At 45.2% G+C, this 67,464-nt stretch overlaps 2 protein-coding genes across 2 annotated transcripts; one reads left to right on the top strand and one right to left on the bottom strand.

The window, feature by feature from the left end:
- The first annotated feature begins 13,474 nt into the window (after nt 1–13,474).
- On the top strand, nt 13,475–16,557 carry GJD4 (gap junction protein delta 4). Its single transcript, XM_004605508.2, has 2 exons — nt 13,475–13,538; nt 15,575–16,557. The coding sequence occupies exons 1-2, from the start codon at nt 13,475–13,477 to the stop codon at nt 16,555–16,557; spliced, it is 1,047 nt and encodes a 348-aa protein (XP_004605565.1).
- A 21,854-nt stretch (nt 16,558–38,411) lies between these two features.
- FZD8 (frizzled class receptor 8) lies at nt 38,412–45,167 on the bottom strand. Its single transcript, XM_055147434.1, has one exon. It carries the CDS (start codon nt 44,268–44,270, stop codon nt 42,174–42,176), a length of 2,097 nt encoding a protein of 698 aa, XP_055003409.1. The 5' UTR covers nt 44,271–45,167; the 3' UTR covers nt 38,412–42,173.
- Nucleotides 45,168–67,464: the final 22,297 nt, after the last annotated feature.

The raw sequence follows: 67,464 nt of genomic DNA, 5'->3' as shown, positions 1-67,464 counted from the left end.
AATGATCCAAAATAGTTTTCTTAGAGAAAGTGTGTGAAAATTGTTGTATCTCATCTTGGAGTCGTTAAGCCCCCGAGATCATTAGCTTGTTATTAAAAGTTGAGCCTTTGTGTGCTAATATATATGTATATGTATTTATATGTATGTATATACATATATATATTTCAATCGAGATCAGTTGTTTTCTACCTTACAACCCATCAAATGTGGTGTGCCACTCTTGGTATATCAAAGGCATAAAGTATGAGATGTCACTCCTGTAATTCTAAAATTTTAAATAGGATGCTAGAGCTGGAGTTAAATTTTTTAACTGGATGGTGATTTTGGGATCTGGTGGCAACTCTGCAGCATGTTCCTCTGTTCCAAGACTCATTTGTGAGCCCCTGGATCATGGCCATTAATGCGCTTAAATGGGACTCAGAGACGGTTCTTGGGCGTGACTGCCAGGACCCCGAAAGCACAGGGAGGTGGAAGGAGGAGCCCATCCCTGGCTCCCCGTGAGCCTGTAGATTTCAGTCACAAGTCCCACATACCTGGGTTTTTCAGCAGATTCATTCTCACGTGTGGGGGGCTTGGGCAAGCCTGTGAAGGTCAGCCATGAGCATGGCAGCATCTGGGTTCTGGAGGTTTGTGGGTGCCGGGGTTTCTCCTGGGACAGGTGAAGGGACACATCTGACCCCCTCCAAAGTGCCTCGGGCTCTCTTCTAAGCTGAGGCTGCCGCCCCCCATCTAGCAGAGTGGGCTGAAGAGCTCCCATGTCAGGTCCTGTTTGAGGTCCAGTTTTCCCATACTGGTGATCTGTCCCATCAAATGAGAAACAATTGTCTCTGCAGGAGCCAGGTCAGGCCTGGCCTGTGGGGAGGACACATATGCTTTGGTTTCTGTGCTGACCACTATTTCTAGCCACATGCTCTTAAATAGAAAGAGCTTCATTTGGGCATTTGCCACTGCCTTGCCTGACTGCTCTCTCAGTCCTGTTTTGAACTCTTGCCCGGTTCCCTCACACTTAAGTTTCCCAGCTTTGTCCGGCTCTGCTTTCATATGGAAATGGAGCCCGGTAATTGCACACTGGTTTCTGTGGCGTCATTCCGGGCTGCACCAACAAATGACATGGGATATTCCTTCCTTTCCTTTCTTCTTTATTTTTTTTTCTTTTTGCTCCTTAAGAGAGAACTTGAATGAAAAAGCCTGCCTGCAGAGACGCCCTGTTTCTCAAATTGCTGGTGTGTGGGGTATGACATTGGCTCAGAGATGGATTAACTGTCGTCTGCTCTGGGAGACGCCACTGTCTGACTTCTGAATATATCCTTCATCTGGAACCAAAAGCCAATCCCTTGTCCCAAGTCAAAGTGGTTGTGAATGTTTGGAGGGTCAGCGTGGAACAGTTGTGAGTTCAAAAATAGATCAAATTCCTTCATTCCTCCGTCTAGTATTTCATGGTTAAAGACAGGCAGAGAGGAACAGAGCTGTGTGGGCCCTTTGCTTCTCCTAACATAAAGACTCATTCAGCTAACACAAACTCATGTAAAGGCCTCCAACAACAACCAGCCTCCTTCCTTCCTTCCTTCCTCCCTTCCTTCCTTCCTTCCTTCCTTCCTTCCTTCCTTCCTTCCTTCCTTCCTTCCTTCCTTCCTTCCTTCCTTCCTTCCTTCCTCCCTCCCTCCCTCCCTCCCTCCCTCCCTCCCTCCCTCCCTCCCTTCCTTCCTTCCTTCCTTCCTTCCTTCCTTCCTTCCTTCCTTCCTTCCTTCCTTCCTTCCTTCCTTCCTTCCTTTCTTCCTTCCTTCCTTCCTTCCTTCCTTCCTTCCTTCCTTCCTTCCTTCCTTCCTTCCTTCCTTCCTTCCTTCCTTCCTTCCTTCCATCCTTCCTTTCCTCTGCCCTCTCTCTTTTTTAAAAAAATTTTATTGAATCACTGTGAGATAGTTACAATGTTTGGTTTGCAATCTCAAAATGATCAAACACCCATCCCTCCACCAGTGCACATTCCCCACCACCAATATCCCGGGTATACGCCCCCTTTCCCACCCTCCCCCTGCCTCTATGGCAGACAATATTCCCCATACTCTCTCTACTTTTGGGCATTATAGCTTGCAACACAGACGCTGAGAGGTCATCATGTTTGGTCCATTATCTACTTTCGGCATGCATCTCCCATCCCAACTGGTTCCTCTAGCCATCATTTTCTTAGTGATCCCTTCTCTATTCCATCTGCCTTCTCCCCTCCGCTCATGAAGCAGGCTTCCAGCTATGGGGCAATCCCCCTGGTGCTTGTATCTACTGTCCTTGGGTGTCAGTCTCATGTGATGGTACCCTACGCTCCACAAATGAGTGGAGTCCCTCTATGTCTGTCCCTCTCTTTCTGACTCATTTCACTTAGCATGATACTCTCCATGTTTATCCATTTATAAGCAAATTTCATGACTTCATCTCTCCTAACAGCTGCATAGTATTCCATTGTGTAGATGTACCAAAGATTCTTTAACCAGTCATCTGTTCTAGGGCACTTCGGTTGTTTCCAGATTTTGTCTATTGTGAACAGTGCTGCAATGGACATCTAGGTACAGATGTCATTTCTACTGTGCTTTTTTGCATCCTCAGGATATATTCTTAGAAGTGGTATTGCGGGGTCATATGGCTCAATTTCTATATTCCTATAAGTGGTATTGCGGGGTCATATAGGCTCAATTTCTACTACATCAAACTAAGAAGCTTCTGCACTTCAAAATAAATAGTGACCAAAATACAGAAAGAGCCCACAGAATGGGAAAGAATATTTACCCAATACCCATCTGGTAAGGGATTAATATCCAGGATATACAAGACACTAGTAGAATTGTATAAGAAAAAACCTTCAACCCAATCTAAAAATGGGGAGAAGAATGGGAGATGCAAATCAAAACAACAATGAGATATCATCTCATACCACAGAGACTGGCACACATTCAAAAGAACAAAAGCAACCAGTGCTGGCACAGATGTGGGGGAAAAGGGACGCTCCTTCACTGTTGGTGGGAATGCCAACTGGTCCAGCCTTTCTGGAAAACAATATGGACAGTCCTCTGTCCTCTCTTCCTTCCTCCTTCACACTCTGAATATTTTCTTTCTCTCTTTTCTCTCCCACCACTCCCTTTCAACAGAGAAACGTAAGAATAAGTAAGCGTGAATCTGGAGCTCGGGCTACAGTGCTTGGTCTGATGGAAGTGTGTCTCTGGCGTTCCTCTCCCTGACCCTCCCAGGAATGGGGTTGCACTCCTCACACTGCCGTGAAGGTGCTCAGCGAGAATTATTGCACAGCCTCACAGTTTGCCTCTATTTCTTCCCCCAGCACCTGTGTACAGATCATGTGTACGCACACACGTTCCCTCATCTCTCATAATTGACTGGGGTTGCTTCTCTGTTGCATTTTAAAGTGATCTTTCTAGTACAACCCTCTGTTTCTGCTATAAATCTGTTAACTTTGGGTTTTCTAAAAAGTATTCGTAAGACTCTGCTGACTTCTCAGTAGCGGCTCAATACAGTTAGAATGAGAGCCCTGGGCTTTATGAAGCAGGTACCATTGTTTTCATCTTGAGGATGAGAAAACAGGTTCAGAGAGGGCAGTGTTTGCTTGAGGTCGGATGCTGGTAAGGGACCAGGACTGAACTCCCGACCTCAAATTTGAACTCAGATCACCAGTTACTGCTTTTGAAGAAAACTTTGAAAGTTTTTGTTGTGGTCCTATTGGTTTACAAGATTGTAAATGTTTATGCACTTTAGGGATACCATATTACCCACACCAACCACCAGTGTGCCAACATCCCTTCACCCCTGTCCACTGGGCCCCCTCCAGCGTTTCAACAAATCTCCCTCACCCCGCTATCTCTACCAACCTTGGTTTTGCAGCCAAAGGTTTGTTTTGGTGAATATGTTTAACTTGATTTGACCATAAAACAAAACCCACACCAGTTGAAAGTAGTTAAGTGCATTTGTGGTGAGTTTAGTGACTCCTACTGGACACCAATGGAATTGTTTTTCAGGTGGCTCATCAGCTTCATCCTGTGACGAGCAGTCCACAGAACAGGTGCCTTTAGTAATGTGGTCTGTGTGCTGAAGCAGGTACTGAGTCACTCAGTCATCGAAAAGGTGATGTTTATTGGATGGAGAGATAAAACAGCAAGTGGGGCACTTGTCTTACACACAGCTGACCTGGACTCCATCCAGCATCCAGCACTGCATGTGGTTCCACAAGTGATCCCTAAGCACAGAGCCAGGAGTAAGCTATGCCCACAATATAAATTAATCAATAAAATATTCTGTGTGACCATGGGTCCTTGTGAATTAGAAAAGAGAATAGGATTTACAAGGAAGAGTTCATGGTCCCAGGGTCATCTTGAGTCTCTCTCAGGCCACTCAAAACTGTGTTCAGTCCATTTACTCTGGACAAGAACTGAGTGCTGAAAGAAGGTAAAGGGAATATATATGATAACCTTTCAATATCTGTATTACAAATCATAATACCCAAAAGGAAAGAGAGAGAGAGAGAAAGAGAGAGAGAAGAGAAAGAAAAGCGTCTCTATAGAGGTATACTGAACTGGGGGGTAGTGGGAGGGAAATGGGACAGTGGTGGTGGGAAATGTACACTGGTGAAAGAACAGCGTTGGAACACTGTACAACTGAAAGCCTAATCATGAATAACATTGTGACTGTGTATCTCACAGTGATTCAATTAAAAAAAAGGCAGGGTGTGGGTGGGAAGAAATATGTAAGATCGTAGAGGGATAAGCCCTAATATCTTGTCTATGAGCCAATGTATACCAGCCAGTATTGTTAAAGAACAACATGCTTTGAAACATTGTTAATATCGGTAACCCAAATTTAAAATAAAACAGTCTTAATTGATAAAAAATTTTCAGTCCATTCAAAAGTGCCCTTCTGAGGAAGGGTATCCTTAGCACCCACTTAATTCTGACATCCACCCCTTTACTAATTTATTTTCTCTCTAACAGTTAACACCATTGAATTAATCAGTCATTGATTTTGCTGAGGATAGTCGGCTTTCTTTATTGCTTGTTCTCTCCATTAGAATGATGGGCAAGGGTGTTCCTTTATTTCATTCTCTGCCATTTTCCCCAGACCTAAAATAGCACATGAGACATAGTAGCTGCTCAGTGAAGATTTGCTGAATAAGAGCCTGGGATATAACTTAAGGGGGAACATTCACCTTGCATATGTGAAGATCTGTTTGGATTCAGACACCTCAAAATAAAAAGAGAAAGAAATCTATTTTTTTTTTTTTGGTTTTTGGGTCACACCCGGCGATGCACAGGGGTTACTCCTGGCTCTTCACTCAGGATTTACCCCTGGCGGTGCTCAGGGGACCATATGGGATGCTGGGATTAGAACCCGGGTCGGCCGCGTGTAAGGCAAACGCCCTACCCGCTGTGCTATCACTCCAGCCCCAGAAAGAATTCTATTAAGTAAACTGTGTTCATCACACTTCAGTAATGGTTTGAAAGGCACCAAGAAGTCAAAGGCACTGAAAGTAACCAATGACTGACGGTTCTTCAAGCCCAGTGAGTGAGGCTATCTGTTTTGTTGTTGTTGTTGTTGTTTTTAAAATATCAGCTGATACCACAGTGTCTTCATCCAGGTTTTGACAAAGCAAAAAGAAAAAGTGTAATCAAAGAGGTCACGGGCCATCATCATCCAGTTCTCATGGGTCTGGAGGCACAAGGTTTTTGTCAGGCTCATAGGAACTGGGTTGTGCCCTTACAGAATGGGTAGGGATAGAACAGAGGGTAGGGCACTGGCCTTGCACGTGGCTGACCTGGGTTCGGTACCCCATATGGTCCCTCAAGACCTCTAAGAGTGATTCCTGAGTGCAGAGCCAGAAGTAAGCCCTGAGCATCACTGGTGTGACCCCCAAACCAGAAAAAAAATAATGGAAAGGGCAGGGAAGCTATCTCTGACCTCTTTACGTGTTTATTTTATCTATTTTTGTTTCGGTTTGGGGGTCAGTGCTCAGGGATCACTCCTGGTGGTACTCCAGGACCATGTGCGGTGTTGGGGATGGAACCTGGGTCAGCCACGTGCAAGACCAGCTCCTTAACCCTGGTGCTTTCTCTCCAGTTCCTCTCTGGCCATGCTTTAAAGATATTCATTCCACCACGGCCCCCTCTTCACTACCATGGCCTTGGGTGTTAGGGTTCCTAGCCTATGAGTGTTGGAGAGCAATGAAATCATCGTAGCATGAAAGGAGGCATTTTCGCAGACCCCTGCATGAAAACCAAGTTGATTATGGAGACTTTCCTTCTCTTCACAAAGAAAACCTGATTCTGAGAGGCTCTCATTTCTGTTGTTGCTGCTGCTGTGGCTGGGGTCGGGGTGGGGTGGTGGCATTCAGTGCTGGTGTTGCTTGGCAATATCCGGCCACCGGGGATGAAGTCAGGGCCTCCCGTGGACATGATGGGTCATTATCCACTTTGCCACATTCCCAGGTCTTTCCTGGTTCCCTTAAGTCTGTGCTACTCATGTGCTTAGTCTCCAGAGGATTTCCTAGAAGGATTTCCAGAGCGAAATATAATTATTTCCTTAACATTGCGGACAGTTGTAGACACTTCTTTTTTCTGGGACTAGAGCAATAGCATAGCAGGTAGGGCGTTTGCCTTGCACGTGGCTGAACCACTTTCAGTTCCCAGCACCCCATGTGGTCCCTCGAGCACTGCCAGGAGTCATTCCTGAGTGTAAAGCCAGGAGTAACCTCTGTGCATTGTCGGGTGTGACCCAAAAAAGAAAAAAAAAAAAGAAAAGAAAAAGAAAAAAATACTTTTTTTTCCCCCTGTTGAATTATATGGGTCAAAAATCCTTTGGCAAGAATAGGGAGATAATGTACAAACTGTGTAAAGAGGTTGAGTGGTTGGACCAAGAGATAGTAGAGCAGGCCAGGCACTTGCTTTCATGCAGCCAACTCAGTTCGATCCCCAGCACCACACATGAGCCTCTAAGCACTGCCGGAAGTGATCCCTGAGCACAGATGCACAGATGAAGGACTAGCCCCTCAGTACCTCCGGTGTGGCTTCAACTCCCCCCCACCCATTCCACTCAAAAAAAAAAAAAGAAGCTAAATGGTCTTGGCCACATCTTTAATTTTACCTGTACGATTAGAAAGGTGAAGTCAAGTTAAGGTGAGTTCCATTTCTAGATTTTCATGAGTCAGCATGTCTGAGAGTGGACTTTGGGGAGTCTTTGAGTTCCTCGATTAGACTCACCCGGGCCGCCTTGTTGGAATGTGGTTTAGTGATTCAATAAACATTCTCCGGAGAACAATGCTGCTCATTTTTGTCCTGGCTCTGGCATGCTTGTATCTGCCGCCTTCCCCCTAGCTGTGAGCTAGCACGTTTTCCCGTGTCTTGTGGTGCCACACTTGTGGTTGCGGTTGGAGATGGCTGTGTTGCTTCAGGAGGTCTCAGGAGATCTCCCCTGGCCTGAGCTGAGCACAGTTCCTGGTGTTCTTCGTTCTCTCTTAGGACAGACGTCACACCTCTCTGATTATTTTTATTTTGGGCGCCACACCCAGCAGTGTTCAGAGCTTACTCCTCACTGAACTCAGGAGTCCCTCCTGCTGGTTGGTGCTTGGGGACCATCTGGGCTGCCAGGGATCAAACCTGAGGAGTAGCCCCACCCACTGTCCAGTCCCCTCTCTGTTTGTCTTTAAGACTCAGTCCAACTACTGCAGAAATGAGTTGGAGGGTGTTGAGAACATGGCCTTGGTAGGGAGATGACATGTGTCTGCCCCTCAGAGCTCTGAGACTGTGTTGAACTGGAGTTCAAAATACAACCCAAGAATGAATAAATTACGACCATCACAACAGGAAATGACTCAGTGACAGGAAATGTCGACATAGTTGTCCAGGGTCTCTTTTTGTCTAAGTAAATCATTCTAACCGTTGAAAAAAATGGAGTGCCACACCCAACAGTGCTCAGGGATGACGTCCAGTTTAAGGATAGAACTCAAAGCTCCCATGTTGTTCTCCAGCCCTTTGAGCTGTCTCCCTGGCAAAATTATTCTTTTGTAGCTGTGAGTCTTGTCTAGGGGGAAGGGTGTGGGTGTGAGAGGGGCTATACCACAGCTGCTTCACACTAGATTACCAAAGCCCGTGGTAAACTATCATCTATCTATCTATCTATCTATCTATCTATCTATCTATCTATCTATCTATCTATCTATCTATCTATCTTTGTGTGTATAGCCAGAAAAGTTGTTGTTTATAACTATTTTACATATTTTACCCGAGGTGCTACTGTAGGCATGAGGAACCCGGTGTTCGGTGAAGCTACTGAACCTCTACTTCCTTACCACCATCCCTAATGCCTTTTAAATCCTGAGAACAAGGAAAACACTCATTCTTCAAATTAGATAATTAAGCTCTTCCCTAAACACACACATGTGCAGCAAAAACAAACCAGATGCCTCTTTTTCCAGCTCTCCAGAAGCTGATTTCTATTCCCTGAGGAGCCATTCACCACTGTGGGCCCGGGGGGAGAGAGATCCGTCCCCTGCCAGCATTCCGGGCACTTGGCTGAGGCAGTCTGGGGATGCCCTGCCCTTCATTGGCAGCTGACTCTTGGCGGGGAGAAGAACGGATACAGGGAGAGCTCAGAGATCCCAGGGGGCACCTACTCTCTGCACGTGGGGCAGTTTCTCATCTGTCCATTATTCTCTTTGCTTAGGCGTTTCATATGATTTAACGGTGAAGAAGCCAAGTAATAGAACTTTACCTCAAGGTCACACAGTCCAACACCTTTTTTTTTTCCTTTTTGGGTCACATCCAGCGACGCACAAGGGTTACTTTGCACTCAGGAATTACTCCTGACGATGCTCAGGGGACCATATGGGATGCTGGGAATAGAACGCAGGTCAGCCGCATGTAGGGCAAACGCCCTACCCGCTGGACTATCGCTCCAGTGCCGGTTCAACAATTTTTATCCAAGTTTTCAGGTTCTGGGGTCTGTGCACTTACATTTGAAGTGCACCATCCCCTGTAATTATTTTTACATACCCCCCCACCACACACACAATCACAACATACACACACACACAGTCACACACCCTCTTTCTGAACCTGTCTTTTCAGATACTCACTCCTTTATTTGAGGAGAGCCTGAGAAATCATGCAGCTGCAAGTGGAGGTGCTGGGACTAAGGCAAGAGAATGCTGGGGGCCTGCACCCTTCCCCAGACCCCCTGTCCCCCTCATTCTGCCTTCCTGGGGCTTCTGGGGACCTGTGCTTCTCCTGAACCTGCTTTTGTGTGGACTCAGTCACTTCACCTCCGTTTAGTTGCCGTCGTTCGTGGGCTTCGTCTTAGCAAACTCACGTCCATGCTAAAGGGAATTGGCAACCTCCCACACCAGAACTCATGGGCACTCATGGTGACTTCTGGAAACACACGAACACTGAAAACTTTAAGCCACCCAACACACACCTTTGCAGCGGGTTGAAACTGGGAACTCTTCTTTCTGATGTCACTTTCCCTCTTTGGTTTTCATACTGGAAAACCTGTGGTCTACGGCGCGCCACATTTTCCATAGTTTTGTGCTACTTGTATTAGCAAGTAGTTGATTTCGCTGATTCAGAATATCTTTCTGGGGGTTCAGTAGGAGACTTAAAGGGCTAGAACACATACTTTGCATCTGTGAGCCCCAGATTCTATCCTCAGTGTAGCAGGGGTCTCCCTCACCCCACCTACTGCTGGGAGTGATTCCATGAACCCCCAGGAGTGGGCTCAAGCGCCAAACTTCAAAATGGAAAAGAAAAGCACAGGTTCCTGAGTGTCGTCCTGAGGTGTTGGATGTCCCTTCCTGGAGGACGGTGCCCTGGCATGGCAGACACGCTTTGATCAGCTGAGTTGTAGAGCTGCTGGCTCAGTGCATTGAAACAGAAGAAGGTGTCTTAAAGCAAAAGCAAACACAAAACAAGGTTGCCTTGATTGGCTGACAAGAGTGGTGACTGGAGGCTCTTGGGAATCTGAGTTTGTATTTTCCCTAAAGGGACTTCTTGTAGTTACTATTTCAGAAGTTGGAGACAACTAATTCTATAGAATGTAACTGCATTAAAAAAAGAGAATCAATTCTGGTAACTTAAGACAATCTCTTCCAACCCAGTAATATACAAGAACTTCTCTGAAGTTAACTTTTTTTGTTTTTGTGTTGGGGTTGCACCTGGCTAGACTCAGGGCTTACCTCTGGCTCTGTGCTCAGGAATCACTTCTTATGGGGGTTGAGGGACCCTATGTGGTGCTGGAGACTGAATCTGGCTCGGACACATGCAAGGAAACTGCCCCACTTGCTCTTCTATCTCTCTGACCTCCATTGAAGTTAACCTTAATTCTCAATGACTCTGTAGAGGAATTGCCAGTACCTCTCATTTCTAGATGGTAAAGCAGCCTAAATCCTGTGACAATGTCTCTTAGACAGAGGGAGGGAAGCTAACGCTGATGGCCATGCTGCTCTGTTGTTCTCATTCCTTTTTGCTTGGACTAGAGCGATAGCACAGCGGGTAGGGTGTTTGCCTTGTACTCAGTCAACCCGGGTCGATTTCTCCGTTCCTCTTGGAGAGCCCGACAAGTTACCTAGAGTATCCCGCCCACACGGCAGAGCCTGGCAAGCTATCCCTGGTGTATTCAATATGCCAAAAACAGTAACAACAACTCTCACAACAGAGATGTTACTGGTGCCTGCTCGAGCAAATCGATGAACAATGGGACAGTGCTACAGTGCTATAGTGCATCTGGTGAAGGAGTCCTAGGGCATCTTGGCTATTTCTACCACGTTCATGACATTAATTCCCAAGGGGTTCTTTACAATTGGATCGGGTACAGATTCCCTAACTACCTCGCTGCTGCAGCAATGCCTAAATGGAAAGAACTTCTCCATTTGTTAGGGAAAGAGAGGGTGATGGAGAAGGATAAAGAGGTAAAAGAAAGAGAGAAGAGAGAGAACACTGTTGGCTAATGCTCTAGCCACCTTCCTCTTCCTTTCCTGTCTCTATCTTGCTTCACTGGGATTAGGATATAAAAACAAATCTGCTAGCAGAAAGAGGGAATTACATTAAAAATGGGGAAGGCTAGATTTAGAAAAGGAGAAAAAATGGTAAGGATGAAGAGGAAAATAGCAACCTTGGCTGTTCCGAAGAGACTCAGGAAAAGCCAGTTGGGCTGATCCTGAGAGGCAGTGGTCACTGCCACGTGTCAGTCTTTGTATGTTTAAGTCACTTTCATGTTTATGATCTTATTTTGCATCTAACAACCAACATGCACAGATAAAAAGTATTGTCTTTTTTTTTTTTTTCACTGTTAAGAAAACTGAAACACTGGGGCCAGATCGAGAGTATAGCAGGTAGGGCGTTTACCTTGCAGGTGGCCGACTAGAGTTCAATCCCTGGCATCCCATTTGGTCCCCCAAGCACCACCAGTAGTAATTCCTGAGTACAGAGCCAGGAGTAACCCCTGAGCATCTCTGGGTGTGACCCAAAAAGAAAAATAAAACTAACCAAAAACCCAAAAACCAAACTGAAAATTGAAAAGCTCTAGTAAAGACAGACGGAGAAGGAGAGGGAGAGGGAGAGGGAGAGAAAGAAGGAAAAGTGCCTGCCACAGAGCTATAAAGGCAGGCTGGGGGATGGTAGTGGGAGGGAAACTGGGGTCATTGATGGTGGGAAATGGACACTGGTGGAGGGATGGGTGTTGGGTCATTGTATGACTGAAGCCTGATCATGAATAGATTTGTAAATATGTATCTCACAGTGACTCAATTAAAAACATAAAAATTAAAAAAAAAAAAAGAAAAGCTCTACCGATTTGCTCAAGGTCTCCACATTCTAATCTGTTCCCCATTAGACTAGCTCTTAATATCTCACAACCAAATTCTGGTAAGACTCCCCTGCTAATTTCAATCTGAAGATACTATCACAAACTGCTTATTGGGAAGGAAAACATCTTTCCCTCGGTCTTATACTTGAACTCTGTGATTATTCCTATATTTTCACTTGATTATTTTTTTCCCATAAGTTTCATGACTTGTTGAAGCATCTGACTAAAATATAGCAGAACTGCTCTTCTTTGCAGGAGAGCAAAATGTTTTCCAACAACTGAAACGTGCCATGAGACCAAAGATGAAAGCAGCTTTGTTGTACCCCACTTCTGGGAATCTTTCTAGGGATATATTACAAAAGTCAAGGATAGATAAGAAATGAAGAAAAGATAAGAAAAGCTTTCATAGAAAATTGAAATTATTCCCTTTAAAGTTCATGATTTCTACCCTAATGAGAGGTACTCAGCCTTGTGGGATGAGTTCTTCTTGAATATAAAGGTGGCAGCCACCTTCGAATTTTGATGTGAATGCGATTGATGTCAGCAGGTCTAGACAGTGACATTTTATTGTAAATTTAGTGGACATTTACTAACTTGATTCAGGAACAGCCCCAAGCTAGATGGGATCAGGTAGGAATTAATATTCCACTGATGCCAGTTGTGCCAAGTCATTACATGCTCGTGTCCTCCAGCCCATTATTTCTTTGCCCTGCGATGCTGAGTGGCATGGCGTGACTGCCTGGCGAGGCTCTCTGAAGAGATCTGGGGACTTCCCAGGGGCCAGGTGGCTGCTCTGGGCTTTGTTCCTGGGGCTCTGTTTCTGAATAAAGAGTTCGGGTTGCATAAAGGACTGGATTCCTGTTGGTCAAAGTGGTGGTGACTTATGTGCCGCTGAGAAGACAAACATGACTATTTCAGTGTTGGTCTGACCGTCGCGTGATTGTGGAAATATTTTCAAAGAGGTACCACGTTACATGTTCCTTTAAGACATAGTCAATGCATGACATTATATTGGTTTAAGGGGAGGGATAAACAGGTTCCATACATTTTGGAAGGTTGGCATGATAAGAGGAGTAACCCTGGGTCAGTTTAGGAATTTACTGTTTCAGCTGCCTCCCAAGATGCTCTGAAGCTCTCTGTGACACCAGCCCTACGCCGTCTTCGTACCACCCCACCCCCCTGCTTTCTTTCATTAATACAAGTACCTCTTGACCTCTTTCACCTGAGAAATGTTTCTTTGTAAGCCAAGACATATATTTGGTCATTTCACGTCTTTATTGGGTGATGGTTGCTTGTGTGACACCCTGCAGCATCTGGCCCTCCCTGGGGAGAGAGTGAGCACCGCCTGGAATGCCCCACGAGGGTAAGAATAGCCACAGTGAGAGGACTCCTGCTGTCTTCCGCGCCCTGCAGTTGTCAGGATCTGTTTGCCGAAGAGGCAGACAGTTCAGGGCTTGCTCAACTGGGAGACAGAAAAAACTGACCTCTGGGGCTCCAACTGCCCCTCTCTGCTCTCACCCTCACGTCTCCCATAGCCAAGAAACAGCGATTCCTGCAAAGCTTTTCCACCTCCTTAGAGAATACGGGCTTCCACCTCTCCAGCAGCCTGAGTTGGGGCCCTTCTGGAAGCATGGAGCATCTGGACTCACTGGGCTTCCTTATCGTCACGTTAAACTGCAATGTGACCATCGTGGGTGAGTGGAGGAAATGCCTCAGAAGCTCTTGAGTTGGTTGTGTTTTTGCTTCTCTCTTCTCTCCCTGTCTTCCACCAGGCCTCCCCACCCCTACATCTTCTCTCTCTCTCTCTCTCTCTCTCTCTCTCTCTCTCTCTCTCTCTCTCTCACACACACACACACACACACACACACACACACCCCATCTCCTACTACTCCAACCACACGTACACACACACACACACACACACACACACCATCTCCTACTACTCCAACCACACGTACACACACACACACACACACACACACACACACACACACCCCCCATCTAAAGGTCTGTGTGTTGCTGGGGAGAGAGCATGGTGCATGTAAGCTTTCGTCAGTTGCTCCATGTGTGGTTCCACCACCATTTAAGGAAGCTGACTTGTGTGTGAGTCCTGTTTCTCATCCAGCATGGTGCTGAATTGGAAGAAGGAAGGAAGTGGAGGAAGTATTTTTGTGTAGCTCTTCTTAGCCTACTTTATACCTGCAAATAAAGATTTTGTGGATCATTATTATAAATATAGATGTACTGAAATAAACAGCTTGTATTTGCTATACACCATTTCAGAAATATGCTAATATTCTTTTTTTTTTCTTTTTGGGTCACACCCGGCAATGCACAGGGGTTACTCCTGGCTCTGCACTCAGGAATTACCTTGGCAGTGCTCAGGGGACCATATGGGATGCTGGGATTCAAACCCGGGTTGACCGAGTGCAAGGCAAACGCCCTACCCGCTGTGCTATCGCTCTAGCCCCCATATGCTAATATTCTTTACATTTTCTTCTTTTTCTTTTTTTTCTTTTGGGGCCACACCCAGCAGTGCTCAGAACTTCCTCCTAGTTCTGTGCTCAGAGGTCTCTCCTGGTGGGCTTGGAGGACATATAGGGATCAAACTTGGTTTGGCCAGGTGCAAGGCAAGTGCCATATCTGCTGTACTGTCACTCTGGCCCCTAAAATTTTTCTTGATGTATGCATAAAGCTTATCATTAATAGTATTGTAAATCATGGGGACTAAAATTTAAAAAGAAAGTAAAAGTTGAGATTTGAACTTCTAAATTTTTTCCTTGACTTTCAATGGTGATTTTAATGGAGCATATCTGCTTGTTGATTTTCAAAGTTGCACACCTGAAACTTATGCAATGCTATATTGCAATATTACTTCAAGCAAAGAGGATAAATTAAATTAAAATGTGTAAATTAATGAAAAAGGGCCAGGGAGACAGTTCAAAGGACTGGCGGGCATGCCTTGCATTCATGAGTTGTGATTTCAATCCTCAGCCTTACATTCCCTCCACACACACCCTCCCCAAGTATTGCCAGGACTAGCTCTGGTCTCCCAGCCAACTCCAAGAACTCCCCCACCCCCCAATAATAACACACAAAAGTTTCATTTCTGAATAGTTAAGATCTTATTGATAAGCCCCACTTGCTAGAGGACACTACTAAAACTTTACATGAGTGGAGTGAGATGAAACTTTGGGGGGGCACAGCTGGAGGTTCACAGGGCTTACTCTTGGCTCTGCTCAGGTATTACTCCTGGGGACACCCGTGGGACTTTATAGGGTGCCAGGAATTGAACTTGCTCTGGACACACGGAGAGCAAGCACCTTGCCTTCTGCATTATTGCTCTGGCCCCAGTTCAAACGTTTTTAGTGCTAGAAAATTTGCTCCTCCCAGACCAGGGCGATGGCTTAGAGGACTAGAATGCATACTTTGCACACTGGAGCACCAGGTTCAATTCACTGCACCGCATTAATCCCCGAGCACTATTGGAGTGAGCCCAGAGCGCTGAGTTAGGAGTAGCCCAGTTGGGACACACACACAATAAACAAACAAGATCTGCTCACCTTAAATCCGTTTACCCAGAAGTGCTTGACCCCTTGCAAGTGCCTGTGCTTTGTCACCTGAGCCAGCAATAATACTGTCCCCACTCTCAACCTTCCGGGACCCTTCAGCCTGCAGGGATGTGTGTGGGCGCCCTGTGCTCACGCCCGTCCTGTTTCCTCTGCCCCAGGGAAGATCTGGCTTATTTTCATGATGCTGCTGAGGATGGCTGTGATTGTCTTGGCGGGGTCCCCCGTCTACCACGACGAGCAGGACAGGTTCGTGTGCAATACGCTGCAGCCGGGCTGCACCAACGTTTGCTACGACGTCTTCTCCCCGGTGTCGCACCTGCGCTTCTGGCTGCTGCAGAGCGTGTCTGCGCTGCTCCCTTCCGCCGTGTTCCTCGTCTACGTGCTGCACCAGGGCGCGGCGCTGGCCGCAGGGCTCGGCGGCCACGGCCCCTCTCACCTGCCCTGCCCTCGGCCCCGCGGGGCCTGCGGCCACCCGGCGGTCCCAGACTTCACCTGGGGGTACATCGCCCATCTCTTGCTGCGGACGCTGCTGGAGGCAGCGTTTGGCGCTTTGCACTACCTCCTCTTCGGCTTCGTGGTACCCAAGCGATTCTCGTGCACGCACCCGCCGTGCAGCAGCGTGGTGGACTGCTACGTGTCTCGGCCCACCGAGAAGTCCATCCTGATGCTGTTCGTCTGGGCGGTCAGTGCCCTGTCGCTGCTGCTCAGCGTCGCTGACCTAGTCTGCAGCCTTCGGCGCAGGCTGAGCCGGAGTCGCGGGGCCCACAGCACACCCCGGGGTCTCCCGGCCGCCACGAAGGCCCTCGGCCAGGACGGCGGCTGGGAGGCCGCGGGGCCACCCGCTCACCCCAGCTCCTGGAGGGGAACCCAGGGCGCCGACAGCCCCAGCGGTCAATCTGCTGTCTCGGGGCAGATGGAGCTTCCCGAGGAGCTGGAGAGCGAGGCGATGTCCTTGGGGAGCGACAAGCTGGCCGAGCGCTGCAGAGACGGCGAGGGCGGGCCTGGGGGAGCAGAGGCTGTCCACCACGTGCGGCCGGCCTCGGCCCCTCGCAGCCGACTGGCCCAGAACTCTCCATCCGCTCGGCCGGGCAGCTCCCGGAGTGCTCCCCACCTGAGAACTAGGAAGTCCGAGTGGGTGTGAGGGGGTGGCCCAGCAGCGTGGCCGATCTCCCGGTCAGTGCAATCCCATTCCTTCCAGATTCAGGTGACCGTGGACCCCCTTCAGCATCTTTCTAGCCCTCTGTGCTCCTGGGAACACCACGAGGCAGAAAGGCCAGCTGGGGCCCCCTGCAACTGGGCGGACACTGTGGTAAGCCCTCCTGTAGGTTTGATTTAGAGCCCACTTCCCTCTGAGTGAAGCCCTGGGCATTCAAGGGGTTCAATGCAAAGGTGGCTGTTGCTTGTCTTTGAGACAACTTGGACTCAGCCTTTTCTGGCGTCCAAATGCAGACTGGAAGCAAGAATAGGCCCTAGGGCAGATCCAGACCATTCCCGATGCTTCCCTGGTTCCACGCCAGCCTAACGGAGCGGAATGTCAGACCCGCTCCCTTGCCCTGAATTTATGTTTTGATGTCTTCTGGAGAATTGTCACAAGGTTAATTGTTGGGTTTTCTGCTTAAAGAAGAGTCAGTTCTGCCCTGAAACGTCCTTAGAGACACAGTTAACTTTCTCCTAACTCCTTTAATAAAGTGAATGCTGGAGCCAGAGCGATAGGACAGCAGTTATAGCATTTGCCTTGCAATGCGGCTGATCCGGGTTCGGTCCCTGGCACTCCATATGGCCCCAGAGCCCAGGAGAGAGTGATGTCTGATACTGGTGTGAGGAGGTTGAGATCTGAGGTCGGGTAAACCATACACATGGAATTTGATATTGGCTGATTGTAAAGTTGGGAGCTATGAATAACTAAATACAGTACCTCAATAAAAAATATTTAAAAAATTAAAAAATAAAGTGAATGCTGAATTGCATTGTGATCCTACACTTCTTGCCACTTGGTGTTATAAGAGGAACGACAGATGCAAATAGAAAATGTTAGTAAACACACAGAGGGGGGACTTGAAGGGTTAATGCATGTGGGTGCACAGGGCGTGGCTAGCTTGGCTGTCCTGAAGGACAAAAAGGTGAGGTGGTCAGGTCCTTTCTGAATATGAGAATCACTTTTGCTGTCAATAATCACAGGGTTTCTTTCTTCTAGGGGACCATACCTGGTGGCACTCAGGGATTATCTCTCGCCCCGTGCCCAGGGCTTACTCTTGGCTCTGTTCAGGAGAACATATCGGATGATGGATAGTAAATGGGGTTAGCCACATGCCAGGCAAGAGCCTTAACCCTTGTACTACATCTTTGGCATTCGGTCTTTTCTAGTCATTTTAAGGATGGGGGAAATATCTTAGACCACATTCAAAAGTTAAAAAAAAAAGAGAGAGAGACTCTCGCCTGTCCCTTCCCGGGGATGAAGGGCATGGGGACGCCATATTATAACGACCACGGATGGGATTATACGACAAAAACTGCAGCAAAAGGGCTCGAGGGTGCTCTTGGGAAGGTGGGAGGCACCGGCCCCTCCCACCGCTGCCAAGATGTGACCCTGGGGGCCACACGTGTGTGCGGCTCCTCCGAAGCTGCACGAGCGTGAATCCAGACCCAGCTGAACCAACTTCAACATGGACTGCTCCTTGCAGATTATCTCCAGCCAGAGAACTAAGCCGAGACCCCATGCCCGCCCAGGAGGGGAAAGGTATTTCTCTCTCTCGCCTGTCCCTTCCTGGGGATGAAGGGCGTGCCATATTATGACAACCACAGATGGGGTTTACAAGCTTGCAATGATCGAATATCCGGAAGAAATCTCCCTGGACTTAGTTGTTAAAGTACAGAAATACAAAACTGCGAGGCCACAGTAGCCCCAGTAGCGGCCACGCGACCTTATTTCTCTTCACAACAGGTCTGACTCTAGTGGGGTGCTCCTAATAATAATGGTGAGGTTTGTGTTGAAATATTGTATGTAACCAAAGTAAATAGAAAGTAAAGTGAAATTTATCAGTTACAAGGCGGGGGGGTGGGTTGCAGGGGTGGGCGGGATGGGAGGTGTACTGTGTTTTTTTTTTTTTTTGTCTTCGGTGGTGGAATATGGGCACTGGTGAAGGGATGGTTGTTTCAGCATTGTATGACTAAGAGTTAAGCCTGAAAGCATTGTAATTTTCCACATGGTGATTCAATAAAATAAAATTTAAAAAAAGAGAGAGAAAATTATATATGTGGTCATTATCTTACTTTTGAAGATTTCACTCTTCTGGCGCAATGGATAAAGGAGAGAAGGTCATGGGGGTCTGTGACCCCCCCACCCCCCACCCCAGAGTTGTCATTGACCCCCAGGGCTAAGGCAGAGATGGTGGCAAAGGAAGGTAAATGTAATTGCTGTAACAAGTAAACTTCTGTCTTAGCCGCTTACTACAGAAGTTTCATAAAGTACAAAAGAAGCGTTCCAGACAGCAGCTTGCCTCTGGCCGGAGCGTCCGGAACTCTCCCTGCTCTGCCCTAGCCCTCCCACCTTTCACACCAGGATTAGGAGTGCAGAGTTCAGCTCAGAGGGTAGGACAGGCCCAGAGGAAGGGCCAGTGTTATCTAGCCACATCCCTGGTTTTCTTAAACCTTGTGCTGGTAACTGCGGGGCTGCAAAAAGCACCAAGGACATGGCCAGAAAGGAGGGAAATCCGTGGGAAACAGCAACTGGTGTTTCTCTCAGACAGATAATGTTTTCTGAACTCAGTCCCGTTAAGAGCCACTTGCAAAATTCTCCATAGCTAGTAAATAACAGAAGCTAAGTGAAGGCATGAGCTTGGGTCTCTGTGAGCACTGGGACAGGAGAGGTGAGGAAAAAGGTGACAAAGCTTACCAGAACTGACTGAGGTGGGCCTGCAACTCAAATCTCATGTTTGGGGACCATCCTTTTAGTGACCAATGTTTCAAATGAGAAGGGGTCTTCAGAGAGAGTTCATGTGTTAGTTAAACTCCTAGGCCTTTGTGCAGTATGAAAAGCACAAAAACGAATTCTCTAGTCCAACTTTCCAGGAAGTTTAAGTCCGGAATCTTGCCAGGTGAGAGTCCAGGTGGGTACCCAGGTGCCCCGGAAGTGGCAGGAACCTTCTGGTAGTTTTCCAAGGCTGAACCAACACACACCGCAACAGGCAGCCTGGCTGAGACAAACATGTTTGAGAGATTAAGAGGATCAGTGGGATTATGCTTGTGCTTAGTCAAGAAAAGTATTATTTATGAAATTAATAAATGTGATTGTTGTTGGATTTTGCGATCTACTCTGAGTCTACTTTGAATCTTCTGAGTGTAAGTTGGGTTTCAGGCAAGACATGAGAAGGAAGGTGCATCCTGGCAGCTGGGAAAGGGGGTGTCTAGCCTTTTCTGACACATGCTTGCTGGGGGTCCCTTCCCCCATCCTGCTCTAGTCCCTTCAGCATTTCTGACTCTCATCCTGCCAGCTGTATTTTGGTTGTGCTGTGGGATAAACGTTTCATAGAAATGAACCAGATGTCTCCCCCAGTGCATTTGAAAGCTCTCTCTCTCTCTCTCTCTTTCTCTCTCTCTCTCTCTCTCTCTATCAATGCAGAGATGCAGAGAGAGAGAGAGGGAGAGAGGGAGAGAGAGAGAAAAAGAGAGAGAGAGAGAGAGAGAGAGATTTTTTCTCACTCCTGCCAATCAGAACAAATCTCGTCCAAAGGGGAACTTTCCACTCTGCCTTTTCCTGAGGGAGACAGGAGAGTGGCAGAAAATAGAGCTGAAAGAAGTGACTAAATTTTCTCATAAGCTGAATTCAGATGAAAGGAATTTCATGGAGAATTCTGGAAATGAACCATCAAATGCAAAAGCTACACATTAGTAAAAGGAGCTTCCTAAACCTTTCTCCCTCGACGGGTGGGGCGGAGATATGCATGCTAAGAAGATCAGTGGCTGTGAAGTGCCCCCGGCATTAAGCAGCCCTTCACTCCACCGGCCACCTTAGCACCAGAGTCCCCACTGGACTCCAGGTAGCTCTAAAGGCTTCACCGGAACCCCCATCTCTGCTGAACTGCTCAATCATTACACCCCCTGTATGTGTTTCATCAATAGGCTGAGAAATAAGATTTCAAATCAATGGCCTTGTCCCCACAACCAGAATTTATTGAGCCTGAACTCTGCTGTTAGTATGTGAGCACTTCTGTTTCTTTCTATACAGTTTTCAGAAAAAAAAATTACATTAAGAAGCCAGAGAACTGGTGGGAGAATTCTAGGCAAAGGTCCTTCTCTGTTCCAGGCTGCTGTTCAAACCACCCTGCAGCTCCTATGACCTTCCCTTTCTCAGTGCCAAAATGCCCAGCGGAGACCGCCGTATGCCGTGGTCTGATGTGAAGTCCAAGGGAACCAGAGGTGATCACACTGGACACCAGGAGTTGTGCTGGCTGTGAAAGCAGCACAGATGGCCCCAAGCACAGGATCTCCAGGAATTTCCAGACTTAGGAACCCCGCAATTGCCACCCTCAACTCACTCACCTCCCACTCAGATTTTTTTTCTTACCAGCTGATGCCTCTCTTAGGCCATCCCTGGGATATAGTCTATCTTTATAAGCATCACACAGGCTCATTTATCTCTGATGGAAACTCTTGACCATGTTCACTTTTCATCTTGTTCACCTCTCCCCAGAAGAAGCAGCAGTTACGAACTCTCAGCAGCAGATCTGGGACCGTGTCGGGTTACTTTGGATAACAGAAGGGGTGAGAATTTAGGGATAATGGAGGAACTGTGGGCTGTCTGGCCTCATGAGAAGGAGGTTATTTATGAGACAATGGTTCTGTCTCTTGAGGTTGAGATACAGCTTCCTATTTCTAAGTTCTTTTCCTTTGACTCACAACTATCTATCCTTTTACCCCTAGCTCTTCCTGTGATCTGAGATGTGCATTTGTACTAAGCAATGACAGAACTGGGTAGACACAGCAAACCCCACAGAGAGCCAGCCTCGTGGGTGCGCTGTCAGGATGCAAAGATTTCCCTTCCCTTCTTTTGAGAGTCTTCCTTCTAGCTCTTTACAGCCACAAGCACTCTCTTCTGGCGGTAAGTTGTCAAATGAGGTATCTGCCAAAGTGTAGAAATTCCTCCCCCACACCATCACCTTGGCTTAGGAAACAGTATGTTATTTTGCATTTAAGATTTCCCCCCCTTGCGCTCTTGGAAGTTAACATGCTTTTGATCTCAGAAATAGTATTTGAGAGGCAATTAAATGTCTGTAAATTGGTCCTCCTCACCTGGGATATTTGATCCAAAAAAGCCTCAGGCATGATTAAAGTTTACACTAAGTGTATCTAGCACAACTTGCTTCAGAAATAAAAACTGAGTACTGCTGCTATAGAAGTGGTTTGTGGGATTGGCCACAAGAAGGAAATAAAGTCTTATGCTAAAGCATGTCCCTCAGAGTTTGTACTAGGGCTAAAGGGCACTCTAAGAGAGAATGGCTAAGACTTGTTCTCCAAGGATCAGTTAACTATTTCTGTTTTCTCAGTAGCAAAGAGTTCAGAGAATGTTGGCTTTTTTAAAAAAAATATGCGTTTATATCTATGTATGCTTGTATGTATGTATCTACAATCTATCATCAATCGTCCTTTTACCTACAGTATGATTATTTGGAGGCTTAGGGATCGCGCAGCAGGTAAGGTGTTTGCTTTACATGTGGCCACTCCAGGTTCAATCCCTGGCACTCCAGGTGGTCACCTGAGCCGCTTTCCTGACAGTCTTCTTCACTTCTCCTCATCTCAGTTCCCTCTTGGTGCTCTTTCCCTAGGCCCCTTCTTCCTCTGCTCTGCCTAAACTTGAACCCTAACCAAAGATTCTCCCCCACCATGAGGCCTCCCAAAGCTCATCTCCCGTTCCACCTCAACATCACGGCACCATCCCTCTCTCAGATCTTGGAGACTCGGATCAGACCTACTCACTCTACACAGAAGAAAACGAAGGGTGAGGAAACTGAAATTTCTCATAAAAAGACAATTCAATCAGATGGAGGCCACGCCTTCTCAATCTCAGAAGTTTTGGGTTGCTTCTGTGGCTCCAAAGTGCCTTCCTGAAGGCATCAGGGAAAACAAGTTCTTGCTTCCAGCACACATGATAATGTTAACTTTTCAGAACCATGAACAACTTAACAAAGAGTTCAGGGTCTTATAACTCTTTAATAGCAATGTTTGAAGCTATATGAGAAAGCTGCAGTAGATCTATAGAAGAACGGAGGTGCTTGATTAAAAATTAAATTGGGAGACATTTCATGAAATTTAAAAAATATAATTAGAAATACAGAGCATGGAAGTTTTAATAAAATGCCTCTATAAAACACTGTCATGTAGTATCTGACTTCCTGTAATGTGTCCTATTATATCAGGGCATGCATTCTTATTTTCTTAGGCTTTCAATTTGTGATTGCATTTGTAATCCTTACATTTTGCTTTTTTTCCCTCCTATTGGTAAATCAAGTGAATTTTTTATTGCTTACCCATTGACTAGCTCATCCAGAATGGTTCTCTGATTCTCTCCTCTGGACTCTATTATGAATGGATTGTTGCTGAACAAAATGCTTGCAGTGTTTGTTATTAAAAAATAAAATAGCCTGCAGGGCTGGAACGATAGTACAGCGGGTAGGGTGTTTGCCTTGCACACAGCCAACCCAGGTTTGATTCCCAGCATCCCATATGGTCCCTCGAGCACCGCCAGGAGTCACTCCTGAGTGCAGAGCCAGGAGTAACTCCTGTGCATCACCGGGTGTGACCCAAAAAGAAAAAAAAAAAAGGGGAAAAAATGGCCTGGATACACAGGCCTCTTTTCTTAGGATAAGTTTTAGATATTTTTTTAAAGTTTACCGAAGTTCTCAATTAATTATTGAGTTTTTGCTCAATAGTTCCTCCTACTTAACTCATGTGTAGACTATGGTTTCTGATGCTGCCATATTTCATGGATCATACTGGAAGTGCTAGCCTATTTTCAGAGAGATTTTATATCAGGTATGACACTTGCCATATGGGGTACCAGGGTCTCATCCTGGAACCCCATACAGTCCCACAAATCTACCTGAAGTGATCCCTGAGTGCAGAGCCAGGACTTAGCCCCAAGCACAGCTAGGTGTGACCCCCCCCCAAAAAAAGAGAAGAAAAAAGACAAGAAAATGGCAGTCTTAGAACTGAGTACATTAAAGCCATCAGAGTTAATGCTTTGTAAATATGTGACCCGAACTCTGATAGTTACATTTGGATAAATGAATTTTCCAAGGGGTGGTGTGGGGTTGGGTAGGTGGGGGCCTTGAGCCATGGCGGGGGGGATGCTGAATGTGGTAGTGAGTACGAAGGTGGAACACTGACGACCTGAATGTCTATTACGAGCAGTATTGCAAATTATAGTGCCTAAATAAAAATTGGAAACATATTTCCAGGTTGGGAAAGATGAGTAAGGAGAGGCTGGTAAAATCTCAGGGCTGGGAGGAATAGAGACGTTACTGGTGTCCGCTGGAGTACATCGACGAACAACAGGATGACAGTGATACAAAAATAAGAAAAATAAAATGCTAACCCTACCCTGACAATGCAGATTTCCTTGGACGCTTTGCTCAGAACTTTCTAGATGCGTGTGTCTGACCTCTGCACTAAGCCTGTGAGTAAAGCTTCCCACGGGCACAAAACTGAGTCACAGGGAAGCCCATTAATTATATTTTCATAATTAATCATAAAAGAGCTCTTCTTATATAGAGAATTTAAATTCAATAAGATTTATAAGTTGGATCAGCCTTAAAAGAACTTGATTAGGTGAGTTTAAATGTTGTAATTATTTCAATCGTGATTTTTCTTCAGGCTTGAGGAGACTGTCTTTTGGGAATAAATGTCAATCCCAATTATTTTCAGAAGCACAACTCTATCTAGTTTCTAGCCTGCAGTTCCCATCTGCCCTGATTAAGAGCTGGTCTCGGTCAGTCCCTTCACTCCTCTGCCTGATTGTTTTTATTCCAACCTGAAGCTTTCACCGCCCATCCACAGCCTGTAACTTAGGGTATAGAGAATGGTATTTCCAGAGATGGATGTTCAGGGGGTGGAAGTTATGCCACTCTGTTACTGTTTGGACTGAGAGTGGGGGTGAGGAGGACATCCCAGCCTGGCATACTCGGTCACATCCACCCCAAAGGAACCCTGAATAGATAGTATAGCAGAGTAGGGCATTTGACTTGCACACAGATCCACCCCAGTTCAATCCCTGCCACCTCATATGGTTGTCTGAGCCTTCCAGGAGTGATTCCTGAGAACAGAGCCTCAAGTAAACCCTCCAAAATAGATGGGTGGGGGAGAAAGGAAGAAAGTCTCTATATAACACTTACATAGCAGCAAGAGATGGAGAATAGAGGCATGTGCCACCACCACATCCCCCAGTGGGGAACACCTGAGCTTAAGGGCCCTGAGTTTGGAATCAGAACAGGCTGGGTAAACACCACCTGGGAGAGGGTGTGTGAAGGGAAGCTGGGGGTTTTGAGCGTGTTGGGAAATGATAGAATGGTGACTTGCCTTTGTGTGTATATAGATTAAAGAGGCTTAAAGGGTCTAACTGTTGTTAGTAACACCAGATATTTAATCCTTATTTCTATCAGAGATTTAACAAACACTCTTTTGGGTCAGTTCAAGGTAAAGGAATGTATGTAGTCTCCTTGGGGGAGGATGGAAGGGACATTGGAAAACTGCCCATGTGTATTTCCCCAGTGGGTCTCGCCAATAAATTCTGGGTTTATTCCAGACACCAGTACTTCTGAACCTATTCTTCATTTGTCAGTGTTGGGTGCTGAGTACAGAGTGCATATTCTAATATTTATTTTTGATATCACAGAAATTTTGATATGGAAAGGGTAGGTGCTTTGTTCTATATTCTTTTTTTCTTAAAGCTTTGGTGGATTTGGCCAGCCAAGAGACTCATAATTAATATCATTATAAAGAAAAGGATGCTGGAACTTGGTGCCTGTGAAAAAAGCTGGAAATCACCAAAGAGAATGCCAAAGAAAGAGAGCTGGAGGGACTGCAAAACCAAATTCCACCTGATTCTTACATTGGCCCTTACCCAAGGCCATCGGGTTGCCTCCAGATAATCTCTGGCCCAAGGAGAGATCATATGGGTGATTTAGAGGCAAAATAAAAGACAGCAGAATTACATACAATGAGGGGTAGAATGAAATCCAAATTGCTTTGGTAACTCCTGATTTGCTAGGGAAATAGCGCTGCTGTTATTCTAAATGGCATTGACACCTTTTGTTGTTAACGTGACACTCTCACATAAGTTTAATGAACACACAAGTTAATGAACAGCTTATAGTAAAATGAAATCAGTAACCTTAGGGAGCTAGAAAAGAGTTATCAACTTACTTCAGATCTACCTTTACTTTATTGAACTTGGAAACATCTGTGTTAGTCTTGCTCTAATCCTTCTTGAGTTGGCACAACATGATTGTGTTGGAAAGTCATGGAATTTGCCTCATTCATCATTTAATGACACAAAACTTGGATTTAAAAGCTTCTGTGTGATTTGGAAGAATCCAATCTTTGGTCTTAGACAGCTAAATCCTTTGAGAATTTTGAAGTGCAAATATATAAATCATAATACAGTGTTAGGTTCTGTTAATCTTAAGAATATGTGAGTCATATTAAATCTAGCGTATTTTGGACTTAGTCATTTCCTTCAGATAAAATCCAACTTTTCGGCATAAAAACTATAAAGTGTAAAGTAATCCCCCCATCCCTTCACTCCCCCAGATAAAACCTTTTAAAAATCAGAATGGCAACAAAAGGCTATAGTCATTTTAGCAGTAATACCTCCAAACATTGCTTCCATAGTTTAAACTTGTAACTTTTTCCCCCCACTTTTTTTTAATTGATTGAGATTCTGTGATTTTCTGCGGAAGGCAAATTTAACTATGTGGAGAAAGAGAAGAAATACGTGAGTGTATCATATGTGAAGCTGTCATAGTTACTAAGGTCATTCAATGACTATTTTCAGTTTTTTTTTTTTCTGAGCACATGGCAAGATAGCTTTCCTGCCCTCTTTGGGGTACAGTACGGTATTGGAACTTGCTTTGACCTATAATATGTGTATATATGACAGGTATGATTTTAAGGCAGAAACTTTGAGTAAGTTGTTATATTTTGTCCTAACTGATGTAGGGATCATAGAGGCATAGTGCCAAGTTTTTCTAACTGGGGGCTGGAGATAAAGTACAGCAGGTAAGGCATTTGCTTTGCATGTGGCTGATCTGGGTTTGATCCCCAGCATCCCATATGGTCCCCCAAGCACAGCCAGGAGCAATTTTTGAGTGCAGAGATCAGAGTAGCCCCTGAATGTAAAAAACTAAAGCACGCCGAGGGGGCGCGTGCACTCGCGGGCTCTCTAGGCGGCTCTGTCTCACCGCCCGCGTCCGGTGCCCCAGAACCGTTGTGTGTGCCGTCAGTCGAGGGCAGGCGACGGAAGGAAGAAGGAAGAAGGCCAAACTGGTTGCTCGATCCGTTTATTTCATTCTCTCCCTCCGCTTCTCTCCCGCTCTCCTGGGTCTCTCCCCGTGGATCTGCCCCGTGGATCTGGCTTGTGGATCTGGCCCGTGGATCTGGCCCGTGGATCTGGCCCCCCAACCCACTCTCACAGCCTAGTTAAATCTCCACAGCATCAGGGGGTTGGGGCCTACACGTAGGTGTGGTCACCATCAATAGGGTAAGGTCCTTTCCCTTAGGGGATGCTTCTCCTAGGACTTAATTCTCTTTCAGCAGGAGGATCCACCCAAGGGTGGAGTCCCATGAACGTGTTTCTCTTCTCCTCAGCCAGCAAACATATAAGAATTCATAATATTAATTATTTTGTATGGACACAATAAGAGATGCATTAAAGCTTATAGAATTGCTCTCCTGGGGCCATCTCAATCTCAGACTACAGTGCTCAGGCCAGATCAGTCTTTCCTATCCCTGCAGGGTCCCAGTCTCATAATTACTATTGGATCATGACAGCATTTGTCTATGATCAAGCTCTTAACTTATAGTTAAGAATTAGGCACTTTGGCCAGGCCCATCTCGATGCCAGGGTAGCACATAACTCACCGCTTGCCCTGGATCCTTCCTGTCCCACGTCGGGGACCCTACTTTGGGGTGCTAGGAGCTGAGGGCAACTGAGGCTTAAGTGGAGAAAGCAGAGGCCCGGGAGGGAATAATATTTGAGGCCAATTAATTCCCAAGTTATAAAAACATAATATTGTCTTCTTGTGTCTATACAAAACAGTCATAGCTTTAAAGTAAATTATTCAAAAGGCACAAGAAGAAGAGAAAGGCAATATTAACTTATATAATATAAATTCAGTATCCTAGGAAGGTCTGACCTTGCAAATTAGCAGAGTCGGATTAAGGGAAAACCGAGGATTAACTCTTTTGGGGAAGAGAGCATGGAGAAGTGATTATAGCTAAACAAAGGGATGGAAGAGATTCGGGAACACCTTGATGGGTGAGACTGGGGTAAGTCTAAACTCAGGGTAAAACGGGACAAGCTACTTGTGGCAAGGAGGGAAAGGGCAAAGTAATGTCATCCTACACCTGAACATCTCTGGGTATGACCCAAAAACAAAAACAAGAAAAAGTTTTTACTAACCTAGGTTTTCAAGCACCAAAGGGAAATAGAAGGTTTTTACCAACACATGCTAGACAAGAATTAAGTAGTACATTATTTTTGTTGTTGTATTAAAGTCACTGAGAATTTGGTGATTATTTTGGTAATTTTGCTTATTATTACAGTAAACCCTAATTAATTTTGCTAGATACTAAAATTAAGGGCATACATAGATAAAGTGCGAAAAGGGAATACATAGAATACATAGAATGGATCAGTGGCAAATTGATGAACAAATGATTAGATAAATGAATGAATGAGTCAACATAGTTGTGACTGGATAAGTTCAAGGGTTAATTCTCCTTTTTTAAATGGCCTAAATACATAGCTTCAAAAAATATGAAAACCACTATAATTTTATTTTTTTTAAATGAAGACACACTTTCAAGATCATTTTCATAGCAAAGTATCTGCAGATTTTGTAACTCTACATTCTATCTGTATGGTAGACAGAATAATACCTCCACCTCATACCCCAAAAATACATCCCTGTCCTAATGCCTTAAACTGTGAATCTGTTATCTGTTATGGCAAAAGTGACTCTGTAAATGTCAGGATCTTAAGATGGGATTGTCTCCTATTCTGGACAATCAGAGTGAGCACAATGTAATAACAAATCCTTATATGTGATAGAAGGAGGGTGGTGTAAGATATAATTGGCTTGTCCTTTCCCCCTTGCCACAAAGAGTTTAGGTTTATCTGGTAATAATCTCTAAACATTTTAAGACAACATTGGTATGTCCTGTTCCCCTTGCCACAGGAAGCTTAGGTTTATCACAGAGCTCCCGAGGCACTTCCATTACACTGTGTTTATCTGTAAACTCCTCTCTACGCTTTCTTCCCCAACCGGTCTATCACCTTTCCCCCCTAATCAGACTCTGTTAATTTGTAAGGTCAGATTCTTCAGAAATCTATGATTTTATGTGTATGAGTGAAATATTGTCTTTCTTCTCTAGTTTAAAGCAATGTCCTTTTTGTATGGACAAAGGAAGACAATATTATGCTTTGTAATTTGGGATTTAATTGGCTTCAAATATTATTCATTCCTGGGCATCTGCTTTCTCGACTTAAGCCTCAGTTGCCCTTAGTTCCTAGCACCCCAAAAGCAGGGGCCCGACAAGGGACTGAAAGGACAAGCTGTGAGCTACCCTGGCATTGAAATGGGCCAGGCCAAAGTGCCACGATTCTTAACTATAAGTTAAGAGTTTGATCATGGACAAATGCTGTCATGATCCGAAAGCAATGATGAGACTAGGACCCTGCTAGGGATAGGAAAGATTAATCTGGCCTGAGCACTGTAGTCTGAGATTGAGATGACTCCAGGAGAGCAGTTCTATAAGCTTAATGTATCTCTTACTGTGTCCATACAAAATGGTTAATATTATGAATGCTTAAATGTTAGTTGGATAAGGAGAGGAGAAACACACCCATGGGATTCGGCCTTTGGGTGGGTCGTCCTGCTGAAAGAGAACCTGTCCTAGAAGCAGCATCCCCCTAGGGAAAGAACTTTACCCCTATTGATTGTGACCACACCTATATGTAAGCCCCAACCATGCATGCTGGGGGATTTAACTAGGCTGTAAGAGTGGGCTGGGGGTGCAAGATCCGGAGAAGCCAGATTGAGGTCCAGATGGAGAGGAGAAGGAGAATGAAGTAGCATGGGGGAGGAAGAAGCAGGAGGAGAATCAGAGGAGAATGGAGATGGGAATGGAATGAACTGCAACTGAGACCAACCAGCCTGGCTCCCATTCCTTCCTTTGCCTCCTCATCGCCATCAACCTCCCTGGGGTGGGTGGGGGGAGCGTCTCGAGACTACCGAACGCAGGCAGAGGGAGAGAGATAGAGCCTGCTGTATTCCCCCCTTTTTGTGTATTTACACAGGGTGGGGGACCAGAGATGTTCTTTCAGAAGCAGAGGTGGGAATGATGTGGTTGCTGAAAGGGGCTATCAACAAACGCATGTGGGTATCTCTAGAAACAGCAAACACACAGGTTCTTCCTCAGAGCCTCCAAAAGGTATATAATTAATATCACTATTGACATCTTTATTTTGGCTCAGTCAGATCCATCTTGTACAATTGCAAGATAAATAAGTCTGTGTTGTTTTAAGTCATGAAGTTTGTAGTTGTTTGTCAGTGTGGCAATAAGAAATAAATACATCCAATAAGTGATAATAAGAAACTAATGTATATATAACTGTGGTTTTTGAGCTCAAGAAGCACATAACAAAAAAATAGGAGAAACTCAATGCTAGTGCATAGCCACATACTTTATTTTTCTCACCCTATCATTCCAAAGTGGTACTGTAATTTCCCAGAGTATTACTGATGTTAACACTTTCATGTCATTTGCCCTTTTGGCCTTAGAGTTTTCAAAGAAGGTAGTGTGGAATAATCAAATTTTCATTTGTTACTGAAATGGAAGAGTCTCTCATTGTATAACTGAAAACAGTCACTTAACAATCTTATAGAATTGAGATTATAGGTCTGTGAATTTATTTTTATGCTAAACCAGGTCTGGTGTCATCTCTCTAGATCCCAAGTTGTTTTTTTTTTTTTTTTTTTTTTTTACATTTAGGTCATACCCAGCAATTCACAGGGATACTCCTGGCTCTACACTCAGGAATTATTCCTGGCGGTGCTCAGGGGACCATATGGGATGCTGGGAATCGAACCTGGGTTGGCCCTGTGCAAGGCAAACTCCCTACCCATTGTGTGTGTGTGTGTGTGTGTGTGTGTGTGTGTGAGAGAGAGAGAGAGGGGGGGTCATACCCAGGGAAGCCCAGGGATTACTCCTTGTTCTGCATTCATAAATCACTTCTGGTAGTGCTCAGAGAACCATATGGGATTCTGGGGACTGAATCTGGGTTGACTTCGAGCAAGCCAAGTTCTCTGCCCCGCAAAGGAAGTGTCTGAAGGGAAGGAAGAGTTCTGTACAAAATCCTCATTGTGAGGGCTTGCTAGATGCTTGATGTAAAAATAAGCCAGTGTCTGAGCTTGAGGCAACAGTGAGGAAGGCTATGGAGAACTGGAACCCTTGCACCCTACGGGTGGAGTGTCACTGCTTTAATTACATAAAGCACTGCAAAATTTACTCAAAGAATTAAAAATAGAAACTCCAGGGGATCTGGTTCTCCTCTTATTGGCATTTACCATCCAATACAGAAACACTGATCTGAAAAGTTATAGGCCTATCTGTGTTCATTGCAGTATTTATTATGGACAAGGGCTGGAAACAACCTTATACCCATGACAGATGACTGGATAAAGAAACTATGATATCTGTAGACAATAAGGTATCAGTTATTAACAGAGATGAAGCTTGCTATTTGAAACAGTCTTAACCTAGAGGGTATTGTGTTTATAGAGTAAAATCAGATGGAGAAAGATAACAGAGAATTTCACTCTTGCATGGTATGTACAAATAGATGCACTAAATAAAAACAAGGGATTTTTTTTAGACCAAAAGACCAATTAATGGCTACCATATGGCAAGGAGAAAGGAACTGACAATTTGGATGAACAAGATCAGTTGTGTAGTGAAGGGTACAGTTGGAGGTTTGGTGGTGAGTTGAAGGTTGCATACATACACATGCTGACTTCTAAGGATGCATGTCTGAAAAGTATGCCCTCTAACTATGGAATGATACCTGAACAAATGGTAGAAACAATAAAAAACTTAGATAGATAAAAAAGATTTGCCAAGAAAAGGGGTTTGCTAGTAGAAAACGACCTTCTAGGCAGAGGTAGTAACACATTCAAAGGCTTGGTATATGATGGGTGTTTTGAAACAGAGGTTCAATGAGGCCAGACAGGCCAGACTAGAATGTGCTCAGAGGATATAACATCAATCACCTGCTTTTATACCTTCATTTATAAGCACAGAATGTGGACGTAGAACTCTAAGAGATTTTCAGTTCTCCGAAGCCAGAACCTCGGAAGGGGTGTCTGAGCATCTCTGTCCTATCAGCAGCTTCTGCTTTTCAAATTAACCAAAAACACTGCTGAGATGGACTCATGATTTCCTTTTATAGCAAACATGATGTAACTTTGTAAAATGATGCCTTTCTTTGGGTCTACCATGCCCTTCCTTTGTCCCCCATCACTTAAAATCTTCTTACATTTTTTTAAAAAACTGAGGCCGTAACTAGTGGCACTTGGGGGCCACTAGTGCTATTCTCAGTGGCAGTGGAGTGAAGGGGGCAAGAATATGAAATGTGGAGATTGAGCACCTTGCCTTACACACACTACTCCACCACCCAACAATCTCCTCGACCCAACAAACTCTTTTAGATATCAACTTATAAGCCTCCACACCTGACCTATGTAGACCATCTTAATGGGTCCACAGCACTCTCCCAAAGGGTGAAGCTGTGTCCAGATCTACCTGCAAATTTCATACTGCTGTAGATGCAAAGTTCGTACTGCTCAGAGTTCTACTTCCTATCACTGGGTGAAAATGGGCAGAGAAGGAAAAGAGCGACTCCCAATCTAATCCCTCGGAGTCACCCAGAGAGTCTAACTACAGGGAGTCACCATTGGCACAGCAGGAACTCTAGAAACCCAGCAAGGAAGTCTCACTGAAGCCCACCAAGTTCAGTGAGTGCAGACAATTTCGCAGAAGGCACAGCTAACACCAAGAACCACTTGGGTCGGGTGAAGGTGCAGTGATTTTATACCAAAAGCTAAAACATTGACACTATTGAGATTGTGCACAGCTGTCACCTAAACAAACCACAGTAAATGTCTTTTTAAAATTGTCTGTTTTATTTAGTTGAATCCAACCTGCTCAACTTTTGCCTTTAAAATGCACACAGAGGAAAAAAAAAGTAAAAGCCTTTATGAAGTTAGCTTTGGCAATGATGCAACATCCAGAGCACAGGAAATATATATGTATAAACAAAGCTACATCATATGATAAACAATATTAAAAACTTCTGTATATTGGGGTCAGAACATTAGTACAGTGGGTAAGGTGCTTGCCTTGCACACAGCTAGCTTGGGTTCAATCCATGGCATTCCAGGAGCAGAGCCAGGAATTCTCTTCTGGGATTTTAACAAACAAGTTCAGTATCAACTTACCAGCCTTCACATCTGACCTAGTCCTGAACATATCCAAGTGTGGCCTCAAAACCAAAACCAAAACCAACAAATAAACAAAAACTCAACAAAAGAACAAAACAAAAAAGCCACAACCCCCAAAACAAAAAGTTGTATGTCACAGAACACAATGAAAGAATAAGTGTACAAAACACTTGTTAAATCACCAGTGCTTACAAAGAACCACAGCCCAATAAGAACAAAAGAATACATTTTAAAAACAGGCAAAGGACTTGAGTATACATTTCTTTAATGATGATACATAAATGGTCAGCAAACATATGAAGAGAAGCTTGACATCACTAACCATCGGAGAAATGCCAAAAAAAATGCATGAGATATCCTTTCACACCCATTAGGTTGGTATCCACTAAAGCCTGAAACATGACAAGTGATGGAGAGAATACAGAGAAATTGAAGCTCTTGAGTACTATTGGAGAGTGTTCAATGGTGCAACCTGATACAGAAAACAGTGGGTTAATTTCTCAAAAAGTTAAAAGCTGAATTACCACTTGATCCAGTAATCCCACTTCTTTCAAAATGATTGAAAGCAGTACCTCAAAGAAATATTTGTTTGCTCATATTCATAGCAGCATTATGCACAGTAGGCAAGAGGGAAAACAATAGGAAAGTCCATCGTTGTATGAATGGATAGACAACGTGATGTAAATAGAGTAGGATACTATTCAGTCTTTATAAATGAAGGAAGCTTGTCAGATGGATGTTCCAGCATGGATAAAACGTGAGGACCTTATGACAAGTGAAATAAACTAGTCATAAACAGATAATCCTCTATGTTTTCACACATAAGACTCTAGCAGTAGTAAAATTGGTCAAAGCAGAAAGAATGGTGGGGACTGGGTGCTGGGGGCTGGGAGAAAGGAAAGTTGCTTAATCCATGAAGTCCCAGTGTTGACATGGAAGTGTTCTGGATATCTGCTTAGATACCATATGAATATATTTAGCACTTTAGAAATTTACCCCCAAAAGCCAATTAAGGGGCAAGAGAGATGGCTCAAAGGGCTTGCCACATGCTCTGTAGGTTGATTCCCAAGCACACTGGGAGTGACAGCCACCCTCTTGGCCCCCCACTCTAACACACACACACACACACACAACAACAACAACAACAAGAAGGAAGGGGTATCCTGGAGTATCCCCTGAGAAGCAGTGCCCCATCCCTACCTTTTTCTCCACACACAATAAAACAAAACAACAAACTCCCATAAATACAGTCCGGTGATGAAGTTTATGAGGATGTGCTTCATTGCCATAAAAGTATGCAACATTCTTTAATAATATAGACTCTTTAATGATGGTAGCTGGCTTTTTAAATTCTAACTGCATTGGTCCTGAATCTTCACAACTCTATGGAGTAGTCCCTGTTCTTCTCCTCAGCTTACAGCAGAGGAGACATAGTATGAGACGAGGAGCAACGTGCCAAGGACTACACCCAGAGGGGAGCCTGGGCAGAGGCTGATACTCTTAGTGCCACACCCCCACTGGTTGTACTGATTTTCTGCAACTTCCCGTAAATCTCTAATTCAATCGAATACAAATGAGACCAGCCAGCATGATAAAGTTGAGTTATAGCTTCTTTTTAGTTCCCATTAAACATCATCAAGAGATTTGATTTATGAGTATGGTGCAAAGCCTCTATCCCCTTTATGGGCTTGAACCTCAACTTTTTCCTTACAGAATAAGGCTGAGGAGAAACGGTTATGGCCCAGAATTCTATTCACTACCCGGAGTTAGAAATGCCTCAAATCTTGCTTAGAGAGTTGAGTTCACTTTCTGGGGCTGTGGGTGAGGTCTGGCCGCTTCTCTAGAGAGCGCAGGTTTCTGCAAGAAATACTCGTTATCCCCAAACTCTAAAACTTAAGCAACTTTCAGCATTACGTAAGACAGTTTCCAGTTTCTCTTAGAGATACATATATTATGGACAAATTCAGGATCCCTGCCCAACCACCTTTGGTCTGGTCTTTGTCTTGGGGATAAAAATCTCCCAGAAGGTCACAGTTCACTCCCGGGTAAACTGCTATTTTCAGCTGTGCTGATTTCAGTAACAGTTGCTGAATAAAAAGAGAACTTAAAATAATGGCTTTAATACTTGTTACTTCCTAAGTTCACAGGCTGAATTTTGGTTTCTAGCATAATAGACTCATACTTAGAAATACATGGTTCTTTGTTACTTCTTTGCAATGGAGAGGAAAAACCGAGTTACCCCAATTGCTTTGTGTAAAGAGCTTAGAACAACAAAGCATGAAGTTCTTCCTTTGGCCCAGATGAGGGCACTGCTAACCTCTTCCCTAATATTTGCTTACTCCAGGTGACAAGAAGAGAAAACCACAACACCGCCACTGCAGTTAGTCAGGTTGGATGACAGCAGCTGGCTTGCTTACTTAATGTCACTTTATATTTAGATGCTTCATTTTCCCGTTATGGTCCCACCTCCAGTTACATTGATGGATTTTCAAGGTTGACCACATGCATATCATTTAGGGGAGTTCAAAAAGCATAAATTCTCAGAACATCCTAGAATTTCTAATTCAGTTGTCTATGGGTTGCCAAGGAGTCAGTTTCTTTCTTTCTTTTTGGGTCACACTCAGCGACGCACAGGGGTAACTCCTGGCTCTGTACTCAGGAATTACTCCTGCTAGTGCTCAGGGGACCACATGGGATGCTGGGATTCGACCCCGGGCAACGCCCTACCTGCTCCAGCCCCAGGAGTCAGTCTCTTTAAGAAGTATTTCCTTACAGAATGATCTGTCCCCTATGTTGGACATAAAGAGGGAACAACAAATGGCCAAAGGCAACGAAACCTCAGAACTGGTCTATAGCCCTGAGCTCACTTGGGGTGTGGGGAGATCGGGCCGGGGCTGGGGGGGGGTTAAAGGACAATAAAACAGTGACCCTGAGACAATGGTGGAGGAAAGCAGAGACTCTCAGGGAGAGTGTGGTTCTAGAATGTTGTATGCACGAAATCATCATTAACAGTATTATAAATTATGGGTGGCTAAAATAAAATAATAAAGTAGGTTGGGGGTGGAGGGTTAGCAGGAAGAAGTATCTCCAATGTTTCTAGTATGTAGGTAGGGTGAGAACTAATGCCAGGTGTTATTGAAAAGAGTTTCACTAGGGAAACTAGAAATTACTTTTATAATTTAAATTTATCTAAATGCTAAATCAGGCATCATTCATGGGGACCTTTGTCCTTTGTGAATAATGCTTCTCCCCAGACCTGGAAAAGCACGAAAATTCCCTCCTTTGAGTGGATCTTACCTCCTTCACCTCCATCCTTTCCCCCTGACTTCTTGTTCCTTCCTAGGTACCCCATCTTCTCTCTGGGTCAGTGACCTTAAACCAGCTGACCACACCAGGATATGGGGTTTGTTTTCTCATCCCAGAGATGTCTCAGGCCTCCCCTTGGAGAGCCCCAGTCCCGATGTCTCAGTGTCCCCAGGACTCCGTCCAACTGGACTGTTCTTTCCCACGTCTGGGTCCTCCCCTACTTAAGCTCTAACGGCAAAGGGCAAAGATCCATCCTCCTGTCACTGTAGCCCTGACTGTACAAGCAGACAGGCCCTAGGCCTTGGGACCTTTTGGATCAACAAGGAAAATGTCCACTGGGCCAATGACTGTCTTACTGTTCGAGAAGGTGGCAGAGAGCAAGGGCACCAGCCAGGGCGGCCACATGCAAACTTTTCCGAAGCTGTCCTGGCAGCCTCACAGACTTCAGGGGTGTCAGTGCCTGTGAGCGCCAAACCATGGGGAACCTTGTATCTGATAGGCTTCTGGAACTAACGAGATGAATGCAGACACCATAAATTTGGCTACAAAAACATGAAGAGGTGACTGTAGGGATTATGTAGCAGAAGAAGTGGGAGAGGCCTATTGGGGAAAAAATGATAATATAACTGGCTTCCACAAGTTCCTGGCTGGCAGAAGGAGGTGCTTCAGTGAATATGCAAATGCTTGGGGCTCTTCTGCTTCTGCTTCAGTATGCAAAGACCCAAGGCTATCATTGTACCATGCTCCTAGATCCTCCTTTATCCAATTGACTCTGGAGAAACAAAATTCTTGATGACCCCTGGGATCTCTCCTCTGAAAATTCCATGGTGTGGAAGGTGGTCTCTAAGATGTACTTGAACTACAGCCTACTGATCAGAGTCTCACTTTCCTGCTCAACCAGTTCTTCTCATTCATCTGGATCCTCAGAGATAAGAAGTCATCAGAGCTTGGTTTTGTGAGGCTGCTTTCTTTCTGCATCCTTCTGTAAAGGCTAGGTTTTCACTGTGCACCCCCGACAGAAGTCTCGAATATTGCAGAGAACATGCTCCTTGCTCACTTCCCTTTGGACGAACTTCTACCCCGGTACAGTTTCCAACCCTTGGTGTCCTCCATGCACACCTGGCTAGACAACAGGGACAGCCTACCTTCCCCTCAAGCCAGGACCACTGTGAGCAGCAGTGAAGTGTCTACTGGACTATGAGGATCGTCTTCTACATGGAAAACTATGAAGTGCCCATGAAATAAGCAAACCACTGACAAAGTCAGCTCAAAATACTCTTTGTGATGTATTTATTTCTCTTCCATGAAAAGTTTGGATAGAGAAACTCTCTTACAATCACACTGCTCATTTATTTAGTTACCTATTGGGTTGGGGCTACACCCAGACACTCTTAGGGCTTACTCCTGGCTCTGCATTTAGGATTACTCCTGGCATTGCTTGGGGGACCATATGGGATGCTGGAGATTGAACCTGGGATGGGATGCTGGAGATTGAACCCGGGTCGACCACGAGCAAGGCAAGAAGAGCCTTACCTGCTGTACTATCTCTCTGGATCCTTCTATTACACTTAAAAAGTTCCTTCCCCTTTTCTTTATGGTTGCTGAGATGACAGAGAGGAGGGTGTGATCACACAGACTTGATTTGGGTCTACAGAGGTGGCAAGCTTTGTTTTGGGGTGGGCAAATTGCTGTGCCTGTGTATGGTGTTAGCAAACTTGCCAGGGAGCCACAAACTTGCAAGATAGGTACTCTGCCCCTGAGCTGACTATGGCTGCCACGAAGCCCATTTTTCATACTAAAGTACTCAGAAAGTAGATCTGTGGACTTTGACCCAAAGTAACACTATTTCTAGCGCAGCCACTGAAGATTTAATTCAACTGTGATCTTGGGCAGGGGAGGGGGCTAGCTCTTATGAGAGATGCAATTTGGGTGGCTATTTTTAGAAAAATTATGAATACGAATTTTGTTCAGGCTTCTGGAACAGGATCAACGCTGTGGCGTCATAGTCCTTTTGAATGAATGAATATAATGAAGGAAAAGGATCATTCGCCTGGGACTGTATGATACCACTAGGTGGCAGTATAGCACAAAATGTGAAAAGCTGATTCACACACGGGATTGGAGAATCTCCCTCAAAAATGTTTGCACCTATAATTTGCATCCTGTGCTTTGCAAGTGTGTAGTCTCTTTGTGTGACAGAGCTCTGGGCAAAACAACCTGATTTCCTTGAAGGATTACAGGAGTCTGCAACACTTTCGACACAGGGCAAGGAACTGGAATGGTGATACAGTTAGCTCCTTTAACTTTCTTAACATTCCCCTTTTTGGTGTTATGGTACTTTCAAATTGCATTTATCATAAAGCAAAAAGAAAGTGTTTCACACTAATTCTTAAGTAATTTTAATGAGCTTTGGCTTTACTAATCATTTAAATCATATTAGACTTTATTTACATTGATCTTCTTGCCACACAGTAATCACATTCACTCCCCCCACCCCCCATATTTGACAAGATTTTCAGAAACTAACACTTGTTTGTTTCATAGAGTAATAAAGGATGAGGACACACCTGCATGGCACAAAAGGGCGTTCTAGCAAGGGACTCAGTTGCTTGTCCACTGTAAGTGACTAAACAGAGACCCTCTTCTCTCACCCCTAAAATCAATGGTGGGCTTCTAATTCCATTAGCAGATAACACTTGGATTTTGACAAATTTTTGGACTCAAGCTTCAAAGGCTAATCAACCAGCACTTGTGCTTTAGCATCAGCCACTAAAGATGCGTTTCTGGAGATTACAGATGCAGGGTTTTGTTTTGTTGTTGCTGCTGTTGTTTATAGAGTTGTCTGGAATATCATGCCACTCAAGAGAATGTTGGTGCATAAGGAATTCAATAAGCATGGGATTCTTAGCGATTTTCCATTCAACATGGTGGTAAAAACTATAGGAAATGCCCTCAAATTTTGACTTGATAGTTGCAATGGAAAGTTAACAGCTAGCTAATGCACAGTCCATAAGCAAGTCTGTGAATCACCAGGTGGTTTAGAAGCAGTCAAAGACTGGGCACCAAAGTTACAAAACAGTAATTCTTTAATGAATAAAACTTCTGGGAGATTTTACAATGCCTCTGACTTGAAATATTAAAATCGGCATTATAGCTCAAGTAGGTGTTCTTCTTGCACATCTAATTTTAAAAATCCAATTAACACCAAGAATGACTCTGGGAAGGATTTGCAAAATGTTTCCACCAAGAAACTCTTCTTAAAAGCCTCTTACTTGAGCAAGATCAGTCAAGGAAGTAGTTTCCATCCTATTCATTAAAAAAAAAATCAAACCACTAAATATTCCTATTAGGAAAAATAAAGAGAACAAACATCTTAGCAGGATGCAGAGCACAAATTCTCTCCCATCCCACAATGTTTGATGCCCCCATCATTAGCAAGGTAGCTGCCCATTTCTTATTTTGATTGACAGGTTAATAAGGGACCTGGGGCTATCTTTTCAGTATGAACACACAACCTTACCAATTACTTTTAAATTATTGCTAATCTGTCAGAAAATAACAAGCAGGAGGAATAAAAATATCTGAAAAAAAGAGAAATGTCTGCTGAAGAAGCTTTAACTTCCGGTACTTTAAAAGGTCCAGTTCAGAAAACTTGCAGGAATTTAGTCAATAGAATTTAGGCACTGAGGTTTTTTTTTTCCCCAAGAAAAACTTGTAGTTTATAATAGTTCATTGGTTCAATTAGGAGCGAAAAAGAAGGGAGTTTTGTAATGCAATTGTCCAGCAAAGGAAAACGCTTTAAATTGGGGGATTATGTGCACAGACCACCTGTAGGGCATTCAGAACCCTTTTCTATAATGCTTCAACCCATGCCTAGCTGCCAGCAGGCTGGCTAACAATGCGGGGAAAAGCTGTTTAAAAGGCTGAGCGTACTTGGGCCTCTGGGCTTCACTAACTGTTACAAGTCTTCCTCTCCCTCGCTCTCCTTTTTAAAGTAAAAGTCCCACATCCCTTTAATAGAAGAACTTTAAGGCTCCGCGGTGGCCAATTGGTCTGCACTAAGAGGAGCCGGGCAGCAGGGAAAGAAACTTCAGACTATACAGCACATTTGGAGAGGAGAAAAGATCAAAGTTTTTCCAACTCAAAAGACCAAGTTCCCTACAGATTAACCCTATTCATTTAGCTCCTCTTAAAGGAATGATGTGCTGAGCCACTGGGCAGACAGGTAAAAAGTTCAACAATTGCCAAAGCATTCTTCTGCTAATTCAACAGCCTTCTGCTCAAATAAATTAGCTTAGTCTTGACAGAGGAACAATAGCTTTTTTCTCTAGGAAAAGCAGCACATTTGATATACACAAGCATGGAAGGTTATTAAGATGTTAACCCGTTGGTTTAATCCATTAAAGAGCCCCTGCTCCACTCCCAGATTGTGGAGTGACTTATACTGTAGGAAGTGTCATCTGCGTTAGAAAAACGTTAACTCATGCACTGCTGAAATGGAGGGCAGGCAGATCCCTGCAAAACCAGGTGCACCGAATCACCAACCCATGACTGTGTTGTCTGGGAACCTTTCACACAAGATAAACCACGAGGTCTGAGTGGAATCAGCGCCTAGCAAGCGATCTGCTAAGGTGAGTGGTCATCCACGGATGGGGAAGGAGCTACCCTTCAAAATATCACATTTGGGGGAGCTTCAAGAACTCCCATCGACTTCAGTTCCACAATAATTACTTTGCTAACAACTCAAGAACTAGAATTTGACAGGTGATGGTCTCCACACCCAAGTCAGTGTACAGAAGGAGACGCCAGAAAATAAATGTCTTTCTCCCCCAACCGGCCCCACTCTCAGCCCGACACATGTCCTTAGCCAACATTTACAGGGTAACAGCTCTGAAGAGGAGGGGGGGAGGGGGAGGGGATAATGCTTAAATCATTTATCAAAAGTCATTTTATTGACAAAATAGAATACTTATAATTTGTTCTTACAGGGGTGGCCTCTAAACTTTTTACAAAAAAAATGTACAGGCTGTATGTATATCTTTGGATATGTACATATTTTACACGTTTGTTTGTCTTTTTTTTTTACACAATTTAACAAATAATTATATAAATACATCCTCTAATGTAAGAAACCCGTATTTACTTGGGGGTGTACAATTAAGACATTTGTTTGTTTGTGTGTTTAAGGCATCTGCCTGGTCATTAAGAAGACCCGAACCGTGCAAGCCCGTCAGGTCGCGCAGCCCCTCCGCTAGACGGGGAGGACGCGCTGACGCAGGAGAGCGAGGGGGAGAAGCAGGTTCCTCTCCCGGGAAATCTGTAGATGGGACTTCAAGCTCCGCACAAGGCAACCGCAGAGGGCTCCAGACCCGGGCTGGCACGGCGCGGCAGAGTCCACCCTCCTCCGGGCACAGAAGTTAACGCCTGGCGGGAAGAGCCCCGCGCACGTCAGTGGAAGGCCAGGGGGGCTGGGGCTGGAGCCTTCAATGCCAGGTACTTTGTTCTAAGTGAGTCCTTTAAGTCCCAGCTAATGGATACCATTAAGAGTTCATTATCATGCTAATAGCAATCAACACGGTGAAGGGGTGGGAACCTGGGGCCCCTCGGGGATCCCTCGGCAGCCCTGGGTCTCCAGGACCCCCGCCCCCCTTTCCTTCCGGGTGCCCCCTCCCTTCCCTCAGACCTGGGACAATGGCATCTGCTTTGGATAAGACACAGAGCTGGCCGTGCCAGATCGCCACGTCAGGCCGGTGCTGACGTCGCTGTAGAGGGAGCCCGCCCCGCCGCCCGGCCCCCCGCCCCCGCCGGCGCCCAGGCCGCCCCCGCCCCCCGGCCCGACGGCGCCCCCTGCCGCCGCGGCGCCCGCGCCCCCACCCACCGCCGCGCCCTTGCTGGCCCAGCAGCAGCGGGTGCACAGGGCCCGCCACGACTCGAGCGTCTTGCCCGACCAGACCCACACGCCCGACGTGATGCCCACTACCAGGCACATGAAGTACTTGAGCATGAAGACGGCGTAGTCGGGCCGGCGCGCCTGGTCCGGCTGCAGGTCCCGCAGGCACGGGCAGTTGTGCGTGGCCTCCCAGCGCGGGCGGTTGTGCTGCTCGTAGAAGAGGCAGGCGACCACCACGGCGGCGGGCACGGTGTAGAGCACAGTGAAGAGCCCGAGGCGGATCATGAGTTTCTCCAGCTTGTGCGTCTTGGTGGGGCCGCCCTGCTGCTTGATGACCGAGCGGATGCGGAAGAGGGACACGAAGCCGGCCAGCAGGAACATGGTGCCGATGAAGAGGTAGATGACCAGCGGCGCCAGCACGAAGCCGCGCAGGTTGTCGAGGCTCTGGTTGCCCACGTAGCAGATGCCCGCCACCGGGTCGCCGTCCACCGAGCTGAGCGCCAGCACCGCGATCGACTTGACGCTGGGCACCAGCCACGCGGCCAGGTGGAAGTACTGCGAGTAGCCGGCGATGGCCTCGTTGCCCCACTTCATGCCCGCCGCCAGGAACCACGTGAGCGACAGGATCACCCACCAGATGGAGCTGGCCATGCCGAAGAAGTAGACGAGCAGGAAGACCACGGTGCACAGCGCCGGGCCGGTGGTCTCGTAGCGCACGTGCTGCTCCACGGCGCCCAGCTCCTCGTACTCGCCGCGGGCCCCCGGGCCGCCCGCGCCCGCGCCCGCCGCGCCCGCGCCCGCCGCCGCCGCCGCCGCCGCGCCCCCCGCGCCCCCCGCGCCGCCCGCGCCCGGCGCGCCGCCGCTGCACGCCACCTTCTCGTGTCCCGCCACCAGGCGGACCAGGTAGCCCACGGACACGAAGAGATAGCAGGCGGACAGGAAGATGATGGGCCGCTCGGGGTACTTGAAGCGCTCCATGTCGATGAGGAAGGTGGACACGGTGGCGAAGGTGGACACGAAGCAGAGCACTGACCACAGGCCGATCCAGAAGACGGTGAAGGCGCGCTCGTCCTGGCTGAAGAACGGGTTGTGGCAGGGCAGCGCGCAGTTGGCGATCTGGCCCGTCTTGACGCGGTTGTAGAGCGGGTGCCGCTCGCTGGACACGCTCACCATGGGCGCGCGGCACTGGCAGCCCGGCTCGCAGGGCGCCGCGCCGCCGCCAGGGGGCCGAGCCTTCCCGCCGCCGCCGCCGCCGCCGCCGCGCGCGGGGGGCGCCGCCGCGTCCCCGCCGCCACCGCCCCTGCCGCGGGACGGGGGCCGGGCCCCGGGCGGGCGGCCGTGGCCGCTGCCCGAGGGCGGCTGCTCGCCGGGGGGCGGCGGGGGCAGGCGGCGCGGCGGGCTGGGCGCGGCCGTGGTGAGGTCGGTGCGGTTGTAGTCCATGCACAGCGTGTCGGGGTTGCCCTGCTCGGGCAGCCGGTCGCAGCGCATGCGGTCGGGCCAGGCGAAACCGTACTGGCGCATGAGGGGCGCGCAGCCGGCCTTGGCACGCTCGCACACCGAGCGGCACGGCGGCAGGGGCTTCTTGTAGTCCTCCAGGCAGATGGGCGTGTACATGCTACACAGGAAGAACTTGAGGTCGGGCGAGCACTGAATCTCCACCAGCGGCCAGAACTGGTGCACCTCCAGGCCCGCCTCGTCCTGCGTGTCGTGGTTGAACTGGTTGGGCATGTAGGTGTAGTTGTAGCCGATGCCCTTGCACAGCGGCACGGTGATCTCTTGGCACGCCAGCTCCTTGGCCGAGGCGGCCGCCGCGCCACTCGAGCGCTGCAGCAGCGCCAAGGCGGCCAGCAGCGAGGTCACTTCCAACAGGTAACCCCACTCCATGCTGCGCGCCTCGGCCCTGGCCCTCCAGGAGGGGCGCGGAGGAGCGCCGGGGACCCCGGAGTCAATCGCAGGAAGGGGAGGGCGGGTGCCCCGCGAGTTTCTCTGCTGCTTCTCCGCGGAGGAGGGTCCGTGTGTCTGGGGGTGGGGGGGAACTCTAGTCCCTTCCCGGGACGCGTCCACACGGCGCAGTCCAAAGCCCGGGCAGGGGCAGTCCGTACCTCCCTTCCGCGGCTCCGGGGAGCCAAGGGTGGCTGCAGGCGTGCACCCGAGTCCCCGAGTGTCCGCCCGGCTCACTCCCGGTCGAGCTCAGCCCTGGCGGAGCCAAGTGGCTGGCCCGGGCGCATCGTCCCCCGCTCGCTGGTTCTCTCTTCCGCGCGCGCGCGCGGCCACTACCCCGCGCGGCGCCGGGGACGGTGACTTTGCCCGGCACGCAGAGGGGCTGGCGGCGCGGCAAGTTTCCTTTCGGGCCGCCGTGCGCAGTCAAGATGGCTGGGCCAGGCCGCTCCCCGCGCCGGGTCAGCCCTCGCGGCCCCCTTTCGGCCCCCGCGGGCTCATGCCCGCCCCCGAAGCCGCGCTGCCAGCCGCCCGAGTTCGAGACCCGCCTCCGCCGAGGCCGCCGCCCTCTTTCCCACCCCCCGCTTCGGTCCGTCTGTCCGCCGGCGGGGACCGACGGACCCCGCCTCCGGTTAAAAAGTCCGAGCCACACTCCAGCCGGCAATCCAGCGACGCGCAGGCAGTCCCGTTCTGGCTCCACGCAGCACCAAATCCACACCAGAAGGCGGAGCAGACACCTGAGCGGCACGGCCCGCGCCCCGCCGCCGCCGCCGCCGCTGCCGCCGCCGCCTCCGGAGGAGCAGCGCCCTTCACCCAACTTCACCGCTCTGGTCCCGCTCGCGCCGCCCGACCGGCTCATGAATATTTATACGGCGCGGACCAGGTCTCCGCCCCCGGCCGGGCGAGCCAATCGCCGGGCGGCGGGGGAGGAGTCTACTCGCTCCCAAGGCTCAGCCTTCCTTAAGGCGGCGCGGAGTGCACGCCAGACAGTGCGTGCTTTCTGCGGTTGGAGAGTTTGGGTAACCTTGGGGTTGACCGCCACTCGGGTCCCTACGGCGCTCAGTGCGTCCGAGGTCTTGGTGCCAATTCCCCCTGGGTCTGTGCTTGAGCCTTGGGACGGGGTTGATGCCTCACGGGGCCTCTTCTAGGTGCTTTTCAAAGCAGCCACGTCCCTGCCCGCTGCTCTCCGCTGACGGGGGAGGGGGGACCCCGCGCCCCTCTGCGGGTCGGGTGGTGGGGAAGCCCCGCTGCAAAGGGGAGAATCCTCTGGGACCTGACCCGGCGGGGCGCTGAGGTCCGAAAAAGGACTCTCCGTCCCCGGTGTTCTTAGAACGATGGTGTTGGAGTGTGCACAGGGTGGAAACGGTGGGGTAGTTCATTCTGGAAAGTGGGGCTGGAGCCGCGGTGGTCCGGGAGGCGCGCGGGACTCAGGGTCGCGACCTCGACCTCCCGCCTACGCCGAGGGACCTGGGGGGAATCGCGGTTTTCCTTACTTAGAGTGGAGTCCTGGGTATCGATCTCGAAGAAGTTTCTAGATCATTAGGTGAAATAAAAGATGTAAAGTATGCGGGCACTGCCTTCCCTTATGAAAAATGACCTTCAAATAAAATACAGAAAAGGAAAAAGAAAAGGGTGTGTGTGTGGGGGGGGGGGAGAAAAACAAATAGGAGATAACGAGAGACTCCGCAGCTGGATTCTTTCCCTTCGCCTCGTACTTTTGGAACATGTATACGTGTGTCCAAAGTTCACATGTTTTTGCCAGAGCCTCCTTTCCTACCGGGGAGGCGGGGCTGAGCCCTGGCGCGGACGCGCGGACACGTCTCGGTGGTCTGCGCCCAGCGCCGCGGCCGGCTTTGAGAGGCGACTTGGGACGCGGCCAACGCGCGCTGCCCCCGCCAGCTCCGCAGCCACCTTAAGACGGGGAGGGGGGCGCGGGGGCCGGTGGGGCCGGCGGCCTGGCAGGTTCATTTACGCTTGTTAGGACGTCCCAGGGGGTTGTCTTTCTCCTAGAATGGAGTGTTTATTTTTTAATTGATGTGCTGTTTCATTTAGCGCTTGTATGGAACTCACGCTGGGGCTGTAATTACTGTAATCTCGGGAACAAGCATTTCAGTTAGCCAGGAGGGTGGCAAAATAGTTCTCTCTCTCTCTCTCTCTCTCTCTCTCTCTCTCTCTCTCTCTCTCTCTCTCCCTCTCTCTCTCTCTCTCCCTCTCTCTCCCTCTCTCTCCTCTCTCTCTCTCTCTCTCTCTCTCTCTCTCTCTCTCTCTCTCTCTCTTTCTCCCTCCCCTCCCTCTCCCTCTCCTCTCCTTTATTCATTCTCGCTTCTGTCCCTTGTTCATTCTCTCCAGATCTCTCTCCTCTCTCCCTCCCTGATTCTACACCCGCCCCCCCCCCCCACACCTCCGCCCCCAGCTTTCTGTTACAACATTTTTTGCCATTTGTCATGTTTCATAGCAGGAGCGAGCTGGACCATAGAACAAAGTTGTGAGGGTGTGAGGACAGAGGTGAGGACAGAGGGAAAGAGTCCTATTGCAGGGGTATATTTCAGATCACCTTAGGTTTTTTTTTTTTTTTCCGGGTAGGGATGGTGACAGATGGTGGCTATCTATTTTAAAAAAGAACTTTTGTAATGAAACAAATAACTAGCAGCATAAATATATTGAGCTATTAGAATCTAAGTTTCTCCTGCTCCCCCACCCCACCCCAGCTTAGCTTAGCACCTTATTTTACATCCGTTCTGAATAGACAGGTAAACGTCCCCCTAGTTCATTTTCTAACAAGTGCTGCATTTTATTTTTCTTTTTTTGGGGGGGGCCCTTGTGTGGTGCTCAGTACCTTCTCTTGGCCTTGCACTCAGGGATATCACTCCTGACGTGTTAGGTGTTCAGGGGACCATATGGGGACCGAGGTCCGCTGCAAGGAAGGCAAACGCCCTCCCCGCTGTTTCTATCTCTCTGGCCCCAAGTTCTGCATTTTCACGGAAAACTTTAGGCATAGCCAGAGAGTATAGAGTGGAGTTTATAACCTTAACGCACCCCTCACCCCCCCCCCCGCCCGTTTACTCTTTACCCCTCACTCTTTCTTCTCCCTCTCTCTTAAAATTGAAGTCTAATCAGTACTTCTTTATAAATAAAACAAAAACACTTCCTTCCCACTTTTGTTTTGAAATAGTAAACCCCACAGGATTTACTTATCCAAAGGTTTCAGAAAAATTAGCTGATTCAGCAAAAAAGGGGGGGTGGGGGAGAAAAGAAAAAGGAACAATAACCAAAAAGCCCATCCATTCAGAAATGCTCCATCCTTTCGCCCCACCCCCATCTCTTCTTCAATTCTTTATGCTCTCCACCTAATTGGGGAATCCTCTTGGTTTGCGGACGGTAGAAAGTCACCTCTCCTTGGTTGGCTCCCTGTTTGCTTGTCTTTCTCCAGAGCTTTCAGCGGTGGGATAGCCACAGGTAACTCCCTGAATTCAAGTTCCCAGCGCCTGGTGGAGCCGGAAGCCCAGCTGCAGCCCCGAGCCGCGTCGCCCGCCCGCAGATGGGAGGGGCTCGCTTCCAAAAAGCTTCCAAAAAGCAACGCAGATGGTTTCTCCTCCCTTTCTTCTGCAGGAAAATGTCAAGTAGTGAAGTTTAGAATTACACTATATAAATTTATTAGAATTAGGTAAAAAACAAACTGACATTTAAAAACCGAGGCTAAAAAGAGTTGATTTTGGCTTTTAATGGGCATTTTTTCCCCCTTTTTACTTTGAGACAAGCTGAAAGCTTTGATGATGTGGAAACTTTTGGTAAGCATATGAAGCTTGCAGAAGAGAAGAAGTAGACGAAAGTTCAGAGCCTTCAAAAATCGTGTTACAAGCTATTTGGGGGATCCTACTGATATGTGAGATTAAGACTATATCCATGAAAATCATTACGAATAGCATTTAAATTTTGCCATTAAATTAAATGGCAACTGGAAGGTCTTGGAGTTGAGAAGAGACTTACAAAGCCAATTAGTATATAAAAGGCAGTGACAGGCCAGCTAAAAGATACCAGAGTTGTTTTATCAACTCTGCTGGCTAAATAATGATTATTTTTCCCTTTTGTATGTAAAGCAGCTGTTTTTTTTTTTTTAGGGAAGGGAAAATAGCTTTAGTAATGACATAAATAATGTAGGGAACTTTCTAGAGGGATTTCTGAACAGATGTCCTGTTACTGAATAGCCCACGAGCATAATAACATAAACAACTGAAGGCAGGAACCTCAGAAGAGAATGTTTTACAAAGCATTGTATACCAAGTGAGATAAGAAGTTATCAGTAGTATAGTGAACATCTCAAATTTAAAAAGCTTTAGAAAATTAGGTTTTGGTGGGTTACAGTTTAAAAATCCAATATGGAAGTCTTGATGTAAGAGTGGGTCTACAATGATAAGTTCAGAAATCAAACAGACAGCAGTTTGGTCACTAATGAAAATTCTGAGGTGTTCTATAAAACAAGAGTTATTTCTTGGGGATATAACAAAAAAATTAGAAAATTAGGAAAGACTGGTTTCCTTCAGAGAAACAATCAAGCACGATATTGTTAGAGAATATAAAGCTCTCCAAGGAGATATAGGGATTTCTTAATGATTTAAAGTCTGTACTACAAAGGACTGTGATACTCATACCATAGACATAGAGGAAGGTAAAGATGTCAGCTGGGGGGTGGCCGGAGAGATGGTACTGTGGGCAGAAGTTTGCCTTGTACGCGGTTGACCCAGGTTCAATTCCGAGTATCCCATATGGTCTCCCAGGAATGATTCTACCAGGAGTGATCCCTGAGTACAAAGTCAAGAGTAATCCCTGAGAAATGCACCATGTGGCTGCAAACCCAAAACCAAACAAATAAACAGTCAATTGGTTTTGATTCAATCTTCATTAGAATTAAACTATCTCTGTCACTGTCATCCTGTTGCTCATCGATTTGCTCAAGCGGGCACCAGTAACATCTCCATTGTGAGACTTGTTGTTACTGATTTTGGCATATTGAATACGCCACAGGTAGCTTGCCAGGCTCTGCCGTGAGGGCGAGATACCCTCAGTAGCTTGCCGGGCTCTCCGAGAGGGGCGGAGGAATCAAACCCGGGTCAGCTGTGTGCAAGGCAAACACCCTACCGCTGTGCTATTGCTCCAGCCCAGAATTAAAATAGATGAAATTATTTTTATATTCATCCATCCAGATAAATATGAGACTCTACTTCCTAATGGGTTTTCTCTTCTGGGCAGGGGCAATGGTTCAAGGGACTAGAATGAGTATTTACATACTGGAATTCCAGGTTAGATCCCAGGCATCAACTGAAAGAAACCACTGGGTCTGACCCCAAAACAAACATACAAAACCCCAAAACAGCAATAAGTAAATAAAGACTTTGCTTTTCTATGCCCTTTACCACTAGGAAACTGTCAGAAGGCCAGTCTCTGCTGTGTCTGCTGTAGCAAGGCCAAACTTCTAATGGATGCAGATAATGGAGGCAAAACGTAGCATCAGCCCAGGAATCATATTCTCATTATCCATACAGGTGGCATTTACAAAAATGGTGCAGGCACTCATTCATTTAATAATTATTCTAAAACATGTTTAAAAATAATTATTCAATTTCTCCCCTCATTCACACTAGACTATTGACCAGATGATAAAACTCTTATGACATAGAATATAGTATGTATTTGTTCACAACTTTCACGTGCAAAGGATACCTTCCAAATAAAACTGGTGTAGGCAAGAAGGAACTTAATTTCATCTATCAATCAATATAAAGCAGGAGGAAGTGCGCCCTGATTCATTGGTTAATTCTATGTCCCAAGGATTGATTTCTCTTGGTTACCTGGACTCATCGGACCCCCCCCCCCGCCCCCCAAGCATCTTTGTTCAAAACAAAATCTTTCCCTGAGTATCTTTGTCTTGGGATGGAGGGAGGACCAGGCTTGCATCTCTCTGAACAGAAGTTTCCACTGACCTTTAGCTGCAAGGGAATCTTGAAAGTGAAGATTTGCTGGTGATAGCAAGGCTCTTGTGATGAAGATGCTGAGGAAAGGCGAATGGCAGACAAATAACAGTCAGTCACACATCACTTTTTGAAATTAACTTTCAAACAACACCACTGAGCCAACACACCTAGTTTTTCAGGATATTTTATTCAGGCTATGAGTTAAGTATGATCTAGTTCCAAGAAAGCCTTGATATGTGGAGTTTGTCCTTCTGAAGTTTACATAGTGTAGTTCTCTATCCAGTTAATGTGAAATGAGTTTCAAATAGTTTGCTACTTGTTTCCATTATAATAAGTATAAACTACATAATGTAATTTCTTAGTTCTCTTAGCTAAACTCTCTTTCCTCCTTTACCTTCTCCCTTTGGTGTCTTACAAAAATGAGGGTGCAATTCTGGAATTTTTGGGTTTACTTTATCTTCAAAGTCTTTTATCATGGGACATTTAAAAATTGACATGATTAAATATAACAAAAATTATTGAATTTTATCCTTTGTTCATAAACTTAAAAAGTAGTATAAGTAAAATTTTTTCTTTTGATTATGTTGAACTATTTAAAATGTTGATGATAGCATTTTATGTTAGTGATACAATAGTCACTGTATCACTGTATCACTGTTATCCCATTGTTCATTGACTAGCTGGAGCGGGCTCCAGTGACACCTCCATTTGTCCTAGACCTGAGATTTTAGTAGCCTCTCTTTACTTGTGCTTCCCAACCGTGCTGCATTGGAGGCTCTTTCAGGGTCAGGGCAATGAGACCCATCATTGTTACTGTTTTTGGCATGTCAAATACGCCACAGGGAGCTTGCCAGGCTCTGCCGTGTGGGCAGGATACTCTCGGTAGCTTGCCGAGTTCTCCAAGAGGGAGAACTAGACAAAAGAAATCGTCCGGGAGCTTTGCCGCGATGAACATGTAAGTGTAGATGTCCTTTCGACTATACTTTTTTGTTTCCCTGGGATATATTCCCGGAAGTGGTATTGCTGGATCAAATGGAAGCTTAATTTCTAATTTTTTGAGAAGCGTCCATATTGTTTTCCAAAAGGGCTGAACCAGTCGGCATTCCCACCAGCAGTGTAGAAGGGTCCCTTTCTCCGCACATCCTCTCCAACAGTGGTTGCTTTTGTTCTTTTGAATGTGTGCCATTCTCTGTGGTGTGAGGTGGTATCTCATAGTTGTTTTGATCTGCATCTCCCTGATGATTAGTGATGCAGAGCATTATTTTCATGTGCCTTTTGGCCATTCATATCTCTTCCTTAGAAAAGTTTCTGTTCATTTCTTCGCCCCATTGTCTGATGGGGTTGGATGATTTTTTCTTGTAGGGTTCAGCCAGTGCTTTATATACCCTTGATATCAACCCCTTACCAGATGGGTATTGGGTGAATATCCTTTCCCATTCTGTAGATTGTCTTTGTATTTTGGTCAGTGTATCTTTTGCGGTGCAGAAGCTTCTTAGTTTAATATAGTCCCATTTGTTTATCTCTGTTTCCACTTGGTTGGTCAGTTGCATGTCATCTTTGAAGATACCTGTAACTTCAATATCATGGAGGGTTTTGCTGACTTTGTCTTCGATGTACCTTATGGATTGTGGTCTGATGTTGAGGTCTTTAATCCATTTTGATCTGATTTTTGTGCATGGTGTCAGGTCGAGGTCTAAACCCATTCTTTTGATTGTGGTTGTCCAGTTATGCCAGCACCATTTGTTAAAGAGACTTTCCTTGTTCCACTTCACATTTCTTGCTCCCTTATCAAAGATTATATGATCAGACATTTGAAGTTGTGTGTAGGGATATTCCACCCTGTTCCACTGGTCTGCGGCTCTGCCTTTGTTCCAATACCATGCTGTTTTAATTGTTACTGCTTTGTAGTAAAGTTTAAGGTTGGGGATGGTGATGCCTCCCATCATCTTTTTCCCAAGAATTGTTTTAGCTATCGGTGAGCGTTTGTTGTCCCATATGAATTTCAGGATTGCTTGATCCATTTCTTTGAAGAATTTCATGGGTATTTTTTATAGGGATCGTGTTGAATCTGTATAATGCTTTGGGGAGTATTGCCATTTTGACAATGTTGATTCTCCCTATCCATGAGCAGGGGATGTTTCCTTTTCCTCATGTCCTCTTTTATTTCATGGAGTAGCATCTTATAGTTTTCTTTGTAGAGGTCCTTTACTTCTTTAGGTAAGCTGATTCCAGGTACTTGATTTTCTTGGGCACAATTGTGAATGGGATTGCTTTTTTCATGTACATTTCCTCTGTCTTATTGTTTGCAAATAGGAAGGCCATGGATTTTTGGGTATTGATTTTATAGGCTGAGACTTTATTGTACAAGTTTATTGTTTCTAAGAGTTTCTTAGTAGAGGTTTTAGGTTTCTCTAGATATAGTATCATATCGTCTCCGAATAGTGAGAGTTTGATTTCTTCTTTTCCTACCTGGATGTCCGTAATATCTTTTTCGTGCCTAACAGCTAGTGCAAGTACTTCCAGTACTATATTGAACAGCAGTTCTGAGTGGGCATCCTTGTCTTGTCCCTGATTTTAGAGGAAAGGCCCTTAGCTTTTCCCCATTGAGGATAATACTTGCCATAGGTTTGTGGTAGATAGCTTTGACTATCTTGAGGAAACTTCCTCCAAAACCCATTTTGGTGAGAGTTTTCATCATGAACAGATGTTGGATCTTATCAAATGCTTTCTCTCCATCTATTGATATAATCATATGGTTTTTAGCGTTACCTTTGTTGATATGATGGATTATGTTGATTGATTTCCAGATGTTAAACCATCCTTGCATCCCCGGGATGAATCCCACTTGGTCATGGTGTATGATCTTTTTAATGAGTTGTTGGATTCTATTTGCTAACATCTTGTTGAGGATCTTCGCCTCGGTATTCATCAGGGACATTGGTCTATAGTTTTCTTTTTTTGTGGTGTCTTTGTTTGCTTTTGGCATTAGGGAGATATGTGCCTCATAGAAACTGTTTGGGAGGGTTCCTGTTTTTTCAATTTCCCGGAAAAGCTTGAGGAGAACTGGCAACAGGTACTCTTTAAATGTTTGGAAGAATTTGCCAGTGAATTCGTCTGGACCTGGGATTTTTGGTTTTTGGGAGACTTTTGATAACAGTTTAGATTTCTTTGATATTAATGGGTCTATTCAGGTATTCCAGGTCTTCTTGGTTCAGTCTTGGGAGATTGTAGGAATCAAGGAATTCATCCATTTCTTTTAGGTTCTCTTGTTCCGTGGCATACAGACTTTCAAAGTAGTCTCTGATGATCTTTTGAATCTCCTTGGTTTCTGTCGTGATGTCCCCCTTTTCATTTCTGATTCAGTTTATTAGCGTTCTCTCTCTATAACGTTATAGATATAATAGCAATTTCATCTCCTCGATTTCTAAGTGCTTCGTCACATGCTTAGAACATTGCTCTTTGCCCCAGTTATTAGACTTCTGATCATTCTTCACAATGTCCGTTGAGGGCCTCTCCTTGCTCCTTCAGGCATTCTTGGTTGCTCACTGACAGTTCTGTGTAATTTTTAAATAATGTAGGCTACCTGCACACAGGGGAAGCACATAAGTGGGCTGTAATTTCCCAGGAACGCCTGATCCCAAACCCCTCTTCTCTCCACCACTGAAATCTTCTTTCAATAACTTTTTCTTTTCTTGTAACCAGTGCAGAGAAAGGCTCCAGGACCCAGGCTGCATTCCTGTATGTAAATTATACAGACTGAGAAATGTTCAGTGTTTGGTGTGTAATTCCATGGGAAGGCCTAAAGCCCTGAGCAGTAGGATAGATCAGCTTTGTACAAAACTTGGACATTGTGCCAACACTGACCTGAAGTTCTACTCTAATGCCAATTCCGTGATCCTTCGATAACAAACTTGCTTTCTTCTTTCCTGATCCCTTTCAAACCCTCCAACTGTTTTTCAGAAGGACAGTTCTAAAATGTTCTAACTGGCATTATAAATTACAACCAGAGGTAAGAGTAAAAAGTCAAACTGATTCAGCTAAAATACATATCTGAATATTTACACATATACGTGTATAACTATACTGAAAGCATACAGATGGCTCAGAATTTGTGTGAGGAAAAAGAAATCTAAGATCTGGTACTTACATTTTGGTAATTTTGATCCATATAAGGAGAAAAGATACATAATAGAGGCAAGAATGATAGTACAGTGTGTAGGCTATTATCTTACACATAGCCAACCTGGGGTTTAACCCCAAGCACCACATGTGATCCTCCGAGTTCCATAAGAGTGAGTACTAAGCACAATCCAGGGGTAAGGCCTGAGTACTGTTAGGTGTGACTCAAAACCAAAAGCCAAGACCATAAAAATAAGAACACAAAATAATATGCAATAAGTGATGATTCTTAGTTCAATGTCATTTCTTTCTAAGTATAATATTAGAATAATCACTGTAAAAATAAAACAAAAATTAAGCCTGAGAGACAGGACAGAAGTTAAAGTGCTTACCTTATACATGGCCAACCCTGGTGCAAGCCCAGTCACCACTAGGAGTGACCTCTGAGCACAGAGCCAAGAGGCAGCCTTGAGCAATGCTAGGTGTACCCTACCCCAAAACACCAGTAACACAAAAATGAGAAAATATTCCTTGTTAATCTAACTCAAACACAACTACAGATTTATGGATCTCTCTCCTCTTTCTGTGTATAATTAGTAATAGAATTGGGCTAATTCCCGGCCCACCGTGAACTCCTTCTACTGGGCTTTGGACGGCTCTCACACGGCCCTGCCCTTCCCGGCTCTCCCACGACCTCCCAGACCTGAGCACTGCCAGTGTCCCAAGTGGTTGCTGTGGGAGTGGCCTGTATCTCAGGGGGCGTGGTCTCAAAAGGGGCTTGGACTCCTGCCTGAGCAACAGGGGCAGTTGTTATTACTTTTTTAGCATAATCTCTATAACCTTTTTCTTTGAAAAATACCCTGGCCATCTCAATCACTCTATGTCAGTAGTCTATTAGCTTATTCTAACTTCACAAAAACTATCCATGAACAATAGAAACTTTGCAAGGAGAGCATAGCCTTAAACCGTCACTAGAGGCCCCACATAAATCAGAATGAATACCTGAGAGTAAGGAAGAATTTTAGAATAGGAACAAGGCTACCATTATCAATTTGGTGCAAACAGAGCTCATCCTCCCGCAGCAAGAGGGAATAGGGTCAGACAATTAGAACATTCCAACTCTATACTTCCATACCAATAAGAAGAAACAGCAAAAATCCCCTCAATGAAGAGAGGATGAAGAAAAGATTCCAGAAACCTCAACAGGGACTACCCTCCTATACGACGTTTCAGAAAAAAGAATTCAGAGAGGAAATCTTGAGGAGAGTTGATGTACTCCAAGCAACCATGGAACAGACATCCAATAAATTAAGGGAATATATAAATAAAGCATTGGATAGGTCCACCAAGAAAGTGCAGGAAGAAATGAGAGCAGAAAATTCAAATCTATGAACGGAAGTCACACAAATAAAGGAAATGGTAGATGAATTAAAAGTCTCAGTAGGAGCCCTCAACAGTAGAATGACTACAGCCGAAGAGAGAATCAGCGAGCTTGAAGATGAGCTGCACAAAGCTTGCAGACAACAAAAAATAATGGCAAAAGACCTCAAAATGGCCCTAGAGTGAATCAGAGTCCTAGGGGATGACCTCAAGAGGAACAACATAAGAATCATTGGAGTACCAGAAGCACAGGGAAGTAACCCCAATGAAAAAAAAAACACAGTAAAAGACATCATTGCTAAGAAATTCCCAGAGCTGGAGAAGGCAGGCATCCAGATCCAAGGAGCCCGAAGAGTACCAGCAAAAAGAGATCTGATTAAAAAGACTCCAAGGCACATCATAGTCAGAATGATGGATGCTGTGGATAGAGACACAATACTGCTAGCAGCAAGGTCAAAGAAGGAAATCACATACAAAGGAGCCCCCCTTTGATTTACAGCAGACCTATCAGAGGAAACCCTCCAAACCCGAAGACAATGGTGGGACATAGTGAAAAAACTCAACGAAATGAATGCATCACCGAGACTACTTTATCCGGCTAAACTCTCACTCAAACTTGAAGGAACCATATACTATTTCTCGGATTAACAACAGCTCAGGAACTTCATAGACTCAAAACCAAACTTAAAAGAAGGACTAAAGGGGCTATTGTAAGACAAGGAAGAACCCCACAAGAACAACAAACCCCACAGAAAGATGACACAAAACCCCATGACAATAATTGCTCTCAATGTCAATGGCCTAAATGCACCAATCAAGAGACACAGAGTGGCAAAATGGATCCAGAAACTAAGCCCAACATCCTGCTGCCTGCAAGAAACACACCTGAACAATCAGAACAAGCACAGACTCAAAGTCAAAGGATGGAAAACAATCCTGCAGGCAAATAACTCCCTCAAAAAAGCTGGGGTGTCATACTAGTATCTGACAACATAGATTTCAGGTTGAAAAAGATTCGAAGGGACAGTGAAGGTCATTTTCTATTTATCAAGGGATATGTACAACAGGAGGAAATCACACTCTTAAACGTATACGCACCTAATGAATGACTGGCTAAATACTTAAAACAACTCCTAATAGACTTTAAAGAGGACATCACTAGTAGCACAATAATAGTTGGAGACTTCAACACTGCCTTATCACCTCTAGATAGATCGACAAGAACAAAACTCAGCAAAGAAACACTGACTCTGAAAGAAGAAATGGAAGAGAGAGGCCTAATAGACTTGTACAGGGCTTTACACCCCCAAAAAGAAAGAATACACATTCTTTTCCAGTGCACATGGAACATTTTCCAAAATAGACCATGTACTGGGCCACTAAACGTACCTCAATAGAATCGGAAAAATTGTATCAACTATCTTTTCAGACCATGATGCACTGAAGATAGAAGCTAATCACACACAGATACGGAGAACCAAAGAAAACACCTGAAAATTAAACCGCTTGGTGTTGAACAATGAGTGGGTCAGGAAGGAAATCAAGGAAGAAATCAAGAGATACCTTGAAACAAACAAGAATGAAGACACGAGCTACCAAAACCTATGGGATGCAGCTAAAGCCATGTTAAGGGGAAATTTTATCGCTCTGCAAGCTCTTCTTAGGAAGGAAGAAAGGGCGTACATAGATAGCTTGACTTCACAGCTCAAGATCTTAGAAAAGGACCAGAAAAAAGAACCCAAACCTGACTGAAGGAAAGAAATAATAAAAATTAGAGCAGAAATTAACAACATGGAAACCCAGAAAACAATCCGAAAGGTCAATGAAACCAAGAGCTGGTTCTTTGAGAAACAAGATTGATAAACCGCTAGCAAGGCAAACACCCTATCCGCTGTGCTACTGCTCTAGCTCTGTGTCTATTTTTAAAAACCACAAAAATACTTCTGGAAGACCTGGCAGCCATGCCCACCGACCATCACTGTCACCATGTAACTCTGAACCAGCTATCAGCCTTGTTCTAGAGACTCATAAACAAATCTTGAGAGAGATCACCTAAGCCACAAAAAATCTATCAGACACCTGGTCCCAGCTGAGATCTCCAGGGTAATCTCAGACCCAAACAAAGCCCCAACAGCCACTCCTACACCCCAAATATGCCTTCATGCCTCCAGCCTGACCCACCACCTTAGGACTGAGCATCAGAGAGAACCTAATCTACCCAAAACTCCAGTTATACGGAGTTATATGGGACTTTGGGGCTGAAAACTCCAGGCCTTCTTGGAGCCAGGGTGAGTGACCTCCTCTCCCCTCCCTGTATTTCTGGAAGATCTGGCAGCCATGACCAGTTAAATATTTAACTGCCCAGTTAATTGCCTCATCAAATAGTCTGGATTTTTATGGAGTGACACCTCCAAATTCGACAACACTGACATCCCAGGAATAACACACCCCAGATTGAATGGAATGTAATGCAGAAGCCCCCAAATGTCACCTAACAAAAACACAGAAGGCTTAAATTGCAACAACAGCTTAGTAAAAATCTTAGACAAGGACACAATGTCCCCATGGTGAGACACAATAATTTTCACAATTTTTTTTTCTGCAGAAATAATTTTTTGATCATTCCATTAGACATTTAATAGTAATAAGCAATATAAAATAAATTATTGTGGGCCTGCTATGGTGGCCAATTGGGGAAATGGAGACAGTGGTGGAGGGAAGGAGCAAAGGTACAGTGGTGGTGGGATTGGTGTTTAGATATTGAATGCCTATAACCAATCATCATGTTCATCATGTGATCATGTTCCTCATGTGTTTGCAAGTTATCACCATCATCATCATCATCATCATAATCATCATTATCATCATCACTTTAGACCATGGTATTTAAATAAAGTGTGTGTGTATGGGAGGGGGCATGGAGAAGCCACAGAAGATTTCCTAGCACTACTTCTTCTCACTTGCCATGCTCAGGATTGAGTGATAGTTGAAGCACGGTCAAGCAGGAATGGCTTGAACCAAATCAGGATTTTCCTAGCAGGGATGAAGGGTGAGAAAATAGATTTGCGCAGGTAACCAAGAGGTGTCTGCTAGACCCAGAGGTCTGAGACAGCACCTGGGAAGAGACCTGAGATTTTGGATTGAGCTCCTGCTGTCTAGCATGAGGAGACAAGATCTGTGAAGAAGATTCTTGAACTCTGTATATCAGCAGTGCTTCAGTCCTACCCCTCCTTACTTGCTTCATAACCACATGCAGGTGGGATCTGTTAATAAGCTTCCAGTTTTTTTTACCCTCCTCACTAGAGTTACGTGTTTTGCTTAAGAGCAGAGTCTATTCCTGCTCTCAGAAATCCAGTTGCCCCCAGGGCCTCTTGGCCAGGTCAGGTTGGCAGAGCGAGCTGGGTGGTTTGTAGTGTTTGCTCAAATCCCCGTCTCACCACAAACTCCTGCAGGGTAATTATTTGAAGGAACACCTTCCTACAGCTGAGACGTATGGCTATTAAGGACTGCCAGAGATGGAAATTTATTTCTCACCTGTGTGGTTTCCAGAATCTTGTGGGGGCAGAATAATGAGCAGCTTCCAGTAACCTGCAGAGAACACAGGATCCAAGGGAACCGGATGTGGCTTCTTTCTGTGGATTTATACAATTCCCCGCAGTCAGTGCCCTCATACAAACCAGCTTCTACAGAAAGTGCCAGTCTTACCTTTCCTCCGGCCTTTTGTGCTTTTCCTCTGTTCCACTTCCTCAACATTATTCTTATCTTCACATCATTCATAGTTCTCAGGCAAATGTTTATGGCATAATGACTTAGTGCTATTTCTGTATTGATCTTGGTAATTGCCTTTCTTTTGTAGATGCTAGTTCAAGAGGCTTCTTGCTTATTAAATATTACCTTATAAACCTGTTAGAATGCAAGGCTTGTTGGGACAAAGTTTCCGCCAGGAGATCCCCCCATTCCACCCAAGGGGAACCAGATGCACCGAAGGGGAATTCTTACATCACACACTCAGTTTCATTTGGAAGTCTCTAGCACAGTGAGCTACTTGAGGGGGAGAATCCTTTTTCTCAGTTATACTAGCTTTAACACGTTACACTCTTTGCAGGCTAAAAGGAGGGAGCCCTGCTCTGATTTGTTGTTCTATTACCCTGCTGCTGAATAAATTACTATTTTCCCAGGGGGAATCTTTGTGTTCTCTGACTTCCTATTTTTTTTAAAAAATGTCTATTCGCATACCCATTGTAGCTCCATCTCTTCATTTTGTGATGTCTTTAGTCTTATTCTTCAGTCTTAAAATAAATAGAACAGAAAGGGTTTACTTCATGTTGTTGGCTGTCAGAAATCTGAAAGGATTCATTTTCTATTAGGATTCTATTTGAGTTTGACTGCCTTGTGATAATGAAATACTGAGGCTTATGCTGGAAGATAATCTATTGAAATTACATATCCTGATTTTTTTGATTAGAGTGAAATATATTGGTCTAACTAAACACAGTGAATCCTCGCCTATAATTCATAACTGCAAAATAATAAATATGGGTCTTGTTCCTAAAGACCCCAAATGAATAATAAAAACTGCACTTAGGAAATGAAATTTGGGTTCTATGCTAATAGTTACTATAGGGAATAGTCACTTGACTTAAACATTAGAGTGACCTGAATATGGATTAAAAGTTGTTCAATCTGTGTTGCAATGGTAATATATTGGAGAATTGTGAGAGGATGGGAAAGGCTAGAATCTAATGATAGCGTTAATTGTCACTTATAAACTGCCTTGTATGTTGTTTGGGCAGCTAGAAGCAGTTTATCCTATTCAAAGTGACTTCTGGAAATTTATTGTCTGACATAACAAGAGGTTGGGTAGATTGCTAGGTTGACTGATGCATATTTTCCAAAGCGTCATCAAGGAATCAGGTTCTGTCTTTGTTTCTGTATTTCCTTAATTAAGGTATTGGCAATGGTGATCTCTGGGGGCAGAAGATGGTGGTAGGAATTTCAACCATCACATCCAGAGACAACATCCCAATGATGTAAAAAAGCCAACCAGTCAACCAATAGTGCTCTTTCATTCCCTTTCATTTTCTTAGAAGAAGGACACCTTTCCCTACTATCTTTCAGTAAAGTTTACTGGCAGTATCAGGATTATTCTTGGGTAAGAGGAATATGGCATATCGATTATCGAATATGCCACGGGTAGCTTGCCAGGCTCTGCTGTGCGGGCGGGGTACTCTCGGTAGCTTGCTGGGCTCTCTGAGAGGGTTGGAGGCTTTTAGGGCAGCCTCCAATTGCCCGTACAGGTGTTCCCATGGTTCATACTATATTTGAAGCCCATAAAATATGGTGCGAAAATTATGGAAAATGGGTACTAAGTGTCCTATGCTGTGTCCAGAAAGCGGCCTAGAGCGTGGCGGTGGCTGGGTAGTGAGGTAGGGAAATGTTCGTGAAAGGATGTTATGAAAAACGAACTGATCCCTGTTGTTCCATTTGCTCTCAATGGAATGAGCATCTCTGAATGCAGCAGCTATGTGTACCTGTGTCAAGAACTCAACATGAGGAATGACTTGGCACCAGAACTGCGCAGGAGGAAGATAGCAGCGTGGAACACCTTCAAGAATGTTGAAGAAGTGGTTAAGAGGACAAAGAACCTCTGGCTCCAGGCACATATTTTCGACTCCACCGTTCTTCCTGCACTAACATACGCCTCAGAGACCTTGGCTTTATGAAAACAAGATGAGAACGCTATTAGGGTATCCCAAAGAGGAATCGAAAGAACTATACTTGGAGTATCACGTTTCATTCAAGTGAAAGAAGGAATCCGGAGTTCCAACCTCTGTCGACGGTCAAGAATCAGGGATGCTGTTTCATTTGTCAAGGCATCAAAAATCAGATGGGCTTGACATGTAATACGATTCAGAGATGACCGCTGGACTAGAGCTGTTACCGACTGGATTCCACTGGACATCAAAAGACCACGTGGCCGCCCACTAACAAGATGGTCAGACTTCTTCATCAAAACCCTGAACGAATGATTTGAGGCTCTTCCTATTCCTGGAGTGAGCAGATATCATTGGGCTACAATAGCACGTGACAGGGATGAATGGAGATGTTACTGGCGCCCGCTCGAGCAAATTGAAGATGACAAGTGATACAAGTGAAGAGGAATGTGATTACAAGAAACCAGATAATCTTATCCCCTTAACCCCTTGAGGTGGGAATTAGCTTATCTTTCCCTGAAGTATTTGGGTGTGTGGAAGAGGATACTTGCACTGAACTGGGTTTACAAGAAAGTAGGGGACTGGAAATGGATGTTGGCTAGGCAGTCAAAGGTCTGCTCCATGTCTAGTTCCATCTTTATCTTTAGCTTTATGTCTATTTTGTCTCAGTCTCATAGAAAATCTGAAAAATAGAATAAAAAGTCGTGTTTACCTGATGTGTTTTTTTTTCTTTCTTTCCTTTTTTTTTTTTTTTTTTTTGCTTTTTGGGTCACACCCAGCGATGCACAGGGGTTACTCCTGGCTCTGCACTCAGGAATTACTCCTGGCGGTGCTCAGGGGACCATATGGGATGCTGGGAATCGAACCTGGGTTGGCTTCGTGCAAGGTAAACGCCCTACCCTCTGAGCTATCACTCCAGCCCCTGATGTGTTTCATTTTTCAGCATTAAGTTCGTGTTTGTAAACAGAATCCTTTCTTCCAAACTTGCACTAAATTGCAACCAAGAAACATTTTTTTTTAAAGCCTAGGTTTGAAGGATGAGTTGGACAATTAGTCCTGATGAAGGTATTTTGAAGAACAGAAACATTAGGTAATATCAGTTATAGGTGATCCTTGTGGCATCCAGTCACACCTAAATTTAGAAAACATAGTCCTCATCTCTACCTTTTCTGACAATGTTTTCATAGGAAGCTAAGATATACTCAGAGCAATGACAAAACAGCTCTATGCTGAGGCCTCCCTTGAGGATCACAATTACAAACAGAAGCTTGGAGCCTGCCCCTCCCGCCCTCTGGCCCTGCCTCCTGCCTGAGCATCTGCCCACACTGCAGCCTTGCTCCTCGCCCGCTCCGGGCCAGTGACACTGGAGGCTCTGCCTACCTAGTTCTCTCCCTCCCTTCTGCAGTAGCTGTTGCTCTGGCAAGATTTGTTTCTACAGAGATGGTCTGCCTCTTCTCAGAGGGTAACCAGCTCCTTGCTTGGGGGCAGGTGGAAGGAAATCACCACAGAAAAAGGCCACACAGTTCTAATATCAACTTTGCTGGTTATAAACGACACATTTTAAATGACATATAAAATGACATATTTTATCCTCTACTGGCATAGAAAGCACAGAAAATATAACAACACATGTAGAAGCTCTCCGGTTGTGTTAATATTTTGACATATTTGTCTGGGATATCTTTATTTTGTTTTACTTTTGGGTTTTGGGTCACACTCAGCGATGCTCAGGAGTGAGTCCTGGCTCTGCTTTCACGAATCTCTTCTGGCGATGCTCAGGAAACCATATGGGAGGCTGTTTAGGGATGGTAGCATTTATTGACATGCCCTCCTTGTATTTTTCTAGAGGATAAGAAGACAGAAACCTGAATCAGAAATCTTAATTTGCAGTTCACATCAGAAGTGTGTTGCAGCTGATCAGACTCTGAGTGAATTTAATGATCATCTTGGTGTCCACACCCTGTAAACCCCCTTCTTAAAAGTGTGCTTCCTATTTTTTCTTTCTTTCTTTCTTTCTTTCTTTCTTTCTTTCTTTCTTTCTTTCTTTCTTTCTTTCTTTCTTTCTTTCTTTCTTTCTTTCTTTCTTTCTTTCTTTCTTTCTTTCTTTCTTTCTTTCTTTCTTTCTTTCTTTCTTTCTTTCTTTCTCTCTTTCCCTTTTCTTGATACTATGCATCCATAATGGTGGCTTTGAGGACATGAATTCATCATTTTTCCAGCAGCTTGTGGCCAATAAAACTCCTAGGCAGGAGATAGAATACGACAGGTGGGTGCTTGCCTTGTATGCAGCCGACCTGAGTTCCATCCCTGGCACCACATATGGTCCACTGAGCCTGCCAGGAGTGATCCCTGGTTTCAGAGTCAGAAGTAAGCCCTGAACACCACCTGGTGTGCCCCCCAAACAAAAGCAAAACATTAATTAAACTCTTTCTTGAGAGATCAAAGAATCTCTTGAATTAGTAATTGTAGAATTAGGTCTTTATGGTCACAAATTTTCACAAATAAATCTCAACCCCAAATCCTGACCCTTTCCCCAGAAATACTGACCTAAATTGCTGTGTATTGAACCCTTCATCATTTTTCGTATACCAATGTTTATATATGTGTGTTTATGCATTCATATATATAAATATAAACTATATAGTATTGTTTTGAATGTGACATTATATATTTTTTTCATAACTAGCTTTATAATCTCAACACCATATCAATCGTGGTCATTGGTGTTGATCTGGCTAAAAGTTTTAAGCTGACCATTGTACTCTATTGTGTAAATATGCCACAGTTATTTTCCATTCCACTGCTGATGAGCAGTTTCCTGGCTTCCATTTTCACTGATACTTTGGTATTTCAGGGAATACCTTTGTGTGTGTCCCATTTGCTTCCTGTTCATGAAGATGTGCAGGAATATTGAGTTCTACAATTTCATAACTCTTAGTTTCAGCAATTGGGGAATTGGATCCAATCTGTCCGATGAATTTACAAAGAAAGCTCATTGTTTTAATCTGTGTTTTTGGTTGCTAATGTTATTAAATAATTTTTATATGGTCGGTGGCTATTTGAGCTGTCTTTCCTAAATATCATCACTTCTTGACTTTTGTCCAGTTCTTTCCTCTTGTGTTGTTTGTCTTTTTTCCTCAGTTTGAGGGATTTCTAAAAATATCCTGGATATTCATCCTTTGTAATTTGAAGATTTTTTCCCCCTCATTCTCAGCTTATCTTCTTTTTTGTTGTTGTTGCTCATGTTTTCACATTTTTAACTTTTCAAATGTATTGATTTTCCATTAATGTTATTTAGTCTTATTTGAGAAAGTCTTTTGAGAGCTCAATAAGCTGAATGTGTGGTTTGCAAGCTGGAGGGGAGGCTCAGATTAGTTCCTCATCTCCACAGGGTTCCCTGACCACTGCTGGGAGTGACCCCAGGCACAGAGCCAGGAGTAGTCTCCAAGAATTCCCTGCTATGGTTCAAAACCAAACCAAGTCACCCCCACCCTCTTTTGATAGTTGTGAAGTTGTTATGCTATATTTTTTTCTCTAAATTTTTGAGGCTTAGAAAACATTATGGGCTGGAGCGATAGCATAGCGGTAGGGTGTTTGCCTTGCACGCAGCTGACCTAGGTTTGATTCCTCCACCCCTCTCTGAGAGCCCAGCAAGCTACTGAGAGTATCGCACCTGCACGTCAGAGCCTGGTAAGCTACCCGTGGTGTATTCGATATGCCAAAAACAGTAACAATAAGTCTTACAATGAGAGACATTACAGGTGCCCGCTCAAACAAATCGATGAGCAATGGGATGACAGTGACAGTGAAATAAAAAACATTATATTTAGATTTGAATCCATCTGGAATTTTCTTGTGATTTGTGTAGGGTAGGTATGCAATTTTATTACTTATGTGTTACCAGTTAAGATGTATGAGCATTGAGTATTAAGTATAACATTGATACTCCAGTACAGTCTTTTCTTCCTTTGAAGAAGGATTGATTCTTTCCACTTCTAGTATGTGCTTAGTTTTTGTTAGAATTCAAACTTTGTCCCTAGGTTATAGCCAGCTACATTGATCTATTTTCTCAATTTTGTTTTTGTCCTATTTTTTTTTCTTCTTTTAGGGTTACATTCAGGGTGCTCAGAACTACTCCTTGGTCTCCCTTGCGTGGTTCTGGAAATCGAATCTGGGCCTTCTGCATTCTTTTTCTATTCTTCTTTTTTGTTTTTGTGCCCATCTGGCAATACTCTGGGCTTACTTCTGCCTCTGCACTCAGGAATTACTCCTGGAGGTGCTTGGGGGTATTATATGGGATGTTGGAGATCAAATCTCAATTAGCCTTGTGCAAAGCAATCTCCCTGCCAGTCATTCCATCACTCAGGTCCCTTGAGCTATTTTTCTAGTCTCTATTTTCTTTTTTATATTGCCAAAACTATTTTTTTAATCTTATAAATCTTTTTTAGGGCTGGAGTGATAGCGCAGCGAGTAGGGAGTTTGCCTTGCACGAGGCCAACCCGGGTTCGATTCATCCACCCCTCTCAGAGAGCCTGGCAAGCTACCAAGAGTATCTTGCCCTCATGGCAGAGCCTGGCAAGCTACCCATGGCGTATTCTATATGCCAAAAACAGTGACAACAATGTAGTTACTCACAATGGTGCCCGCTCGAGAAAATCGATGAGCAATGGGATGACAGTGATACAGTGATACAGTGATAAATCTTTTTAGTTTGTTGAAGCTTTAGAATGTTTATTATAATATTTTGAAACAAAATTATTCAAAAGTGCTTTTAAAATTTTAATTTTTATTACATTTTTTGTGGACAAATTTTGAATAGTGTAGGTATTTGAGACTTGTTCATACAGCTTAGTCTGTTATACATTTTTATGAACATTCCACGTACGCATAGAAGAACCTGAGTACTCTTCAGGGTTCTATAAATGATCAGTCAACTACTGTCACTGTCACTGTCATCCCGTTGCTCATCGATTTGCTCAAGCGGGCACCAATAACGTCTCCATCGTGAGACTTGTTGTTACTGTTTTTTTGGCATATGGAATACGCCACGGGTAGCTTGCCAGGCTCTGCCGTGCGGGCGAGATACTCTTGGTAGCTTGCTGGGCTCTCCGAGAGGGCTGGAGGAATTGAACCTGGGTAGGGCCACATGCAAGGCAAATGCTCTACTGCTGTGCTCTTCAATTACTGAGAAATGAAAATTAACATGTCTTACCAAAATTGTAAATTTTATGGTCTTTCCAGTATATTCTTTTTTTTTCTTTCTTTCTTATGTTTCTTTCTTCAAGGCTCAGTGTGTAATGATTAAAAATTGTTACAATTTCTTGGTGAATCGTTTCTTTCATTAGGAGGCAAAGATCCCTTTATCATTCTCTTTTATCAATCCTTAACCATTCCCACCTCCTGGGAGCCAATTTTACTGACTGGTATATATTTCCATGAGGTTACTCTGTTATTGTAACCCTGACAGTGGAGGTCCAGTTCTGTGACTGCTTGAGCAGGACAATCAGTAGGGAGAAGAGGTGCAGATTGAGAAAGAAATTCATTAGCAACAAGCCTGCTGGTCGGAAGGTGTTAGACTCACATTCCCTATATATGAGAATCATACCCCCTGGATGGGGAAAGGAAATAACACATGGCAAAAAGAACTGGGAAGCATAATTTTGGGAAGGACAGATTGCAGATGGTGGGCATCAAGGTGATAAAAACTTCTCCTGTGGGCTGGTCCTCAGAGGATATAAGTTCATTCTACAAGTTATCTTCCTTGTATAGGCTTTAGAGGGAAGGACTAGATAAGGGAAACATTCTTTACATTCTCAACAACCCAACACCAGAGGAATTTTCTGGTTTTAATTCTGAGTCAAATGCTTAATTCCTTTTGTGTTGGTTTCGTTAATTTTAAGTGATTTTCAGATATTCTTATCGTTGTTACTTCTGTGTGTGATTATGTTTAAAATGAGCTTC

The sequence above is a fragment of the Sorex araneus genome, chromosome 9 (genome assembly GCF_027595985.1).
Source record: "Sorex araneus isolate mSorAra2 chromosome 9, mSorAra2.pri, whole genome shotgun sequence".
NCBI lineage: Eukaryota > Metazoa > Chordata > Mammalia > Eulipotyphla > Soricidae > Sorex > Sorex araneus.
The sequence above is the reverse complement of the archived record's forward strand: the minus strand, read 5'-3'. Positions and strand labels throughout refer to the sequence as shown.

Coding starts and splice junctions, on each gene's coding strand:
- GJD4 (XM_004605508.2), top strand. CDS start 13,475: ATGGAGCATCTGGACTCACTGGGCTTCCTTATCGTCACGTTAAACTGC. Junction 13,539..15,574: donor CTGCAATGTGACCATCGTGG/GTGAGTGGAGGA, acceptor CCTCTGCCCCAG/GGAAGATCTGGCTTATTTTC.
- FZD8 (XM_055147434.1), bottom strand. CDS start 44,270: ATGGAGTGGGGTTACCTGTTGGAAGTGACCTCGCTGCTGGCCGCCTTG.